Genomic DNA, 59,080 nt, shown 5'->3' with positions numbered 1-59,080 from the left:
ACCGACATGCAGTTGGGGCATGTGGAGACACGTACCACGCCCCAGTGCTCTGGCCTGTCCCGAGTTGGAAGCAGTCCCCAGCCCAGTCTCCAAATAAAATCACGAAGGTGGCCAGGCAGCGTGGCCGTGGTCATGCGTTTCCATTGGAGTCGGTGCGCTATGGGACGCCGGTCAGGGGGTACCAAGGGAAGGAGGACAGCGCCCATTATTTCGACGACCTTATCGGTGGTGATGTCGACGTCCGGACACGTAGCCGACAGGTGTCTACGGAAGGCTACGCTTGTCTTGTATGCTGCAGGCACATCCGCCGACTGAGGTCCACGATTCACCGCACTCGTCGGAAGCAAAACTCGTAATGACGTGCCAAGGAAGTACTTTGCAAGGGTCTGCGCAGTAGTGTCATCATTTACTAGGGTCCGCATTAGAGTGCGCAATAACAGTATGGAGGCTGTGACCGAGACTTTAGGGAAGGAGAGGCCGCCGCGGTCGCGCCAATAGTTCAGTGCCACCTGCCCAGAAAAAAGAGTTGGCACTGCTTTGCGCACTCCTCAAGACTTGAAGGAGTGCCTTAGCAACATGACACATGTACCAAAAGCTTCGTAGGAAGGCTGACTGAGTTAAATATCACCCTTCAAGAAGAGGAAAGTCAAAATCTCGGGCTGCCTCAACACTGCTCTTGAATGTCTTCATGACTGGCTTCCACATGCCATCCCAGATGCCACGTGATTCATAAGAGATACCGAAGATTTTGATCACTGGATGCCACTGAAGTGGTGAAGCGATATGGAGACGTGCGCTTGGAGAACCGGTTAATAAATAAATATTTACATTTCCAATAGTTGAGCTTTGCACCAGATATTGATGCGTACTCGGGAAGATATTAACGGCATATAGAAGTGACTGTTCATTGTGGACATACAGTGTGATGTCGTGAGCCTACGCCGTTACTTTAACAAAGGGAGTGGCACCAGGGACTGGCAGGCCTCTAGTCCGGATGACCTTCTATAGCGATTAGGTAGGGTTCTAAGGATAAAATAAACAAAACTGGCGACAGAGGGCAGCCTTGACGGACGCCTGGCGTAACGCGTAAGGGTTTGCTCTCGCGCGAGTCTAGAAACAACGTGCTTTCTATATTGGTATACATTGCTGTAATTAGTTGGACAAAGTTTTTGGGGAAACCGAATGCGTCCAACATGCCAAATATATATTCGTGTTCCATGTAATCAAAAGCTTTTTCTTGGTCCAGAGAAACCAGCAAACCTGGAGCACGGCGGCTGATCGTGTACTGGATGATGTCAAGTGACATAAGAGAGACCTAGAATTTCGCGGCTCGGAACCGAGCATGCCTGGTTCCACGCAATAAGCGAATGAAAGATTTCGCTAAATCGATGTACAAATAAACAGGCTAACAGTTTATAATGAATGTAGAGAGAGAGACAGAAGAAAGAGGAAAGGTAGGGTGGTTAATCAGATGCGACGATCCGGTTTGCTACCCTGCGCTGGGGAGAGAGGGGAGGGGGAGGTAAAGGGACAGGAAAGTAGAGATAGAGAAAGAACGGAGTACAGATGCACGATCGGTCACAGGTGGCACAGCACAGTAGCACTAGCAGCACTATAAACATTTGTTGAGGCTACAGCCGCTTGTCCAAGTCTGTTGCCCTTAAAAACTGCAACAGTGCCCTCGTCGCCCTCCGCTGCAATGGCTTGTGATGTCGGCATTCTAAAATAAGTTCCTCTGTTAGAGGTTTTTGTTCGAAACGCGCTATCGCGTGTACGAGCGATCGTATCTGTAAACTGTAGCAAGGACAGTCACAGAGAAGGTGTTCAAGAGTCTCCTCGCTACCACAGTCATCACACGAGGCGTCGTCGGCCCATCTGGTTCTGAATGCAAAAGACTTAGTAAAGGCCACTCCTAGCCATATTCGAAAAAAGTAGGGTAGCTTCTCGACGGCAGAGTCCAGCTGGGATGCAAGGGCGTAGAGAGGAGTCTAAGTTGTGTAGCCGGTTGCTTTGAAAACTTCCTGCGTTACACAAGGATAACGTGAGATCACGGGTGAGCATTCGAAGTTTTCGAGCGGCATCTGTCGTTGATAACGGTATTGGTTCCGCTTCGTCGCCTTGAAGAGCCGACCGAGCAGCGTTATCGGCGTTTTCGTTTCCTATGACGCCGCAGTGACTTGGAAGCCACTGAAATGTCAACTGATGTCCTCTTTCAGTCAAGATATGGATTTTCTCTAATATCGAATACCAGGTGTTCGTGTGGTCCACGTCGCAGGGCTAATAGCAAAGACTGTAGTGCTACCTTCGAGTCACTGAATATTGACAAGCTTCGAGGTTGTTCTTGGCTGACGAGGCGAAGTGCAGCGCGAAGAGCTGCAAGTTCCGCAGCCGTCGATGTCGTTGGGTGACACGTCTTGAAACTGATGGTGGTGGCTTTCGCTGGGAATACAACGGCTCCAGACAAACATTGGACAGTTGCCGATCCGTCGTATAAATATGTATGTGGTCGGCGTACCTTTTGTGCAAAAGGAGCAGAGTCAGTTGTTTAAGAGCAGGTGGTGACAGCTCAGATTTCTTTCTGATTCCTGGTACGGTGAGGTGCACTGCAGGTCGATCCAAACATGCAGGAATCGATGGCTTAGTTGAGGGGGAGAAGCCTGATGGAAGACGAGTGTAATACACCGAAATCATAGTGCAAAATGATGCCTGCGGCCTTTTTGACGGTAGTGTTGCCAGATGATGGCAACGGGCCCGGGCAAAGTGCCTAATGTGCACTCTCAACACTTCCACCACAATGTGCGTTTGTATGGGTTGGTCCCGGGCGATTGGAATAGTCGCCACTGTTGATGTGCATTTCGGCAAACCAAGACAAACCCTTAGAGCCCGAGCTTGAATAGCCTGTAGAGTACGAAGGTTTGCCTGGCAAGTGTTGGTCAGTAAGGGGCCAACTGTATCTGAAGAAGGCCAGAAAAAGAGCCCGGTACAATTCCAAAATTGCATGTACCGACATTCCCCAAGTCTTTCCGCCCAGAAACTTGAAAAGCTGGGAGATTGCTGTCAAACGCTGTTCCGAGTAGGTTACGTGGGGGCTGCATGAGAGATCTTTATCAATGACATCCTACGCCATCTCTATAAATGGCCAGGTAATTCCTTATGAGAAGACTCACAGATTTCTTGGCATAATCATTGATAATCAACGTAAATCAGTCTTATGGTATGCAAATCTTTTGCGTTTACGCGGGACTGTTCTTGTGCAGAAGTGTGATGTGCCCTTTGCGGAAAGAAAGCGGCAAGGTGCAATAATCAAAAAATCGTCCTAGAACTCGCGTCAATGAAGGGTCTAATGCGATCCCAGAAGTAAAACTCTACTGGGAGACCGCCCGGGCCTGGTGCCGACCCACGCGGCAGCTGACAGCGACGAAGCGCACACCAGCCACTGGTAGCGTTCAACGAGTTGCTCCCTCCATGCGCATCATCACGGCCGTCGGGGGTGGACTGCACAGATCAGTGCGCATCTTCGTCACCAACAGCGCCATTTCTTGGGACATGCGGGCCCGGAGCGTTCTCACAGACGCACTGCAGTGATGACGCCACTGCACCTTTATTTAGCCCATACCAGTCATCTGGATCGGCGCCTACAAGCGAAGCCTTCACAGCCCGAAATAATCAATTTTTCGACTGAAGATCATCTAGGAACGCGGTAGTCGAGATGCCATGGGCCTCGAGCTGACGAAGTTCCTGTGGACGGCTCTAACGCTAGCTCTAAAGGGCGGTGGTCGCTGACGTACATTTGCGAAGGTGGGAGCGAACGCACTTCAGCAATATGGAGATAGCTTGATAGACCTCGCGGTACATCGGCATTGTCTGATGGTGCCCCGCGACGCCATGTCCAAACATACGTGCTTCCATGAAGCACTTTATACACTTGAAGAAGTAGCGAACTACCGCACCAGGCGACCTAGCTCCCTAGCGTTGCCATTCGGCCTGCCCCTGCCAGGGCCCTAGACATCTGCGTCCGAATCACGCACGCAATTGAAGTCGCTCTAATAAATTATCTGAGGTGAATCTAGAAAGTATACATCCAATGATTTGAAAAAAAAATCACAGCATATCCACGGGGTGAATGATTATGAGTGGGGCGAAGCTCCTGAGGGGAAATCATCGGTACTCGTCGTCGTCCACGTCACCGTCGTCTTGCACGTTCGCGAGGCGGCTCCAATCCACTCGGATTTTCAGATACTTGTACAACGGAGAATGCTCGAGGTGTTTGAGCCACTCGTGGATGTTACGTTTCTTAACGAGACCTTTCTTATACGACGGTTTGCACACGAGCCGGCGCTTGAGATGACCGTCGATGGCCACGTCGTCCGGAACGTTCCGAGGTAGGCATTGCACCGTGTTGGGGACGTTTATCGGAACGTTAACCACTTGCCCCTTGATGCCGTACTGACCACTCCCGTGTGTCAACCGCCTTATGCTCATGAACGGTTGACGAGGCGCAATCAGTCGTTCCTCAACGGGGTTCAGAGGTGGCAAGTGGTCCGGTTTGGGTGGGTACGTGTAGCCGTAAGATACGCTCATAGGAGGCACCTTTTCCGCCACCAGGGAATCTCTACAGCTCGAGCAAACCTTGTACTCACCGCTGCCGGTGGGGAACTCGCGCTGGAGAACGGCAATGGCATTGGCGCGAGCCTGGTCGTTCTTGATGGAAGATATTGTGACTAGACTGTTTGAGAACCACAATCTGTCGCACACACCACAACTATGGCCGAACGAAACGTCTAGAAAGTCTCGCTTAAACCGCGCGTCGGCACCTTCGGGCTGAGCTCGCCTGATGCGTTTTGCAGACGCCTCACGAGCTCGCACTGCATCGGGGTCTGCCTGCCGATACGCGCGCTTTCTCGCCGCTTCCCGTTCTCTGACGTTCTGCAGATCCTGTTCACGCCGCAGCCGTGCCGCTGCGGCCTCTCTTTCACGTACGGCAGGATCTTGGCGGCGGCGTCACGCAGCTTCACGGAGCGCTTCTGCCTCGCGGGCTCGCACATCGGGATTCTGTCTGCGAGCGCGCGCTGCCGCCGCCTTGCGCGCTCGCCGCTCTGCAGCCTTGTCCATCCGGCGACTCCGAGCGCCGGATCATATGGCCGGATGTACAAGTACCGTCCATCTAGTGAACACTCCAAGAACTAAACGAGAGGTGGCTACATACAGAGGATGTACAGACCCACGGCTTAAGGAGCTTCGCCCCTAAAAAAACAACAGTCAACTTGTAGACTGTGCCGGACCACGAATGCACAGGAATCTTAGGCGTAGCGAGTGAAATACGCAGTCGAACGCCAGCATGCATCCGAGCGCATCGAAAGGTCCAGGTCCTGGTGTCCAGGGACACTTTTCGTTAATTCGTCCATTTTTATTTCCTTCAGGGCCATTGCTGCGCCTACTTCTGCTGGTTTTACTTCTGTTAATGTGGTTTCCGGGCAGAGCTCCTGTATCGCTTTTTTGGTGTTGTCTGCTGCTTTATAGAATTGAAGCAGAATTTCGGCTCTTGGGCCTTTCCAGATTTCCGCTGCTACGAAACGATCCAGAGTGCTGATATAATATCTTATGGCGGTCTTTCCACGGAGTGATTCGCGTTGGTAAATGTGGTAACTGATTTTGCTGCGAGCGTTCGTGCCGTTAATGGTGCATTTGGTATCCCTAACCCAACTCTTGTCGGGGGTAATCTGGTGACTGTCTTTGTTACCGGCGCTGTTTTTTTTATCCAGAGGAAACTCCCTATGAGGGTGCTCAATTTGACGCCGACAAGTCGGAGCTTTTGTGACTTGCTACGTAGAAGGCGGGGGCGCATAATTTGGTTTTCACCACTTCCACCTTCTCAAGTAGGCTTAATTGTCGGAGTAATGGGTTTTCGGCCACCTGGGTCGCTTTTTTGAGGGGCTCTTCCAAGCTTTTCGGTGAGATGTCTCCTGGTTCCAACCAGGAGACATAGTCCTAGGACTTCTACAGCTTGCAGAAATTGCACTTCGCCTAACGCTTCACTAAACACTCCAAATCGGAGTGCTTTGCTTTTTTTCTGGTTACCATATATTTCGCTACTAATAATAATGGAAAATAATATTAGGAATGAAACATTTCTAACATACGGCTGGACGGTATAAAAAGCGACGTCAGACAGCCGTGACACTTACAAATTAAATGCTGAGCCGTTACCCGGCAAACTGCTGCAACTCCTTCCAGTGCGCCACCTCCGTCCCATAATCGCATGTCTCCATTCTTGCTCCCGATGCTGCTGCGTGTTCTTCAAATATTTGTAAAAATGTTTGGTAGCCCTACCATCTCTGCAACCGGGTGGTGAGACACCCGGCATACAGTTTGGCAATTGTGCGACCAAGGGCAATGAGGGGCGCCAGTTGGTGAATGTGGATCAGGATAGTCAGGCAGGCGAACTTATCCTCATTTGAGGTGAGCTATTCGAGTGGTCCTCAACCATATTGAGGCCACTTATCACCACCGAAAGTGGTACACCGGAAGAGTGGGGGAGCATTTCATCGCTCGCCTCGCACTCTTCGAGGTCATTGGCTTTGGGAGCCTTTGCCCAATCAGTCGGGCTTTCTAGAGGCATCTGCGCCTCTTTATGGGATGTGCTTTCAACTGCACTGGTTCGCAAGCGTACCCCTTTTCTGGTGGTGTCCTCTTCGAGGTTTCTGCCAATGCGCACCGTTGCCCAGTCCGTTGGGCTTTCCGAAGGCATCTGAGCCTCTCTATCCAATGTGCTTTTATTAGCACAGATGCGCATGGCTGCCTCGATTTCATTGGCAGTTGCCTGCTTCCCTGCTCCCCGAGCTATCCTCAGCCTCCTTGAGGTTAATGTCAAGACCTAGGTGGGCCCGTTCTTTGTTTACTTCTCGGCTGCCCTCTGGTTGCGTGCCTTTTCCTGACAGAAGACTGCGACGGCATTCGGGGCAATCAATAGTCAAAGATTGTGGGCTGCTGAGTCTGGAGCCCGCGTCAAACGCTTGCTCAATAGAGCTTGCATACGACTCCAGCTCGCCAATCTCTCTCAGTGAGCGTGCCCTTTCAGCCTCCGCGACCCTGAGACGCAACTGCAACACACGTGCCTCGCGCTCAAGCCGATCTCTTTTCGCTTCTCGTTCTGCAGCCCTCTCTTCTCGCTCCGCAGCTCGTTCTTCTCGAGCTCGCGCCTGCCGCTCTTCTAACCACGCCTTTAACTCCGCTCCCTGCAGCCGCAAACGTTCAGCTAAAGCTAACATCTCCTGCGTGCTAGCCATCATTTTAAGCTGTTAGTATTAGCAAACGAACCCAAACGGCTTTGTCCTGTCGCGCGGACGCCAATTTGTGGTGTGCGGGTTCTTGTTTGAAAGCAGGTCTCTGAGGCAGGGCCTCAGAGGACCGAATCAAAGGACGAAGCCGTTGGTTGCAAAAAGCAGAACGAGACATTTAATGCACACGTTAAGAAGGCAAGTAGGAGAAATGAATTGAAGAGCAGAGGAAATAACTAGAAAGGAAGGCACACGTAAAATCAAGTTAGAAAACACACAGAGCTAGGGCTTGGCGTAGATGATAGCACGCGTAACAGTTCGATGTGGAAGGGTGGTGGTAAGGCGGCGAAAGAAGGGCGTTCGTCTCACCAACTGGATGACGGGCTGGTCGACGACTGGGTAGAGCGCCCGATCGCATCGGCTCCGGCTCGCGGAGGGGACACGGGCAGCTGGCGGCACGTGAAGAGCGAGGCGGCGTTCTCGTCAGGCAGCTGGGCGCAAACTCGGGCCCGTAGCCCGACAGCTCGATCGCTGCTTATAGACGCGGGAGCTCGCCGGTCTCAAGCAGCAGTCTTTGACCGAGTGGAGTGACGATGCCCAGGAAGGCGGGTGGCTCGGCAGCACGAGGAGACGGCGGCGGCGTTCTGACCGGGCAGCTGGTTGTGGAACTCGGGCCCGTAGCCCGACAGCTCTCGTTCTGCCCACGGGCGCAGACGCTCGCCGGCCTCGGGCAGCAGTTCCCGAACGGATGGAGTAGCGGCGCCCAAGAATGGCTTGGCAGGAGACCCCGGCCGGGTGAAAGTCCTGGTGGCTCGGGTCTGGAACCCGACGGCCGTCTTCAACCCCGGATCCGGTGGCCGACCTTCTCCTGGTGCCGCTTCTGGAACTCCTCCCCTCGTCTGCCAGCGTGTCCCGTTTTTCTTCCCTCTGGTCCGTGTGTTCCTTCCTCATTGGCTATCTTCGGGCTCCGTGGGCATCGGTCATTGGCCCCCGTGAGCGCCGTGTACCTTCCCAATTGGATGGAGCTTGGTTCGTTCTTTTTGTGCTGCGGCGCCTCGTGCTTGACGCTCTTTGTCATCGTCGTCGTCTTGCGCTCATCATGTTCACGTTCACCCGCGCACAATTCACTGAACTTTGTTTTCGCGCACTACCACACACCACAACAGTATAACACGTTCACGCGGTAACTTCAGCCCACCCCTGGACATGCTCGTAATAAGGACATTTCTCGCAATATCTATCTCTACATCATCCATTACCACATTTTCTTTGCATGTGTGGCATAAGTTTCTTTAGAGCTGCATGAGCGCAGTAACCTGCAACATATGTCACAGCTGGAAGCCGAGCCACTTTCTTCTCAATATCGCTGTTGTAGATGTCGGAGATGGAGATTTGCACTTTTCCTGCACTCAAGTTGCAGGAGAAGCTTGTTGATGCAATGGTGGTGTTTTTCAACAAAAATTAATCCCCTGTTATAGTTTTTTTTTGTTCAACATTTTAGCTCCTTTGGCTGTAGTATTGTACAAGCGCGCCCCTTATGGTTGCTCCATTTCCAACTTGTGCTTCTATTGTGCGTGATGGCTGTGGAAATTCAGCATTGCACTGCTGCACCTCACTTAACCGTTGCGGGTGGAAACTGTCGTTAAAGTGCTCGCAAATGTTGCTTAGCACGCAGCATGCTTGTATTGCCAAACGGGCATTGTCCACACGACACTCCATCCTCTTTGCTGTGAAACGAAACCGGGCCTTAAGCCTCCCGAATGCGTTTTCTACCACTCTCCTCGCTACACATAAATGATAGCTAAATTTTTTTTTCAGCTTCGTTGATTGCACCGCTGTGTCTAAAGGGCTTCATCAGGTTTCGTGCCAATGGAGAAGCCTGATCACAAAGAATTATTGGTGGTACCGCTATGCTGCCTATTGTGGCAAGCGGGCTTTCAAAGAGCGGACTGTCAACGATCTTCGACAGCTTTGAAAGGCCAAACACATATGCGTCGTCGTGGCAGCGTCCAGGGGCACCAACGTTGACATACCTAAAGCGGTACTTGTGATCCATAAGCGCCAGCAAGATGATGCTGTGCCTGCAAAGAACAAACAGCAGAGTGACTAACTAAAGCTGAGTTCAGCATGGTAAAAATTATGCGGTTTTACGTGCCAAAACCACCATCTGATTATGAGGCATACCGTAGTGGGGGACTCCGGAAATTTGGACCACCTGGGGTTCTTTAACGTGCACCAGAATCTAAGTACACGGGTGTTTCCGTATTTCGCCCCCATCGAAATGCGGCCGCCGTGACCGGGATTCGATCCCGTGACCTCGTGCTCAGCAGCCCAACACCATAGCCACTGAGCAACCATGGTGGGTGTTCAGCATGGTGCTACAAAGTGCAAGATGCTTTTTTTTTGCAGTTATAGTTTATTTTCACTAGGGTCTGTTAAGTATATTTCGGTCTGTGCAGCTGAGATGCTGCTTTGTTCTCTGGCACTTATTCGAATGTTGTAATTGTTACAGCTATTACAATCCTGTTTCTTCTCCTTGTTGCATTAAATAGTTCACGTCAAAACTGTGTCGCTGGTCTTCTTGCTCTGGTGTCAGTAAACGTTGCAAAATGGTAGCAACCAAAGTATGCGCTGACCCAAAGCTTCTGGCCAAGTGGAAGAACGCCACACTTTGTTTTTTCTTGAGATGCAGACTTGCCCGTGAGGCATAACGCTAGGTATGTAATGTGTAACGAAAAATGTGCAGTAACACTGCTTTCCGGTTAGACTAATTAGGCACAAATCGGAACTTTTACACGAAAGAAGTTATATTAAGCCCACTTACCAGCCTTTATAATTATGGTACTCTGTGGCGTGTGCCTTTGGTGGCGAAATGGGAAAGTGGCATCCATCGAGGGCTCCGGCACCTTGACGGAAACCGCAGACAGCTTCGAATTCCTGGATGTGCCTTGCCATTTCCTCAGCAGTAATCATCTTGACCCAGTCGCTTTCTAGCACAGAGACAACTGCCTCGCAGAACTGCCTGTACATGACGTTGAAGGTTGAGCGCCCAACGCCGAAAAGGTTTGCAACAGTTCAATCTTCGGCCGACGAGCACAGCTTGTATAGGCCAATTGCCACTCGCTTCTCGGAGAGTATCGGCTCACGCATGTTGGTGCTTTGTCGTTCTAGAGCACACGGCGCAAGTTCTCCACGATGAACCGAAACGCCGAAGGGTTCACTCGAAACGACTGCTTGAAATTGTGCTCACCGAGATGAGGCACAGTTTCCTCGAACCATCTTTCATGACGTTTGAAAGCCCAGGTCGCTCGGTTGCAGATTCTGGCAGACAGCACCGAGGCGTACAGTATGGAACTATTCAGGATCAGCTGTTACTTTATACCATCTTTGAGTGCCTTCGCTGCGTCTGCTTCGGTTTCTAGAGCGAGAATCCTTGCCATAAGACACGCGAGTCCGATTTTTTCCTCGGTACGGTCACCCATGATAGGAGCACGAAAGCGGGAAGGCTGTTGTTTCCTCTTCACATATGGAACCCGAGTGGGACCGGCCTAGAATGGGCGGTTTAAAACTCCTATTCAAGAAGTCAACAGAAGTTTTGACACTGACGCGATATGTCGCGGTGTTCAACGTGGAACAGAACGTTCGTGGCGGGCACACAACACGACCCGCTGGTCGGGCATGCTGAAGCCAACGTAAAAAAAAAAAAACGAAGCCCAATGTTACCAGACAAACATGTGCACTCCGCTAGTTCTGCACACGCTCTTTAAACTACTACAATAAATCATTATATTAACGTTTTTATGTTAAATTTATTTCACAAACGTGCAAACAATAAGTTTTCACTTCATATTTCCGGATACATCAGTTTGTTTTACTCGATATTGTTTCGAACGCTAGCGCCACGCTTTCGGTAGTGTGCTCAGAGGGAAACACTAAAAAGAGATCGTCGGCGCCGTGTGTCTGCTGCGCAACACCTCTTCATTCAAAAGTGTTTCACCTTGGTAAAAGACCGCTTGCTTAAAAGAGAAGACACACTGTGGGAAACATACTAACAAATATACAACCTAAAACTACGCAATAAACACTGAACATGTTCCTAATTCCGTCTACGTTAGTCTGTGGCGTCTAGTCTGTGAAAGTCAGGCAACCCTGGCCTACGTCTGCGACGCTACAAAGAGAGTCGTCTTACGGCGCTCGTCGTCGCACGTATGTTCCGGTCCGAAGCTTGTGGGCTCTTCTTCCAAGAAGTCAGAATTCTTGTCGATGCTGTAAACGTTGCTGCCTTGTCGTCGTCGCGTCGCCTCGTTCGTCTTAGAGGTCGGTGTCTCGTACTTCGTCGGTGACGTGGTGCGGCATTGACCAGGCCCACTTTAATAGGCCTAATGTCGGGATGCGTCGCAACTTCTTCGTGAGTGCCGTGTGATGACAGGTTCTTTCGTTTAATGGTTTCTGACGGTTCTCTGAGACGGAGCCTCCGAGAACACAGTTGAGGACAAAGCCGTTTGTTGGAAAACGCACACAAACATTTATTAAAACTGAAACGAAAAGTAATCCACAAAACAAACACTCAAAAAGACTGTCACGGCACGAAACACTCGGAGCTAGAACGACAACGATAGCGGGCAAGTTCGGGCAGGCAGCGGGGGTGAGTGCGCACTATAGTCTCGACGCGGAGAAGCGGATGTGAGACGATTCAAGAAGCGGCGTCGATCTCACCAATGGTCGGGGTGTCTGATCGTTGACCAGGCGACCAGAGCATGGCAGCTTTGGCTTGGAGGGAGAAAAAGACAGGCGGCTTCGTGGCACGGGCAGACGGCGGCGTGGTCGGGGTGTCTGATCGTTGACCGGGTGACCAGAGCGCGGCAGCTCTGGCTTGGAGGGAGAAAAAGACAGGTGGCTTGGTGGCATAGGCAGACGGCGGCGGCGTTCTGGCCGGGAAGCTGGGGCGCGATCTTGTACGCGTTCCAAAATGGAACGGAGGCGTTCCGTTCCATCGAGCCGCACACGATTGGTCAATTTGAACGTCGCGGTTGAAATTGGCCAATCGTGTGCGGCTCGATGGAACGGAACGCCTCCGTTCCATTTTAGAACGCGTACAAGATCGCGCCCCAGGTCGTGGAACTCGGGCCCGTTAGTCAGACTGCTCACGTTCTGCCCACGGGCACAGACGCTCGCCGGCCTCGGGCAGCAGCAGTTCATGATTGGGCAGAGTGGTGATGCCCAGGAAGGTAGGCGGCGTGTCAGCAAAGGCAGACGGTGGCGGCGTTCTGGCCGGGCAGCTGGTCGTGGAACTCGGGCCCGTCCGTAGCCCGACTGCTCACGTTCTGCCCACGGGCACAGACGCTCACCGGCCTCGGGCAGCAGTAGACGATCGGGCAGAGTGGCGACGCCCAGGAACGGGTTTACAGGAGGCCTCGGCCGGGTGAAGTCCTGGTGGCTCGGGTCCGGAACCCGACGGCCCGTCTTCAACCCCCGGTCCGGTGGCTGCCCTTATTCTGGGGCCGCCCTTCTCCTGGGGCCGCTTCTGGAACTCTTCCTCCCTTCTGCCAGCGTGCCTCGTTTTTCTGCCACTCTGGGCGATTTGTCGTTTCCTCATTGGCTGCTTGAGGTTTCGTGTTGTCTTGCGATTGGATGTCTTTCTTTTGTTGTTTTTCTTCTTGTGCCGTGTGTTCAGGTGCACAATTCACCTCAGCGTGCGCTCTCCTTGTCGTCTGCTTCTTGTCTTAATCCACCGCACTTTGTCGCGCACTTCACACACCACAAGAGCCCCTTTTTGGGGAAGGTTTTTCCAGAGGAAAAACTGCCGGTCAGTGCGCGACACGTTCACACTTATGCTCTAAACACCACACATATCGAGCGTTCACGATGTTGCACTGGCAGGTAAAGTTCATTGAGCAAACGCCGCACCATTTATCACACGAATGAATGGTTATACTGGTGAGTTCCAATTAAAGTTCAAAATGCAAATAAACTCCTCAAGTCCTAAAGAAGGTTCAAAGGCCTGGCATGTAACGCACAGCACTCATGAGTTCCGAAAGTGCAGGCTCAAACAAAAGCTCAATACACTTAAAACAATCCTATTCAGTTCAGGGTCAGGTATCCATTAAATCGAACCGGGGATTTATCATCCCCTCAGGTCACCCTCACCCACATAAGGCGAACAGCACGTCTCTTTCGTTTTGGAAACGACGGCTGTGGTGCCAGTTGCACTGCGAAGTGATTCCTTGCCATAAGACACGCGATTCCGATTTTTTCCTCGGTACGGTCACCCATTATAGGAGGCACGAAAGCGGGAAGGCTGTTGTTTCCTCTTCACATATGGCACATAGCCCCCTCCCCCCCCCCTCCTGGCCAGGTGGCCGAGTGGAATGGCCGAGTGGGATCGGCCCAAAATGGGCGGTTTAAAACTCCTATTCCAGAAGTCAACAGAGCTCGCGTCCGGAACCCGACGGCCCGTCTTCAACCCCCGGTCTGGTAGCCGCGCTTGTCCTGGTGCCGCTTCTGGAACTCTTCCTCCCTTCTGCCAGCGTGCCTTGTTTTTCTGCCACTCTGGCCGAGAGAGAGAGAATAAACATCTTTAATGTCTAAATGCAGCTATGGAGAGGCGTCCTCATTCCAGAATGCCTTGAGCTCGGGCCGCGTCCTGGGCCCTCGCAATCGGCCGTTGCTGATCTTCGAGGTCGGAGCTGGCCAAGGCTCTCTCCCAAAGCTCGTTGGTGTGGTAAGGGTTCGGAGGATTGAGTGGTGCCTCTCTGCAGCCCCCTACTATGTGCCTGAGGGACCCGGGCTCTGCGCAGAAGCGGCATTGCGGAGAGATTTGTGTAGGGGCTATGAGGTGGTTTCTGGTTGGGTGGGGGAATGTGTTAACCTGCAGAGCTTGGAGGAAATTTGTCTTTTACTCATTGGCTGCTTGAGGTTTCGTGTTGTCTTGCGATTGGATGTCTTTCTTTTGTTTTTCCTCTTGTGCCGCGTGTTCACGTGCACTTCGACGTTGTCGTCTTTAGCCAACACGAAATTTACCTCGGCGCGCGCTCTCCTTGTCTGCTTCTTGTCTTAATCCGTGCCAGAGCACGGCAGCTCTGGCTTGGAGGGAGAAAAAGACAGGCGGCTTGGTGGCACGGGCAGACGGCGGCGTGGTCGGGGTTTCTGATCGTTGACCGGGTGACCAGAGCGCGGCAGCTCTGGCTTGGAGGGAGCAAAAGACAGGCGGCTTGGTGGCACGGGCAGACGGCGGCGACGTTCTGGCCGGGCAGTTGGTTGTGGAACTCGGGCCCGTAGCCCGACAGCTCACGTTCGCGACTGCGAACGTCTGTTCTTTTGGACGATTTGATTTATACGCTTTGCTGGCTCATTGGCCTTGATCTGGTAATTCTTACCACTTGAACTGTATTTAGGAATACCGAAAGTAGCCCTGACTTTCCCTTGAAATGAGGTCTCCAATTGGTCCTCAAACAAGACCGGGACATTTGTTCCCGCTATAGATCGATCTGAAGGCCTGGCTACTGTTCCGCAGTTCTGATGGTCTCCAAAGACGTTGCCTATGCGACCATTTATTGATCCTGCACGGGAGCTCTGGAGAGTTATGATCCTCTCTTTGCAGAGAGTGGCTTGCCTCACAGAGGCTCGAACACCCACTCCATCTTCTCTAGAACTTATATGTTCTATTATCCCTGAGCTGGACAAATTCCCACTCTTCCGCTCTTGATTTGAACCATCTGTGTGGTCCTCAAACCTGATGAGGTTACTTGTTAACCTTTGACCTATCGTGTCTTCAGGGATGCAGGCAGGCAAGCTTACCTTCTCTTGAGGTGAGCCATCGGAGTGGTCCCCCAAATTGACGAGGCCACTAGTTACCATTGCAAGTGGCACACCGGAAGAGTGGGTGAGCGTTTCCTCGCACGCCTCGCACTCTTCGAGGTCATTGGCAATGCGAACCTTTGCCCAGTCCGCCGGGTTTTCTAGAAGTCTATGTGCCTCTTCATTTGGTGTGCTTTTTTCTGCACCGGTTCGCATGCGTGCCTCCTTGCTGGTCTTGTCCTCTTCGAGGTCACAGCCCATGCGCATCGTTGCCCAGCCTGTCGGGCTTTCTGAAGGCATTTGTGCCTCTTTATCCGATGTGCTTTTACTAGCACAGATGCGCATGCGTGCCTCGATTTCATTAGACACTGCCTGCTGCCTGCTCCCCAAGTTATCCTCGGCCTCCTTGAGGTTAATGTCAAGACCTAGGCTGGCCCGTTCCTTGTTTACTTCTCTGTTGCCTTCTTGTTTCGTGCCTTTTCTAACAAGAGACCGTGATGGTGGTCGGGCGATCACTAGACAGAGATGTCGAACTGCCGAGTCTGGAGCCCGCGTCAAACGCTTGCTCAATAGGAAGGACTCCTCCAGCTCGCGGGTCTCTATCAGTGAACGTGCCCTTTCCGCCTCCGCGATCTTGAGACGCAACTGCAACACACGTGCCTCGCGCTCAAGCTGATCTCTTTTCGCTTCTCATTCTGCAGCCCTTTCCTTTCGTTGCGCAGCCCGTTCTTTTTGCTCCGCAGCGCGTTCTTCTCACGCTCGCGCCTGCTGCTCGTCCAAACACGCCTTTAACTCAGCTTCTTCCAGCCCCATGCGTTCAGCTAAAGCTAACATTTCTTGCGTGCTTGCCATGGTTCCGAGCTGTTAGAATTAACAATAAAATTCAAACGAACGGCTTTGTCCTGTCGCAGCGGACGCCAATTTGTGATGACAGGTTCTTTTATTTAATGGTTTCTGACGGTTCTCTGAGGTGGAGCCTCCCATAACCCAATTGAGGACAAAGCCGTTTGTTGGAAAACGCACACAAACATTTATTAAAACTGAAACGAAAAGTAATCCATAAAACAAACAGTCAAAAAGACTATGACGGCATGAAACGCACTCGGAGCTAGAACGACAATGATAGCGGGCAAGTTCGGGCAGGGAGCGGGTGTGAGTGCGCACTATAGTCTCGACGCGGAGAAGCTGATGTGAGACGATTCAAGAAGCGGCGTCGATCTCGCCAATGGTCGGGGTGTCTGATCGTTGACCAGGCGACCAGAGCGCGGCAGCTCTGGCTTGGAGGGAGAAAAAGACAGGCGGCTTGGCGGCACGGGCAGACGGCGGCGTGGTCGCGGTCCCGTCTGATCGTTGACCGGGTGACCAGAGCGCGGCAGCTCTGGGTTGGAGCGAGAAAAAGACAGGCGGCTTGGTGGCACGGGCAGACGGCGGCGGCGTTCTGGCCGGGCAGCTGGTTGTGGAACTCGTGCCCGTAGCCCGACAGCTAACGTTCTGCCCACGGGCGCAGACGCTCGCCGGCCTCGGGCAGCAGCAGTTGATGATTGGGCAGAGTGTCGATGCCCAGGAAGGCAGGCGGCTTGGCAGCAAGGGCAGACGGTGGCGGCGTTCTGGCCGGGCAGCTGGTCGTGGAACTCGGGCCCGTAGCCCGACTCTGCCCACTAGCACAGATGCTCACCGGCCTCAGGCAGCATTAGACGATCGGGCAGAGTGGCGACGCCCAGGAACGGGTTTACAGGAGGCCTCGGCCGGGTGAAGTCCTGGTGGCTCGGGTCCGAAGCCCGACGGCCCGTCTTCAACCCCCGGTCCGGTAGCCGCCCTTCTCCTGGTGCCGCTTCTGGAACTCTTCCTCCCTTCTGCCAGCGTGCCTCGTTTTTCTGTCACTCTGGCCGATTTGTCGTTTCCTCATTGGCTGCTTGAGGTTTCGTGTTGTCTTGCGATTGGATGTCTTTTTTTTGTTTTTCCTCTTGTGCCGCGTGTTCATGTGCACTTCGACGTTGTCGTCTTTAGCCAACACGGAATTCACCTCGGCGCGCGCTCTCCTTGTCGTCTGCTTCTTGTCTTAATCCACCGCACTGTGTCGCGCACTTTACACACCACATGCTGATGTGGCGTCCCGAGGAATATCGAACGTGCTGGTCCGCCGCAGAAGAGGGATCCTCTCTTGGGTGCCCGGTCCCGCCGTGAGAGGCTGCAGCCAGTCCAGGAGCCTCACTCATACTTCGCCGAGGTCAACGGCCACACCTTGGACGGCCAACGTCACGGATTCAGCCAGATCCCCAAGTCTTCCGTCGTCAGAGCGTAACTGACGATGCGACTTTCCTGGCCCGGAGCCACGTCGATAATCAACGGACAGCGCCGTTCTTCCCGTGATTACAGCTCGGGTCACGCGCCTCAAGGGCTCGTGTCGTTCCGAAACGCCGTGCTTCTCGTGATCCTCTTCCGTTTCGCGCCGCGGGCGGCCTCTTACATATATGACAGAAAGACACTGCTGTAACCGGGCAGGTGACCGGGTGCTTCCTTCAGAAGATAAAGGTAGTATAAGGCCGTGCAAGCCAGCAGCAATACTACACCAAGAAAGCTTTTATTGCACAAATTCTAATGACTTGAAATATTATATATGGCGCAATGTTATTTCTATGGTACAATACTAATGTACTACATAATATATACAGTACAGGACTTACATACTATACAATCAATTTACAATATCTGTATACACACACACACTGATTGGAAGTGACATAGTTATACAATTTCTATTTACACAAAATATACACACTCTACTTACAAATGACACAATTATACAATTTCAGTTTTCACATAAGTTTTGCAATCATATGTCCTTACATTTTGTAAGTGGTTATATTTGGGTGTTAACATGTGGATTTTGATGGCGTAGGTCAAACGAATTAATATGGAATAATGTCGTCCTTTATAATACCAAATTTTGTGTGCCATTTTTTAAAGAATCTGTCGAATCCATTCAATGTAAGTTCTTTAGTTAAAATTTCACTCATCAATGTTCTAGTTTTGTTTAATACCGCGTAAACTGCTTTTTGGGGTTATTGTCTGACTTCAGCAATTCCTCTTCTATTCCAAAGATGAAACCTAATTACTACGGATAACAATAGTTTTTGTTTTTCAACCTCTATAAACCTCGTTTTGAACTGAGTGGAAGCTACTCTCCAAACTGCTTTAGCAGAAGCACATTCCTTATATGCAGGTTTCTGTGTTTCAGGAGCTGGACAGTTCGGGCATGCTCCGTGGCTGTAACGCCAAATCTTGTTAATCTCTTCCGTGTCGGGAGGACACCCCATCTTCTTTTCCATTCGAAATATTTCAACTCGCTTGGCAAGTGCATTTTCCCCCAAAATTTCCATTTTCCATTGCACTATTACTTATTTCTTCTGGTGCAAGTTCCTTGGGTGCCATTAAAGCACTCACTTCCGCTGGCTTTCTTTATTTCCATAAGCATCATGTCTGGGTATAACTTCGGCTTTTTGTCCTTTCCATACGTCGGATGTCACATATCGGTCAAGCGTACTAAGCCGATGCCTTAACTGGTCTTCCTACAAACTCAGTTTCATTTGCTATTGTAACAACAGTTATTGCAACTAATGTTCTTGCCACCAGTGAACTTTTGGAATACCGTTACCAGCGTTGGTTACAGAAATTGATTTTTTTTAGCTACAGGTGCCGCTTATTTCCTCAGAGGTAAGATCCTGTAAGTTAGGTTGTTTGCCACTAGACGAGGCATTCTTGCAACTCTAGCTACCTACAAGGCAGGGGCACATATCTTTCTTTTAATTACCTCTGCCTTTTATAGTAAACTAATCTGTAAATTCCACGGGGTTTTCAATCCAAAGAGCAGCTTTTTGCAGGAGTGATTCCCAGCTTTTGGGTGAACCATCCCCTGGTTCAAACCACACACCTAGGACTTTAACAACGTCTACAAATGATATATCTACTAGTGTTTCTTCTCTGAACCTGCCGAAGCGAGAGGCTTTGCTTTCTTTTTATTGATTCGCGCACCAGATGTGGCTGCGTATTAAAACATTTGTAGAAATGCTCTATAACTGTACTCAGCTCTTAAGGAAAGAGACACATCATCTGCAAAAGCAGAAATCGTCATTTCTAGTTTCCCTGGAAGGGGAAAGCCTCTGACATTCTTATCGTCTTCTACTTTAATTAGGAGGAGAACCAGAGACCTGACAAAGCGTCTCGTTGAAAGCGCGCGCCCTTGTCGAACTCCTTTAGAGACTGGAAAGTTATTTCTGACTGTCTTGTTAATCAGGTGGGGGGGGGGGGGTGGATTTCGCTTGTATTGTTCTGATATAGGGCTTTAATGATGCGGGAGGCCGCACTGCTTCATTTTCTCTCATATATATTGGAAAGGAACAGACACAGAGACAGAACCCGTTCCTGGGCCGGCTGTTCTATTATTCTCTCCCTCGTCGTCGTCTTCCCCCAGCGCCCGCCTTGCGAGCGCCCGCGACCAAGTTCACTTCGTCTTTACACTCGGCCACGCTGCAAGTTTTCGGCACGCCTGTAACCAGGAAACATGTCCAAGGAGTTAGGTCGTCGATGGTGAGCCGTCCAGCGCGCGACCAGCTTCTTTGGCGGTCTACACTGGCTGTTGGAGAACAAAAGACCGCTATGCTTAGCTGTCGCGTACGTCCCCTCAGTGCCGCCGCCGACCAAGCAAGCTTCTCCGATGCGCCCGAACATGCTGAGCTCGACGCAACACCTGCTGCTGCCGACTCGTCCCCGTCCGAAGGCGGAGCGAGGATCGTCCGCCTTGAAACCGATGGCCGCTTGCGCATCTGGTCCCTTGCGTGCCTATTGTAGTCTCTCGTGATGGCAACCTGCGGCAGTCCTGTGAGCGTCCTGAGGCCTCCCGTGCGTCCCTCGCGCGCAGGTAGGTCCTCGATGACGATGAGATCAGGCGCGCCACCCGCCTTCGTTTCTATCAGCGAGGCCTCACTCAGCGCGGAGCGAACAGCCACTCATTCGGCCAATGACTGCGTTAAACTTCTAGCATCTGGCGGGTCCGGAGTGTTCTGCCTGCTGCGATCCGTCGACATATCGGGTTGCTGGAGTGCTAGCTGCTGAAGCACTAAAGGCGTCGGTGCCTCCATGTGCTCCGGTATTGATGAATTCGGGAGCAGCTAGCTGCACAGACTGCTGTGGACGGAATGTGGTCACGGTGTCTACCAGTGATAGTATAGTGTCGGATGCTGACGCAGAGATGGAGACTCGCGGTGAAAAAAAAAAGGGTCGCATCCGCGGTCTACCCTTTAGCAGCCTGCGAGCTCATCTACCAAAACCTTGCCGGGTGCAGCTGCAGTGCCGAGATGGTGCAACTCCCGAGCTTCACTGGGTTGCCGCCGCAGCACCTCGGCTGGCGTAGACTGCCAAGTCGAAGCAGCAGTGGTGTCTTGCTGCGTGGTCAGAGCTTGTGGTGGAGCCGGTGGTGTCGGTTGGTAATGCGCCGCCCGGTGGTGGGTCGACGCAGGAACGGCGGTCGCCACGCGCTTCCCGCCGTCTGGGTTGAAGTAGACGGCGACACCCGGTGAGCCGGCGCCTACGGCAGGGTAACCTGTGGCTCTCCCTGTCAAGGCGTTGCTGGCTACACCTACCGCAGGTTCGGAGCGGTAGCTTTAGAGCCGCTGAGGATAGGAGGCTTGGACGCTGTCCCCGGGTGGTGCGGTGGATGCTTGCGACGGTGGTAGCGTGGCTGGCTTCATAACCGAGGAAGCGCGGACTGCATCCCTGGCTGGCTGAGATTGCGATGATGTCATGGGGCAGTGATCCAGAGCACGGGAAGCGTAGACGGCGTTCCCTGGCCGCAGGAGGCACCCAAGACGGCGAGGATCCATGTCCAAGGCAGCGTGAATGGCATGCCTTGGGGGCTCGGAGATCCAGGTAGTCCCAGGTGCGGCATCCATGATAAGAGAAGCGTTGACGGTGGTTGTTCCCTCGCCAGACGGACCCTGGACGGCGAGATGCCGGAGGACGAAATGCCTCCGCAGCACGGTGCTGAAGGCGGGAGCGCCTTAAGATTGGACTTTCGTCGGCTGCGCCATTGTAAAGGAACAGACACAGCGACAGCACCTGTTCCTGGGCCGCTCTTTATTGATGATGATGATGATCCTCAGTACAAATGGCACATGCCTACCCACCGTGTGGGATCGGCCAAGAGTTGTTCTGTTCTCTCCCTTGTCGTCGTCTGCCCCCAGCGCCCACCTTGCGAGCGCCCGCGGCCAAGCAGCTTGACCGTGCTGGACACGATCTCCATGCCCTCACACCAGACCTGCATAGCCCTCTCTCCCAACCCCCTCAGGAGAAGGACCCCGATCCGAGCTGCTGCCATGGAGGCAGCAGCTTGGATCTTACTTAGCCAAGAGGCCGAGAAGCGATAGTTTATCTTGAGTCCAAATAGGACCCGTATCAGATATAGCTGATAAGAACAGAGGTTTTTAGAAGAATGTTTGTTACATTTTTTTTCAAAAAGAACTGTAAATAAAGACACAAAAATGACAATTGAGTTTGGTGTTTGTTTTTGAGCAGGCATGGAGGTGCGTGTTTGTTTAACGTGTGGTAAATATTTTTGGAAGTTTTTGAGCTGGCATGGAGGTGTGTGTTAGTTTGGTGTGTGACTGACTACCCAGTGAGGTTTTAGTTCACTTGGCGGCGAATCTGGTCAGCGTAGACAGACGTTGCGGGATGCTGCGATGGTCTCGCTGACAGCCAACTTCTTCAACAGCCGCAGGTACTTCTTAATTGCTGCAAAAGCGCCGCATGACGCAGTCGTTCCGGGGGTTCCAGGATCCGAGGGCTTCGACGATGATCGCCTCCACGGACACCTTCTGGTACTTCCGCTGCAGGTACTCCTGGACTGGCTTGTACTTTTCCTTCTTCTTCTGGCGGGCCTCGATCAGGGCTGCAGGCCGGTTGTCAAAGGGGCAGGTCACGTCCTCCTCGCCCTTCCAAAGAACAAGATCGGGGCAGAGGTTAGTCGTGCCCACTGGCCGGTTCTCGTGGGTAACAGTGAACGTGGTGGAGGCAGCGGCTTTCACTCGGTTAACGATCTGGTTGTGGCGGCTTGTGTATACTTGACTGTGAGTCATGCAGTGACACTGGACGTGCGGCAGTGTCTCGGGATGAGAGCCGCACCAACTAAACTACACCGTTGGTCCACGGCCGTAGCCCACGGCCTCGCTCCGTTCAGGGGAACGACGTTGAGTCGAGCCCGGTGAACGAAACGCCAGTCGGCAAACCTTGCGAATATGCTGGTACGCACAAAGTGGGAACTGCTGCGGTCAGCGGCGACGCACTCCATCACTTTTCCCTGGTTGGGTTTTTGGTGGAGATCGTGGTTTCGTGCGTGCGCCAGTGCCGTCCGCAGTGTCCCACCACCTACCTTAGTGCGCTTCTTCGGACCAAGTGTCACGTCACCCCTCGAGATACGCGGGCCTTCTTCCAACTCCCAGACAACACCGAGTCGCCGAGAAGCCTTGCGGGCCTCTGTCCACACGGACCGGAGTTGCGTTGCCGTGGCCCGGAACTCTCCCTCCGTCTCGCCACTCAGGTAGGTGGCCATGTCCCCGGGATCTGCAGGCCGCCGCAGCCGCTTGCTGGTCACGTCTGTGAGCGCCCGCAACGCCAGGTCCTGGACTTCCTTGTCTGAAGAAAAAAGCAATTTGAAAGCATTATCAATTCTGCAGACGTCGCTGATTTCCGCTGCTACCGGGATGCCGATCGCGCCAGCCGCGGAGCTACCGTAAAGGTAGTCGTTGGCAGCTTTCGTGGGCAGGTAGAGTGTCTTTTTGATCAGCGGGCGAAGCGTTGTGTCCAGGCGAGACCACTCTGCTTTACCAAGGGAGCCACACCTCATGGAAAAGTTGAGCACCGGAAATACGAAAGTTTTAACGGCGTCCAATCTCTGACATGGGGCGAGCATCGAGGTGAGCAGGCGGCGACCCACGCTGATGGCCTCGTCCACGGTCGCCTGGTCCGGTAGCACCGAGAATCCCACTGGCCGTCCCAGGAAGGCGTGCGCCTCGAAGTCACCGATCGAGATGATTGGGGTGCCGCAGACCGTGAAGGTCGTAGTAGGTCTTGTCCCCACGGGTGTCTTCCCGGAGAGGTGCAGTGACTTGTCTTGCACTACGCGGGGTTGAGACGCAGCCCGAGCCGGCTCGAGAGGGTTGCCGCTACGTTAATGCGGCTCTGTAGCGAACCTGGGTCGTCAGCCAGCGGCGTTAGATCATTGGCGTAAGCGAGCACGTTGTGCTGCTTATCGCCTCCCTGTAGCGCACGCGCGACTGGGTCGAGTAGCAGGTTGAACAGAAGGCCGCTCAGTGGGCAACCCAGTCGCATGCCGGCGGAGATCTCGATCGGGGACGTGGTTCCTGCCTGCGCGATGATGATGCTGGTCTTGTCCCTGTAAAGATCGGCAACAACAGAACAAAAGTCAGCTCCCGCGCCTGCTCCGTGCAGCGCGTCGATGAGGAGGACGTTGTGGGGGACCGAGCCAAACGCGTTGGCGAAGTCCAGGAACGCCGCACACAACTGCTCTCACCGCCGGCTCTCACCGCGTCCAGGCGCTCCTGCAGTGTACGAAGTTGTGCTCGTACACACCATCACACGGCAGGAACCCCTTTTGACAACGGGAGAGCATTTATTGAGAGGCGATCCACTCCAGCAAACGAGATGCCAAGCACCCCACGTAGTTTTGAGATCGTGCTCCCAAGGGCAATCGGCTGCCAGTTTGCGGCGTCCCTGGGGTCACCCTTGTAGATCAGCACGGTCCGTGACTCCGTCCAGGCAGCAGGCGTCCTCCGGTACCGCAGGCAGACGTTGAACACTGCAGTGAGAAAGACGGCATCTGGATCAGTCGAGCGCCAATGTTGATAGGTGAGGTGGTCACTTCCGGGGGCAGTCAGTGTTCTCGCACTTCCGAAGGCGAGAAACTACCTCACCGTCAGTGAATTGTGCAAGGCTGACTTCGGCCATGTCGCTCCGCTTCACCTTGCTCAGAAGGAGCGTAGTGTCGGCTTCTCGTGGCCCCCAAGTCTCGCTGAAGTGCTCTTCTAGCTCATCAAGGGGGATAGGGCACAAACGTGTCTCGCCCTCCACGATCAACCTGCACGTCGACGGTTTCGTCGGTACAGTGTGCCTGAATCTGCTGAGCGTTCTCAGGATTCAGAGGCGGCGCTGCTTCCCGTTAGCGGAAGCTGCTGGGAGCTTTACCGCCACGGACACTACCTGTATGGCGTCTTCCAGGATTTCCGTGAACTGCAGGCACCCCAGAGTCCGAGACCGCCTCTCGTTGCAGCTGCCGCAGCTGCTTGGCGTGCTTGGCTAGCACGCCATCGTCTGTTATCGTGCCTGCGAGAGAAACGAGGTTAGCTTCTTCAGAGACGGCGTCGCTGTGCTCGGCGGCTGCAGGCGACAGCGGCGCTTCGGGAGAGGAGGTTGTGCTGCTCGCCGAGATGTCGTGTGCCGTGTCCTGATTGGCGCGCGCCTGCTGCAAAGGGGGAGAGGGGAAAAGCTGCGCGTTAGAGTCGCTGCCTTCTGAAAGAGAGGGAGACGCTGCTTCTGTCAAGTTCCGTGTTGAAATCATAGTCAGAGGGCTGCCGCGTCACAGAGTGCCAGGCGTTGAGGCCGGCGTGGGCTCCTTCGAGGGCGCCGGTGTCGTGAATCAACGTTAGAGTCGTCGCTAGTCGTTGGCGAAGCCGGTTGATTAGCGGACGATGCTTGCTGAGCGGCCGCTCGTCTCCTGTGTGCCTGCAGGTGGTTGTCGAGTCCCTTTCTGGAAGGAAAGGAATACGGGCATTCAGTGCACTTGTGCTGGTTCTGTGTCTGCCTGCTGAATTCGTGCTGGCCTCCAGTGAGGCGTCCCTGAGGTGTGGGCCGATATCCCAGGATTGTCCTGCAAAGAGTGCAGAAATTTGTTGTAGTCACGATTCTGCAGCCGTGCTGTTGCTCGAGGTGTCGCTGAAGAGACTGCCGTCGCGATGTCCAGACTGCCGGTGAGTAGCTCGTTGAGCAGCCTTTTTCAGTGCACTTGAAGGTGCTGGGAAGAGGAAAAAATACTATGAATTCCGTGTCGTGGCGCCTCGGCTGCGATCCAGGCTGTGCGTGGGCGAAGTCTCGTTGTGGTGGGCTTGTGGGCGGGGAGCGAACGGGGATCGGGCTGTGTGGGGTTGGAACGTCCGGAGGTTGGCGCTATCTCGTTTGCGTTGGCGTAACTGCGTAGCGGGAGAGGGAAAAAAACGGAGCAGGCAAAAACGAGAAAGTGAAGGTAAACAAGTGCGCTCGTGTGCTGTAGATAGCGTGTATCTTACCGCAGTTCACAGCGAGCTGGCAAACTTATCGCATGCAGGAGCGTGCACAAAAGAAAAAAAAAGTTGTAATAGATAAGGGTGTTCGCTATCTGCGAGCGTCTCGCCGCAGTCTACTGCGAACCGTCAAGTTTACCACGTGCACAAAAAACAGCAAAGAGTGACACAGGAAAATAGTATAGATAAACAATTGTCCAAGCGAGCGTTTAGCTCACCGCAGTTCACAGCGATACGGCTGGTTTACCGCATGCGAGAGCGTGGCCACGAGAGCAAGTACGCGAAAAAAGTGAACACTCCGCGGCGCGAAGGCCGCGGAGCGAGAAAAAAAAAAAACTGAAAATGCGTGCAAGCGAGCCGAAAGAAAATTTGGGGAAGCACTAGGACTTACGGCATGCAAGAAAAACTTCGAGAAAAAGGAGACGAAGGAACTAACTACTCAGTTACACTTACAAAAAAAAGATAAATAAACAATTACTACATTAAATAAAGCAAGCAGTAAAACAGGCAACGTTGACTCAACTCAGTAGGGAGCAGCTCGATCCATCCAGGCAGCAGGCGTCCGATCTCGAGGGCAGTGCAGAAGCGGGCAGGGGGTCCGGGCGGGGAGAAGCGTGCAGAGAGAGTAAGAGTGTACAAAGAGTGAAGGCAGCAGCTGTAACTCCGGCTGAGACGGGTTGCTTTTTCAGAAGATAAAGGTGGCAAAGGCCGGGCAAGCCAGCTGCACTTTGATCTTTGCCAAAAGGCAGTCACTTGCGTTACGCAAAGGGAAATTTGATTTAACAGAAACACTTGTAACAACACAAACACTGATGTACCGCGTTTAAAGCATCAGATAGTATATTGGCTCGTTATATAATATTAGTCATACAGAATATAACTCTTTTCTTTTCATAGGACGCATCGATAACATAGGTGAAGTGTGATTTCACATACAGTATATACAACCTTAGTTTTTTTTTAGAATGGGACACATTATTCATTTCTAATTGGCCCTTTCTTTCAAAAATGAAACGAGTGTGCCACTTCTTCAGAAAACTTTGTTCTTTGTTCGTGTGATCATTTAGCGTTTTCCAAACATGAATTCTCGCTTTTCTTACTGTTGGAAATGTCGCCCTTACAGGTTTCCGCGTGGCATCGGCGAGATTTCTTCTGTTCCATATGTAACATCATTACTATAATACTCATTAACTTGTGTATTCGTGTTTGTCTTGAGGATTTCTTTGTTAACATAACAAAGAGTGTCTTAGCGTGTTTCCATGTTTGCTTTCGCTGCATGGCACTTGAAGAGTGCAAGTTCTAATTTTTCTTTGCAGTTGGGGCACTTGTCATGTGGGACTATGCCCCAAGCTGCCAGTCTTTGTCGTGTCGGCAAGATGTTCCATTTCCTGCGCCACTCGAATTCTTTAACTTCTTTCTGTTGTTGCTTTCATTTTGGCTATATGTGTCCATTTTTCTTTCCTTGTGTTTCCATTTTCTTCTGTTGTTAGTTCACGAATGGCGAATTCTTCGCTGAATGTTTTAACTGGTGGTGTCATGAGATCTAGCTGTGGTGTTTCTTGTATTATTGTTCTTTTGAATCCTGTGACTGTTCGATAAAAGGGTGATGGTTGTTCTGCGGTCGGTCCGTGGTATGGATCTGGAAAGTTTGCTTTAGCGTACTTAACCAGTATATCATTAGATTTCTTCCGGGATACGTGTTATTTATTGTCAGCTAATATTTCTGTGGTTTTCGCACTAATTACACGGGATATCAAGGAAATTTTAGGTAAGCTCAGTCCGCCTCTGCTTTCGGTTAGTTGAAGAATGTGTTTTTGGATCGGTGGGCTTTTTTTATTCCATAAAAAGAAAGCTTGATATCATTTTGGTTAGTTTAGCTGTTGTCTTTTTTTGGCATCGTGGCCACTTTAGCTACATAAAATGCGTATGCGCACGCTCTGGTCTTAATAATTTCGATGCGCCCTTTAAGTGACAGGTCATACATCTTTCTGCTTCCCTGATAACTTTTTCGGATTTCTTTATTGCTTCTGTCCAGGCTGTGGGAGCTATTCCGTTTGAATTGAAAGTTATTCCAAGCACTTTTATCGTGTCTAAAAGTTGTATGTGTGCTGGCAGTTTTTCTGTCGGGGAACCGAAAAGTAGGGCTTTAGTTTTTGTTGCGTTTAATTGGGCTCTTGATATTTGTGAATATTCGAAGAAAATTTGTTCGAATGCACATAAGCTGCTGGTGTCTGATAAATAGTGCTATGTCGTCTGCGTAAGCGGCTATTTTGACCGTCTCCTGCCCTATCATGGGAAAACTTCTGATTTTCTTTGAATTTAGGTACTTTTCTTAAAAGGGGGTCTAAGCACAAAACGAATAAAGGGGCTGACAAGGCGCACCCTTGTCTCACACCCCGTGTTATGGAGAGTGCTGGTCTGAGCTCTCCATTTATTATTATTTTGCTTTTAACTTCTGTGTACAGTGTTTTTATATATTCTATGAAATCGTTGGGTAGGCCGAAAGCTTCTAAAGTCTTCATGAGGTAGTCATCTTCTACACGGTCAAACGCCTTTGATTGATCTATTGTAATATAATAACCTTGAAGTTGTTTATTTTGCATGTATTCGAAAACATCCCTCCCTTGTTAATAATGTTACGTTTGCGAAAATTGACCTGCCTGGGACTGATGATGCTTGGTAGGGTGAGATTAATTCCGGAAGAACGTTCGTTAGTCGTTTCGAAAGTACTGTTGCAAGTATCTTATAGTCTGTGTTTAATAATGTTATAGGTCTCCATGCACCGGGGTCTGTGGTGTCTGCGCCTTCCTTGGGTATAAGTGTTACGTGCCCTGTATGTATTAAATGATGCTGGTTTCTGTTTGTTGGTCATGAAGTTATTTAACATCTGTAAGAGAGGGTCGGCTATTTCTTCGAAAAAGGTATGGTAAAAGCCGGTCATTAAACCATCGGGTCGAGGAGCTGTTGTATGTTTCATTGATTTAATTATTGTTTTTAATTCTTGTTTGGTTATGGGTGCACAAAGTTCTTCTCTATCTATGTTATGGTTTTCTATTACGTCGCAGAAGGTGTTTGTTATATCTCTGCAATTGCTAGGTTTGTGGTGTTCGGTCTGACAGGTTCTCCTGAAATGTTCTGTTATAATTTCTTTGATTTCTTGTGTGTTGTCGTGATTATGCCTCCTTTTGTTTTAATTTAACTTCAGTTATTCTGGTTAGTTTGGGAGATCTCGATGAAGTATTATGCGCATGTAGTCTGTCTGTATCTTCATCTTCTGCGAGTTTTAGTTGTGTAGCTTTCCGCATGGCTTGGGATGCTTCTTGTATTGTTTGATCGTATTTTGTCTTCATCACCTCTAGGTATTCTTGAGTTGTAAAAGTTAATTCTCCCCCTCTTTCGATAATTCTGATTCTTCTTGATATTTCGGTGAGAGTTTCTGTTGTGTGTTTGTATCGATTTCGTCTGGCGATTTTCAGGATTTCTTTCCATTCTTCTTTTATTTCGTCCCATTCTTTAGTGTGGTGTTGGTTTTGTTCTTGTAATGTGCGTTATATTTCTTTTTATTGCGATAGCAATTATATGGACACTCAAAATCAGATTTCTGCCGTCGGCGTCGCCGTCGCCGTAGCCGTCGCCGTCGCCGTCGCCGTGAGGTTCCGTATGACGTCATTTGGAGAAGAAATCGTCGCCGCGCGCCGAACGCTGTACATGCGAGTGAAATGGCGCGAGGGGCGCGTCTTTCACGGGGTGTGAACGCACGGCGGAGAACAAACGCGCGTTCTGCGCCGTGCTCGCTTAAGGGCTGCAAAAGTAGGCGTCTCTGTTCTCCTTCACAATCACCATGTATGTAGAGCAAACGCGCCTTCTTTCGACGAGCGAGAGGCCGTGGGGGAGGGGGAGGGAAGGGAGGCGACGTTTAGCTGCGGCACGCAGTGCCTATTTATATCAGAGGCTCCGGCAACAGTCACCAACGCCGCACGCATTTTGAGCGAACGCGGGCAAAACGCCGATGGCGTCTTCAACAGTTCTGCGTGTTGCCGATGTTGCTGCATGTCCAAGTTTATACAGCTGATAAAGCTAATATCATTACTCCGTATAGCTCTCTACAAGTTTGCTATCGCAATTGATGCTTCGCCTTTCAGGTGAAACTGCGACAACTTTTTTGATTTCCTCTTGACTTTGTGTGCCATGTAAAAGGGCAGCGTTCATTCTCGAAGTGTTCATATTTCTTAATCTTCCTGGGCTGCCTTTAATTGTGGTCGATCCAGGTTTGTGATCGCTGATGTCTAAGAGTTCTGGTGGCAAAGTATGTATTTGACAGTTTTCTAAGTTGATGGGTTAAGGTAGGGGCTATATAAATTCTATCTAATCTGCTGGCTGTGTCTCGTGATGTTCTTGTGGGTTCGAATGTGTCTGTGTGTTTGAGAATCCATGTACCTGATAATCTGTGCTGTATTAGTATCTTCCTCAACTCTTTTGCGTGGTAATTAGACGGACGCCAATTGTCCTAGTCCTCTTATGACCCGTATTGTGTCTAGAACGCAGTTAAAGTCTCCAAGTATGATGTACTGCTGTGGTTCTCTAGTAAATACGTTCTTAATTTTTTTAAGAATTTGTTCGTGAGACTTCTCGTCACGGGTGCGTATACATTAATTATCCTTACTCTTTTTTCATCTATAAAGATGTCCACCGCTGTTATTCTCCCCTCAGTGTCACATGTGTAGTGTGCACTTTCTCTGTATTTAGTTGAAAGAAAAATTATGCCTGTACCTCAGGAACGGGCATCTGTTAATGAGAAAAAGGCATCTAGTCCGAATCTATTTTTGAAATTTATTACGTCTCTTGGTGCTCTGAAATTTGTTTATTGTATGCACAGGATGTCTGTTTGGTTTTGCTTACAGAGGTGGATTATCTCTCTTTGTTTGTCCGTGTCTCTGAATCCCCGTACATTATATGACAATGTTGGTGCAGGGACAAGAGAAAAAGAAAGGAAAAAAATCACAGCATATCCACGGGGTGAATGATGATGAGTGGGCGAAGCTCCGGAGTGAATCATCGGATCTCCCGCTTAAGGGGACGCTAGCACAAACGCGTTAGAGACGTGCAGTACTCTCTAGTAAGGGGGAGCGGCCACAGTGTCTTACGTAGCCATTTACACATGCCGGAACGTGCACCGCGTTTGCCGACGCCATCACATGACTGCTGAGAGAGTATACCCCCCGTATTCATAAACGCTCCTCGACTTGAACTTGACTTGCCACCGCCTTGGGCAGCGCGTTCGAAACGCGTTGAAGGTAAGGCGGAGAGGCCACAGCGTCTTACACCAGCTTCTTACACGGGCCGTAACGCGCTAGCACAAACGCGTTAGAAACGCGCTAGAAACGCGGCCTTTCGTTAATGTTGGGTATTGCCATCGTGGTGCTTGTGTCTATGTGTGCTTTGTGGTGTAGTGGGCTAACGCCGCGCGCTCGGAAGCGAGGGGTCCCTGGTTCGATTCCGCGCTACGGACACAACTTCGGAATTTTTTTCCTCATTTTTCTCAGACTGGTTACACACTACTACTACGACGAGGGACGAACGGGTGCCGCCTTAAGGAGCTTCGCCCCTAAAAAACGATTTGAAGAAAGACTGGAAGATGTCCCTCCCTACTTAACAGATGGCCGTTGTGCAGGATTGGGTTGCATTGGTCTACCGTGTCACTCACTACACGTCAGAAAAGGAAATAAGAGCGACAGCGGATGTAAAGTGTGGCATAGGAGAGTGCTCCTTATCATTCATTCATTGTGTTTGAGTTCATTATGGCTTATAAAGTTAATGTTATGCGCATGTGCGCGTTTCCCTTTTTTTTGGCGTGCGGCCATTCCTGGTTTGTATCAGAGAAAGTTGTTGATCTTGTACTGATACAAGTTCATAGTTCAGGCAGTTTGACACGTGCCATGTGACTTCGGTATAATAGGATAAGCGTCAGTTTATCGGCAGAGCAGTCAGTGCCTGTGTGTACGTGCGCATGTTTCGCGCCGACGGTTTCGGAAGATAGGCCAGTTAAAGTGGGCGAGACGGCCCTGTGATAAAAAGCACTAGGGGAGAGGGAGTGCCTCTCTCTGTTCGGCCGTTCTTAATCATTGTTAGCTGTGCTGTATTGCCGTATAGCGGCACCATTAGTGAAAGAAAACCGTAAAGGAAAGGTTTGTTTTAAAGAAAGGGCTGGCAGAAATCTGCTTGGAAAGTGCCCTGCTCTGTCGATTGTGTTGTTCCGGCATTATAGCGGAGGAAGAGCATTAAATCAAGGAGACCAAAAGGGTAGTTTGTCATAGCATGTGTAAAACACAGCACAATGTGTATGTATGATCAATATTGTGTCAAAAATAATAAATTAGAACATGTCATTATCACTTACATCGTCCGCAGACGAGTAGTGCGAGTTGGCCGGAGACTCCACCCGTGGTTTCTTGGTACTCGAGGCTTTGGCACTAGATGGGTCACCTCCGCTGCTAGTTGATTCCGGTTGAGGCCTTCGCTGAGACCTGGAACGGTCGCGTCGAAGTTCTGGTAGGCTTGTAGTCTCAGCCTCTGGTATCCATGATTCTCTTAAGGGATCTGTGCTGTCTGCTGAGGTGTCATTTTCTACTTTGGTGGCCTTTGGCGGTGTTTTTGCAGATATTTCCGGCTTAGTTGGGCTTGGTGTTCCTTGTGGTCGTCGTCTCTTCGGCGTTCTTTTGGTTGTTTGTTTGTCTTGCTCCCCCTTGTGGTGATGATACTCATCATTGGTCTTAGGGGTCGATTGTCCGTGATTTCTGACGATGACGTTGAAAAATGGGTTTCCAGCTGTTGCCCTCTGTTTCCTCTTGTTTCTTTTGGGTGTCATCAACCTTTCCTGTACGAGAGTTGTTCTCATTTTCCAGCTTTTGGGGCGGCTTCGGGGGCGTTACGGCGCCGACGGAATTTTCCGCGTGTCGTCCGATTCCCAGCTTGAGGCTGCGCTTTGACTTGCGCTTGTTGTGTCGGTTGGGGTTTGGCATGTGCTGGTACTGTTGGTCGTCGTTTTGATGGTCCCCATCTCTTCTAAATCATTTAGGAGCGTTGCTTTTAGTGTGGAACTTCTTGGTGGTGTCGTTGGTTTCTTCAAGATGGTCATTTGTCTTACTGGTGATCGTGCTAGCGGAGTGGAAGCTGCGGGCTCTGCATTTTTCTCATCGCTTGATCTTATTGCTGCCGCATAAGACCTTGGTAGAAAACAGTCGTTCGTAGAATGTTCCCTGCCGCATCTACGGCATTTCCCCGTACATTCCGCAATGCTATGGTCATAGCTCTTGCAGCGATCGCTGTGCGGTGTTGTGCAGTTCGCTGCTACATGTCCTTCTTCATTGCACTTGACGCATACGCGGCGCATGCCCGCCCCTATATTCCAACATGGCTGTGTGGCCTTGGATAGTTAGAAAATTTGGGGCTGGCTTGGTCATTTCCAGTTTGGCAACGCGTGTGCCAATAAATTCCTTGCCTTGATGAGTGCATGGATGCGAACGTAACATCTCGGACTTTGCCAAACGGTTGAAGTGCTGCTGTTACTGCTTCATGCAAGATGTACGGTGGAAGACGAAAAATGTTTACTGGTGCGCATGGCGTTCCCACTGCTTCAATTGTAATTTCATTTTCAGTTATCTTAAAGCTACCAACAAGTAGCTGTGTTGCCTGTTCAGGTGTCTTCTTGACACACACGAGGAACTTGAACCCTCCAAGATGTTGCAAGAACAGTACGCCATTGGCGCCTGTTAACTTCTTCTACGCTGTCGATAATTTCATCCACAGATGTGGTTAGAATCTGGTACCGTGAACAAGAAACAATGTTCCTTGGGAGGGGGCGGAACTTGGCGTGAAACCATTCTCTCGGGAAAAGAAAGGCAAAGTGGGCGTACCACACGGCCTTCTAATCTTGTCAAACTGATCCTTACTTGGGTGTGGTTCTTGCTAGCTGCCTCGGCCTGCTGGACCCATCCAGGCTCGGCCGATGGCGCTGACGTTCTTCACTGACTTGTTGTTGCTCTGGGGCCTGGCAGATGGTGCTGGCCGGGGCGCTTGGAAGGGGCAGGAGATAACCGGCTTGTCGCCGGTCGTTGAAGATACGATGGTTCCCAAGGCTCGGCTAGGGGGCGCCAGGAGTGTGCGCAGCTGGTCTGGGATGATCTTGAGGGTCTCCTGGGGGTCCTCGTCTTGAGTACGAGACCCCAGGCACACGCAGATGACTCGTCAGAAAACTATTCTTGGCCCGGGGGCAGGGATCTTAGCCTAAAGGCCGAGAAGCGATAACTGGAGCACGGACTGCGGTCTCAAACCACCTTTTAAAACCACAAAAGAAGTCCTAGAGCCCGCATCAGCCTGTACCAGCGAAACACCGCTATTACGGCACAATATCTGAGGCGCTGGCTCTGAGAACTGCTTGGTCCATTCTTAAGCAGTACTTTTAGTTTATTAATTGGTATAAGAGGCGCGGGATTCAACAAAATGCACGTAGAGATTCTCTCGGCCTCTCTCTCGGTGGCGTCGTACAGAATAATGGTCGATAGCTCATACAGAGATGCGAAAGAGCTTGCAAGCACTTTTTTTCTTCCAAATTGTAATTTGATTGACAAAAAAACTAGATATCCAAGCCGACAAAATGGACTAAGAAACCATTATTGACCGCAAACAAGCGACAACGTCACATTCAACATGGCTTCTCCCATGTCTCTGTTCATGACTTCCCCTGTGCGCGTGGGCTGTCAACGCGACAAGTTGGTATCGTTCGTTACCTTTATGCTAGAATCGGTTCCGAATGGGCGCTGACGTTGTTCATTCTATGGACCGCACCTAACTCGCACAAACACATTCCAGAGGCTGGAGGCAGCTTGACTGTGGTGGCCACGATTTCTATGGCCTCGCACCAGAGCTGCATAACGCTCTCCCAACCCTCAGGAGAAGGCGGCTCCCTGGTGAGGGACCGCAGAGTGGAGGCCTGGTCTCGCTCGAAGCAGGCTGTTGGTGTCGGGAATGTCGGTGGTACTCGGTGGACCGTCATCGACATCAGGGCCAATCTGGTCAGCGTCTGTCGCCGCACGGTCAGGTGGTCCTGGCACATCTCCCGTGGTAGTAGAGCCAGGGGTGTCGGGGAGTGGGCACATTAGTATATATATATATATATATATATATATATATATATATTGACTGCGGAGAAGCGCGCTTGGACAGCAACCCGATCATTAGCAGGCTGTGTCACAAAAATGCAATGGGCGCCAGCCGGGGGGGGGGGGGGTCCAGCACACTGGGCGACAGGGACATGAGGGGGGTTGACTTGCTGGCTGCTCCTCAGATAGGACGCCACTGTTGGCCGCAGGCAGGATGGGAGGGAGCACGAGAGGCTCGCTGAGCATCCTGCTTCGCATGCCACTGGATGTGGTTCACGAGGCCCCGAGCAGATTGGGAATGAGGGCACTAGTGGAGGCGGGTCTGAGTGGTAGGGGCCTCCAGACTGCCTTTGGAAGCAGGCGTGGCCGGAAGGAGCCCCTCTCCACAGAGGGAGGGAGCACTTGTACCTGGTGGTGATACGGATCCCGTGTTTGTGCCAGGTGGCGAATGAAAGACTGTCGTCGTGAAATCCAGGTTGTGTGTGCCACCGTAGGAGGCCCGGCACTCCGTCTCGCAGCATTTGATGATACGCGGGAACAAGAAGTACAGGTAGAGTACCTGCCCCTCCCGAGACGGCTGCCTAGTAGAACCGGTTGCGCTTGAGGACGTCGAGGTGGTCGGAGACGCCTCCGAACTCGCAAGTGGTGACAAAAAAAAAAGACCGAGGTTCCTGACGCAAAGGACCTGTTCGATGCGCTGGAGCATTGATGCGACCGCGAAGGAGTGGTGATGCGACCAGAGAGGGCTGCACCGATGGTCCAGGGCAGGAGGTGGAGGCAGGGGCCACCGGAGATGGCGGCCGCCGGGTGAGCAGGCAGAGAAGTTAGAAAAACTGCAGGCTCATCAACCACCAGGGAGGTCCGGGCCGGGTGGCTGGTCGAAGGTCCAGGTCGGGCCAGGTAGTGCAATGGTTTTCAAGTGCAGTGGTTCGTACCCCAGCAGGGAATGAATGGCACATACCCCCGAATGAGCTCCGGAGGTTGCTACCTGAAAAATCCGCCGAGCAAGGCCCTTCAGCACCTGGGACCTGTGAGGTCCCAAGTACAAGGGTAAGAGCAGTTTTTTATTAATCCGATTTACAAACATTATAAAGAGAGGGTTACAGAACTAAAACAAGAACAGTATATAAGTGTGTACAATAAAACTCCAAAAAACTAAATGGCTCAAAAAACGCCAGTTAGTGGTGAGCCAATCAATCTGAGCTCTATATAAATGCGGGTGGAGGAGCATATAACAACGTCGTGTACCCGCAGCGCCTGCACCGTTTGTCGGTTGCGGGTGCCCAAACTTGCGTGCTGCTTAAGGGGAGGAAGTTGAGCCGGGCTCGATGGATGGATGAAGCGCCAGTGCATGCATGCATGGATCGAGTGTAGCGGTCGGACCTCATGAAGGGGCGTTAGCGCAGTGCGCCGCTACGCACGCCATCGTCTTGCCCTGGCTCGGCTTGTCTTGCAGAGTGCTATCCCGTTCTTTGGAGCGGATTGCCCGGATGTTCTTGATGAGCTTGTGGCGGTTCCGCGCCGAGTTGGATACCTCGCCTCTGCATGTGATGCGGGCCCCATGGGGTCATACAGCTCCCTGGCGATGGAGAACCGACGGGAGGCTTTCCTAGCCTCAATCCACACAGACTGCAGATGTGTGTGTGGACGTCTGTCGAAAGTCGCCCTCCATTTCGCCGGAGAGGTAGGCCGCCATGCCCTCGGTCTCTGCCTGCCGCCTTAGCCGATTGGACACCACCCGCTCCAGCTCCTCTCCCACTCGCTGCCGGACCTCCACGTCTGTCCACGACAGGAGTTTGAAGGCTCTGTCCACCCGGCATATGTCGCTCAGCTCCGCCGCAAGTGGGATGGATCCCTGCAGTACCAGCCTGCGTGCTGCCGTACACGTACGTATTCATTGGAAGCTCTGGCTGCAACGTACAGGGTTTTCTTGATAAGCTGGCGGAGCTACTCGTCCAAGCGCTACCACTCTCATTTGCTGGCGACGCCCACCCGCATGGCAAAGTTTAGTGCTGGACAGTGGATACACGAATGATATGGTGGCATCCAGCCTTTGCCACGGGGCAAGCAGCTTTCTGCCCAGGTGAATGACCTCGTCGATGGTGGTGTCGTCCGGCAGCACCCGGAACACCGTCGGCCTAGGAACTTGTGCCCCTCGTAGTCTGAAAGTGGCGGAATCTGGTTGCCAGACATGGGGGTGAAGGTGTAGGACCGGCGCATGGCAGCATTCAGTCGCAGCCCTAGCCGGGCCGAGAGTGTAGCCACCATGTCTAAGCGGCGCTGCAAGATGGTGGGATCCGCGGCCAGCAGCGTCAGATCATCAGCGTAGGTAAAGAGCAGGCCGCTTAGAGGGCAGCCTTGCCTCTCAGCCCAGCTCCGTTGGCGATGTGCTCCGTAGTGCGTGCTGCTGCCACGACGCAGGTAGTGTTGGCGCGCTACAGGTCCTCCACGATGTTGGTTGGCAAAGGCCTTTCCTAAGCCGGCGCCGCGGACAGCGTCAACGAGGGCCTGATGGGCGACCGATCCAAAGGCGGTTTGCAAAGTCGAGGAACCCCACGCACAGCTCCCACCTCCCGTCCTGGCATCGTCTAGGCGTCCCTGCAGCACGAAGTTGTGTTCAAACACGCCGTCGAGCGGCAGGAAGCCAGCCAGCCCTTCTGACAGCTGGACAGTAAGTAGTACCATACCGCATGGTCGCCCAATGTCCAGCCGGGTGGGTGGTGAGGCACCCGGCATACAGTTTGGTAGTCGTGCGACCAAGGGCAATGGGGCGCCAGTTTGTGGGGTCCTCGCGGTCGCCCTCCTTGTAAATCAGGATCGCCCTCGTTGACTTCCAGCTCACGGGCGTGCGGCGGTACAGGAGGCATGTGTTGAATACCGCCGCCAGGAACCTGCCCTCGGGGTTCTCCAGTGGTTGTACGTGAGAGGTGGTCCTGCCATGGATTGTACTCTTGCTACGGAGTTTGGTTGGCTGCGACTTCTTGTGGGGAACAGGGTCAGATGTCGAGTTCTCGACCGGAGAAAGCTGGTGTCCACAGCGGTTGGCGACCAGAGAGAGTTTCGCGAAGTGGCGATGTGCACCTGCGTCGATTGGGCAGAGTTGGAATGGGGCCTCGGTCGGTGATTAGCCGCACCACCCGGCGCCGGTTCCTCCTGTATGGGGTCTGGATCTGCCGGGGGATTGTCCGGGTTAATTAAGCTCGCGCGTGCGAGACTGGCGCGAGTTCCCGGGATTTTCTGGCAGCCGCAGATGTTCAGTTGCGGCAGCAATGGCGCGGTCCGGGATGTTTTCGAACCGTGCCCAATCCTCACTCAGCAGACTTGTGCAACCGCCTCCAATGCCCGCAGCTCTTTCGTCTCCTTCGCCAGGACCCAGGTGCTGTCCTCCGGTCGCAGTGCCCGCTGTCCGCCGACGCGGGACCCGCGTTCGCAGCCATCACTACGCACGTCCGGGTTCTTCGTCCGGGTCACCAATGTAGGAATTAACGTGACGGCGGCGAACTAGCCGTGCCGTCGTTCCTACTCAAAAGGCGGTGAGCCGAGCAGAGGCTGCCACGACCAGCGTCTCACGTCCGGGTCACCAAGTTATAGTGGTCGCGATATACGACGCCTATAGAACGCCGCCTGTATACGAGCGGCGGGACGCACGTCCGCACACAACGAACGCAGAGATGCAATCTGTGTTTATATTTCGCGCGTCTTGCGCGACGCTGTGTTGGCGCTGCAATCGGGAGCGCGCTTAGGGCGCGCCCTACAACCTCGTATATGTTTGCTGGCTATTACTTTTCTCAATAGTGTGGTTCTAATGATATAATAAAAACAACCGGTCCTAATGGGCAACCCTGACGGACGGACACCTTTATGGATTTTAAGTTTAAGCGTAATGCCTCCGTTGACGATTATGTCGCTCGTACTATATATATATATATATATATATATATATATATATATATATATAGATGCACAAATAACTTTATTAACTAGTCCTGCCTGAGAAGCCCTGCCCTAGCTAGGGCAGAGGCGCGGGCCGCTACCACGTGGGGACGGGTAAAGTAGCTGAATTGAACGAATGAAATCTTGTGGCACTTTGAGTAATTGAAGGATTTGAAAGAGGTATTTGTGTTTAACTCTGTCAAATACATACTTATTGCTTGATCCAAGGAGATGAAAGCTCCACTAATGTGTTTGAGTTGTGCGTATTCTAAGGCGTCTTTGATTAACGTCAGATTTGCAAAAATGGAACGTCCAGGGACAGCGCAGGCCTGGCAGGGGGAGATCATCGTCGGTATGACTGGTCTCAGTCTAGAGTGGACAACGGTGGCCACCAGCTTGTTATCTGTATTCAAGAGAGTTATTGGGCGCCAGGATTTTGGACTACTCGGGGGAAGACCCTTCTTTAAGAATGAGAGCAATTCGGCCTTTGCCGAACAAAGTAGGTTTCTTTACTTCTTCTTCAAAGAACATTTTAATCATCAAGAATAAAGACTCGCCAATTGTGTCAAGAAAGATAGAATAGAAAACTTGGTTGTCAAACCGTCGCAGCCAGGGGCAGTTTTTTGACTCGTTTCTTTTAAGCACTGCTTAACGTCGTCAATAGTGACACCTCCATTCAAGTCAAAGAGTAACTTCATCTGGCTCTAGAAGATATTCACATAAGTCTGCAACTCTTTAGGTATTCATTCGTGCAGGCAGTCATTGTGTCTGCCCATCGGATAATCTGAATTCTACGGATTAATTCATTTAGTTTAGCAGAAATCCTCCAATATCTGGCTTTTCCGTCTTCTTAGGATTTGCTTTCATGATGACCTTCAAGGCATCCCAACTGGCAAGAAGAAATCTACGGTACGTGAAAGGCCGTTTTGAATGTTCTGAATACTTTCTTCATCTTGTAGAAGAAGAGCAGGATCGAAGCTCCAACACTACTGATCCGTTTGAATTCGACCCGAAGTCCATGCATCGAGATCATCAATCACCATAGGGGGCAATGGTCCGGTCTACCCTTTAGAAATCGGGTAGAGGCGCGACCTCGCATGACAGCAGCGAAGGTAAAAAGCAAACCCTGTCAATTCTACTGGCTGTGCGTGATCCTAATCTAGTCGGTCCAAAAAGGTCTTTGTAAAGGTAAACCCATGCGTCAGAAAGAAGGCGGTGCTTCAATATTTCCTCAAGTTCTCGTGTGCATAATAATAAGTGGAGCGACCCGACCCCTCACATGTCTGCTTGAGTCAATAATGCAGTTGAAATCTCCCAGAATAACATGGGGGATGGCTCGAGCAAATATGTTTGCAGATATTTGTAGAAACTGTTGGTATTTGAACGGGTTACGGGTGCATAAATGTTCACGGAGCGGGTTTTTGCACCGTCAATATATAAAAGGTCTATCATGAGTGTGTACGACCACTGACACCGAATACACAGTGAGCTTTCTCCCTAAATCTTCCTGAAACAAAGATTTTCCTTCCCCACACCACAAGCTCTTGAATGAGTTAGCGAAAAGAAAGCGGTAACATTGAAATCATGCTGAGAATTAGTCACCTCCAAAGGTGTTCTGAAATTTGTGTCCTGAATGAACAGGACGTCCAAACCAAGGTGCTTCGCGAAATTAAGAATCAGGTTCTTTTTTTTTCTCTCTGAAGCCTCTTACGTCATTAAAAGTTAGTTGCAAATCTCAAGTTACTCATTTGAACTTCATGGTGAGGGATAATGAGGGGGGTGTACCACCGCGTTCGCGGGGCTGCCCCAACGCCGGTCGCGCCAATAGTTCGGTACCACCCGCCTAGAAAAAGGAGTTGGCACTGCTTTGCAAGCTCCTCAAGACTCGGAGAGGTGGTTTAGCTACATGACAAATATACCATACGCTTTGTTACGTCCAAAGCCCGGAGACAAACGTAGAACAGTAGCAAGCACTTTATTGCTACATAGTGCCGCAAGTACGACGGTACAAAAGGAAGTGAACAGTGAGCGGGGAGGCAGCCGAGACATGCCAGCTTTATAGTTATCGCAGTCGGGTCACATGATTACTGGGCGGCTTAGCTGGCCGCTCTTATCAAGAACACGTGGCGCTATCGCATACATGACACGCTTCCTAAGAAGACTGCCTGAATCAAATATTGCCTTTCAAGTAGAGGAAAATCAAATTCCCGGGCTGCCTTGACATTGCTTTTGAATGTGTTCACGACAGGAGTCCACATGCCATCACAGATGCCCCTTGATGTATAGGAGATTCCCAAGATTTTAATTACGGGATGCCACTGAAGTGGTGAAGCGATATGAAGTCGTGCACTTGGAGCACCAATAAAGAAATATTTACTTTTTGAGTAATTAAGTTTTGCACCAGATAATGATGCGTATTCCTGGAAGACATTGAGGGCATATAAAACCGATTGTTCATTGTGGGCAAACAGTGTAATATTGCCACCTGTAGGTAGTGGGTCGAGGGCAAGAGTGGGTCGAGCCCAAGAGAAGAAAGAAGACCGCGCGCTCCTTCTCTGCTCGAGCCAGTCTTGCCCTCGACCCACTACCTACAGGTGGCATACCTACAGGTGCAATACCTACAGGTGCAATACAGGGACAGCATTCACAGCGCAGCTTATGGACGAAGTTTTTGAATTGAGCAACACCAGGCATCGCAAGACGACCGCGTACCATCCGCAGACCAACGGACTTACCGAGCGACTGAATAAGACTGTCACAGACATGCTCGCAATGTACATCGACGTTCAACACAAAACATGGGATCGGATCTTGCCTTACGTGACCTTCGCGTATAACACCGCCGTGCAAGAGACGACGCGCTTCACGCCCTTTCGCCTTCTCTACGGTCGCGAAGTCCAGACGATGCTGGACGCTATGCTGCCGTGTCAAGACGCTGACCTATTGACAACTGACGCCGAGGAATTTGCAGAGCGTGCTGAGGAAGCTCGGCAGCTCGCGCGGCTGCATATCAGCCAGCAGCAGCAGGCAGACGCACGACGCTACAACATCCGCCACAGGGACGTGTCCTACAACCCCGGGGACCAAGTTTGGGTGTGGACCCCCGTTCGCCGTCGTGGCCTCTGTGAAAAGCTTCTGAGCCGGTATTTCGGCCCGTATAAAGTGCTCCGCCGCGTCAGTGACGTAAACTACGAAGTAGTTCCGGACACAACATCGCAGACACGGAGTAGGACACAAAGACAACCGACCTCAGACATAGTTCATGTTGTGCGCATGAAGCCGTACATTGCGCGTCCGTAATTTTTTTTTTCATTTTTTTTCTCTCATTCCCTTCTTTGTTTCTACTTTTCATTTATCTTTGGGAGCTTGCTTCTTCGTTCATTGACTGTGCCGGCGTGACGGCTACATTTTTTTTGTGTACTTTCGCTTTGCCTGCCTTCCTCTTCTTTGTCTTCTACGCCTTTTTTTAGCATCGAGGCGATGCTTTTGTTCGGAAGGGGGGATATTGCCACCTGTAGGTAGTGGGTCGAGGGCAAGAGTGGGTCGAGCCCAAGAGAAGAAAGAAGACCGCGCGCTCCTTCTCTGCTCGAGCCAGCCCCGACGGTCGCGTCTTCCAAGAGCCAGCCGCTCTACGTTTATTAAACCTTCAGGACTACTTATCGAGGCTCGTGACAATATCGTCAGCATACGCTGTTACTTTTGCAAAGGAGTTACCAGGGAGCGGCAGGCCCCTAATGTGCGGATGACGCTCTATAGCTATTACGTATGGTTCTAGGGATAAAATAAACAACAGTGGAGAAAGTGGGCATCCTTGACGGATACCTCGTGTAACTCGGAAAGGTTTGCTTTCCTTCGAATCTAGTAGCAAAGTGCTTTCTATATTGGCATAAATTGCTTTAATCAGTTGAACAAAGTTTTGGGGGAATCCGAATGCATCTAGCATGCAAAATATATATTCGTGTTTTAAGTAATCAAATACTTTTTCTTGATCCAAAGAAACTAGCAGACCTTGAGCGCGGCGACTGATCGTATATTGCATGATGTCACGTGTGACACAAGAGTGACTGTGAATTTCGCGGCCCGGAACGGAGCACATCTGGTGCCACGAAATAAGTGATGGAAGTAGCTTGCTAAGTCGACGTACAATTATGCCGGTTAAAAGTTTATAATCAACGTTTAGCATTGTTATGGGTCGCCAGTCTTCGGGGCTCGTTGACGTGGGGCTATTCTTAGGCAGAAGTGTTATGCGTCCCTCGCGGAAGGAAAGCGGCAAGGTGCATTCTTCAAAGCATCGCCCTAGAACTCTCGTCAATAGGGGTCCAATGGCATCCCAAAACTCCAAGTAGAACTCTACTGGGAGACCGTCTGGGCCTGGGGCCGATCCACGCTTCATTTTATCCAGCGTTCCTTTTATCTCGTCTCTGGAGGGGGGAGTAAGGAGCATATCATAGGATTCGCGGTAGTCGCGTGGCAAAGCGTTCAGTAGGGGATGCGCGGGTATTCGGGCAGCGTTTATGGTGAGCTTCGACTGAGCCATATCGCGGAAATGCCCGACAAAGTCGTGAAAATCTCGAGAACCGGCATCAGCCAAAAGCGTTCGAGTCCAAGGAGTAGGGCGGTGATCCCGCTGGACGGATTATTGCGCGTCGTGCGTAGCGAAGCACCTCGGGGTGCGCACACGGCGAACGCCTACAGCGCCAAGCGGCAGCGGACAGCGACGAAGCGCGCACCAGACGTTGGTAGCGTTCCACGAGTTCTACCCTCCAAGCGTACATAACGGCCGTCGGGTGTGGACTGCGTTGGGTAATGCGCATCTTCGCCACCAACCCCGCCATTTCTTGGGACACGCGAGCTCGGAGCGCTCGCCCAGACGTACTACAGTGATGACGCCACTGCACCTTAAGTCCATCCCAGTCATCTGGATCGGCACCTACAAGCGACGCCGTCACAGCCCGCAACAATCCGTTTTTTGACTGAACGTCATGTAGGACGCGGCAGTCGAGACGCCTTGGACCTCTAGATGACGATATGCCTGTGGGTAGCTGTAATGCCAACTCAAAAGGGCGGTGATCGCTAACGTACACTTGCGATGGTGGGAGCGAACGGACATCGGCAATACGGACACAGCCTAACAGACATCGTGGTACATAGATAGGCCCTGTCTAACCGACTGGATGGTGCCCCGCGTCTCCATGTCCACGCATACGTGTTTCCGTGAAGCAGTTCATACGCGTCAGAAAGCGCAAACTGCTGCACCAGGCGACCTAACTCTTTGGCGTTGCCATTTGGCCTGCCCCGGCCAGGGCCCTGGACTAGAGCACTGCACGGGCAGATTTTTTCAGCCCGGGCCCGGCCCGGGCCCGTTTTTACGTTGGGCGGCCCGCCCGAACCCGATCAAAACTTTTATGGCGAGACCCGGGCCCGGCCCGGGCGCGGAAATAATCTACGTTACCCGCCCGGCCCGGCCCGCCACCCCTTTACCTTAGGCCCGATCCCGGCCCGAGCCCGACTCGAAACCGGCCCGAACCCGGCCCGAGATCGAAAAATGTTTTTCACAGTTGAGACGCCCGAGAATAACTCGCTGCATGTTACATGCACACCACCAGAAAGCCAGAGCCCGGCCCGATCCCGCGTCAAAAAACCCGAGCCCGGCTCGGGCCCCGGTCAAATAGCACACGCCGCACCCGAGCCCGGCCCGAGCCCGTGAAAAAACTGTTCTACCCGGCCCGGCCCACGGGCCGGGCCGGGCCGGGCTCGGGCTTTCGGGTAAGCCCGAGCCCGTGCAGTGCTCTACCCTGGACATCTACGTCCGAATGGAGCACACAATTGAAATCGCCCAAAAGAATTACCTGAGGTGAATCGAGAAAATATACATCTAGAGATTGGAAAAAACTGTTGGATTTTATAGACTGTGTCGGCCGGACCATGAATGCACAGGAATCTTAAGCGTAGTGATTGAAAAACACAGTCGAACGCCAGCACGCGTCCGAGTGCGTCGAAACATACGTGATTGTCACGCAACAAATTATAACACACTATCATTATTTTTAGAGCTGAATAATATGCAGCTTTATTTTAAATTACATTACGGATTAAATTACCTTCCCTCCAGCGCGCACATCGATCGAGATTTTAGTGTCGTTGCTGGTGCTTTCACACGAAAACGACGGTAGGTAACAAACGTAAAATTTTAAATGGTGAAGATAAACAAATTGTGAAGGGTTACAGCGAGGCCAGCTTGTTCTTTTTACTGTATTTGTGCAGTCTCAATACACGTTGGGATGAAAGTAACGTAAATGTAAGGGATTACTTTTGAGTAATTGTTTAATTACTTTTGGGGCTTTTTTTTCCTCTAACGTGTACAAATATAGCCTACGCCTCCTGAAAGTGGCTTTCCCACAGAGCTTCATCGTCCAGTGGCAGAGCTTTGCAAATATTATGGGGGGGGGGGGGGGGAGGGGGGATTTTGTGGCGAAAATCTCGAGTAATAAATATATAGCGTTGTCACGGACATACCTGGTGCGCGTGCAATTGTTGTATGCGTTTCGCATTGGAACAGCCCTTTGACCATATGCACTCGCGTGCGAGAACCGCGTCTACCGGGGCGGTGGGAGCAGGCAAGAACGCGGCACCAAAATACGAAGCCGCGCTCCAATTAGAGCTCTGGCTCTTTTGTGAGCTGTGTACTGATCGTATTTAGGTTTGATTTTTGATTAAGACTTTACCCACCCCATGGGGTGACTGGGCCGATCCTACAGGCAGTGCAATACAAATATAGCCTACGCCTCCTGAAAGTGGCTTTCCCGCAGAGCTTCGTTGTCCAGTGGCAGAGCTTTGCAGATATTACGGGGGGCAAATTTGTGGTCAAAATCTCCAGTAATAAATATATACCGTTGTCACGGACATACCTGGTGCGTGTGTGCGGAAACCGCGTCTACCGGGGCGGGGAGCAGGCAAAAACGCGGCACTAAAATACGAAGCCGTGCTCGAATTAGAGCTCTGGCTCCTTTGTGAGCTGCGAAATGACATTTAGCATAGAGAAAGAAAAAAAAGTTAAAGAGTGGACACTCCCATAGACCCCGGCGGCCCAATCGACTCTAGCGCACCTGGTGGTTGGTGAGAGCAACTGGCCTGCGCTTCCCGTTTCGGTTTCACTGGCGCGAATTTTGGATTACTGTGCGCAACCGACGTTTGGCTATGGCGAAAGTTAATGATTTCAGACCACTTTTCTCCGCCCAAATAGCAATGCTATTGTTTGTCGTTTTGATTTAGCGATTCCCTATTTGTTTTAGCTCAAAACTGTGCGTGCGAATTGAGGTCATGACGTAATCTTTATTTCGACTAAGTTATAATAGAAAGATATGCAGGTAATCATAATTCACTACGGCTTTATTCATCGCGCTTTTCTTTTGGAACAAGCGGTCAATCTATATATCAATCAAAGAGACAGAGTACCCGCAATGTTTTTATTCCAAGGCAAGGTAGATAGAGGCTGAGCATATAAAAAGCACAAAATGAGAAGAACATCGCACAGAAATGCAAAGTAGACAACAAATGCATCTAGACTTACAAATAAATTCTAACAAATAGAGTGAGAACACAGACAACGCACACATCGCTAGAGTTGGCTGTAGCCGACAAGCTGGTGAAGAATGACGCACTGGGCAAGTGGGTAAGGATCTATATGGATCTATTGCAAAAACTGAGCGCACAAAGTTGATAAAGAAGGAAGAAGTGACGTATACACAGCAATAAAGTCCCGAGTCACGACTCGGGTTAACAGAAGTAATGCACAGAAAAGAAAAAGCGTACAGAAACCACACGACACAATATATCAGAAAAGCAAAAATACAGTGTGTGGCTGTTATTAAGAGCAACTTGCCCAAAATGAAAAAAAAAAAAGCGAACTTGATGCTTCAACGTTGCCTGTTCGTCCTCGGAAAGGTAGGGCAGCTTGCCCACAATGTGAAAGACAGACTTTATGCTACAACACTTGCAGACCTGTTGCCTCTTCTTATGTGTCGCTCTCATCAAAAACTTAGAGCCCAAGTTACTTGCGTCTGGGCGTTGCTGTGACGCTTCCAAGTTGAAATAGATGGTAGTCATCACTTATCCAAAATTGTGGACCTTAATTGGTGCTACAAAGCGGTATCAGAGGGCTAACAGCCGAAGAAAACCACTTTCGCTCATTATTTTTCAAAAAGGCTGCACACAGTGCATTATCACTGTCATTGTTTTTCACAAAGGCTGTATACACAGTGCGTTATCACTGTCATCATTTTTTACAAAGGCTGTACATACTGCGTTATCACTCATTGTTTTTCACAAAGGCTGTTGTACATAGTGCATTATCACTGTCATTGTTTTTCACAAAGGCTGTACACAGTGCGTTATCACTCATTTTTTTACAAAGGCTGTACATAGTGCCTTATCACTGTCATTGTTTTTCACAAAGGCTGTACGTAGTGCATTATCACGGTCATTGTTTTTCACAAAGGCTGTACAGTGCATTGTCACTGTCATCATTTTTTTACAAAGGCTGTACATAGTGCCTTATCACTGTCATTATTTTTCACAAAGGCTGTACACAGTGCGTTAACACTGTCATTATTTTTCACAAAGGCTGTACACAGTGCGCTATGACTCACAAGCTATGATAATAAAGGGGCAGCGTCCGCAACCCCATCAACAGCTGCAGTTTTGGACAATCTTATGAAAAGTTTTGATGGGCGTGGTGAGGAGGTTGACGAGAAGCTAATATACGAAAGGCATGAAAATGTGAACCATGCCCACTTCATACTGTGTTCCTTACCCGCTTGAATATATTTCAACACGCGCTTTTGCTATCGTTATATTACTTGAGCTGGAGAGATAAAGTGCACATAGTGACCGACGACCCACACTAACGTGCAGAGTTCGCCCGCATATGCTACAAAAATACAGAGAGGCTACCAAGCATAATTTCTTTTTAAGGTCATACTCTTCATAGTGGGTAAACAAAAGAATGGACATAACGAAGGAGTGGTTAGTCCCGTTGAACTTGATAGAGGGCCATAATGAGGTCTGATGTAACGAAGTAATGACTATAACAAAGCTATTGCAGGATTCGGTTCAACTTGAATGCTTTTGTGTAAAGCAGCCGCTAATTGCTAAGCTTTGAACTTGTCAAGCTGTATACCTGAAATTGAAGACTGGAACCTAACCCTATCTAAGTTTCGGTTCACAAAACGCACATGCCAACATAAACGAACCCGGCAAAACATTTTCAGAAACTTCTCGCGACACCCAGCAGAGCAGAAATGAAAATCGCCAACACTTGAGAGATGGTGATACAAAACATCAGACACTTTCAGGTGATGTGCAGTGGCCTCAATAATGGCAAGAAAGTGACATTCAAGTTGTTGTACGTATTCAAAAGCTGCTTCCGATGGCACAGTTAGATTTCCGAAAAGTTTGCTGGGGACGTGGTATGCTTTGAGCATTGTGAAATACTGATGGGTCCCCTTTAGTGTCTCGCTGTCGTCTATCAATATCTGTGGGCAACTGCAAGTATCACGTGCATTCCGAAGAAAGTATTTGATGAGAAAACCAGCTACATAATATGTAGCGGAGTCATCAATAATATGGGAGTGAATGTTGGTCGCAAGTTCAGAGAGATCGTCTAGAGCGGGAAAGTCGTCAGGCTGTGGCTGTGCACACTCCTCATTATCCACAAGAGACGCACTAGCGAGGGAGAATGGCGAGAGCTCCTGAAGGAGGTCACATTCATCATCCTCAACATTTCCGTATTCTGACAGTTTGAAGAGTTTTCTTATGCAGATGTGCTTCAGGCCACAAATAAATTGTGCTACATTGGGGTTGGTGTTGCAACCTTGCTTTTGCCTTATGTGGCCAAATATGTTCTCCAGAGGATCCTGTTGAAGTCTGCGTGTTAGCAGGTATTCAAAATTGTAATTTTTGGAGAGGTCGTCCCACAGTTGACAAATAGCCTGAATTGTGATTTGATAACCAACGATGGTTTGTGGTTGACGTCTGCCATCAAACGTCCATGATGCAATCCAGGGAGGCTGGCCTCGAAGGAAGTCAATCAGCTCTGAATCCTCTTTCACGATTGCATGCCGGAGCTTTTGCGAAGTTTTCTTTTTACTCGAGCTGTTCAAGGCATCGAAAATCCTGTCCATACGATCACAAAATTGTGCTGTAGTGATGGCCGAGGCAGGCAGCACTTTCGCATACACCAATGCCGTGATAGCAATCGAAACTGATGCACTGAGGACCTGCGTTGCTCTGCTGACCTTCATATTAGAAAAAGGTTTCTGATGAATGTGCCTTTCAGTCAACTTTGGAGCCAATCGCAACCGCAACTCATGTGAGGATTGGTAAAGGCTTACAATGTAGGACCAGTCAACGATGTCATCCCCAATATATAACTTGTGTGCTTGCACATTATTGCGCGTTGTTTTAATTAAATGTGGAACATCAAAGATGAAATATACCCGCTCACCATTAACTTCAAAAAAGGCTTTGCTACAGTCACTCTTAGTTGGTTAGCGAGACTTACATTTGAACTGCCCTGGTCACAAATGACTGCTTTCACTGCAATGTTAATGCTCCTAAGCTCCACAATGAGTGACACCAGCAGGTTATGCATAACAGATGATGGTGTTGATGTGTGCCCTATAGTAAAAGCAACCGGTTGAACCCACTTTTTCGAAACACCAACAAGAAGAACTACCATTGCTCGATCAGCAATGGTTGAAGTGCGATCAGTGCCATCATCTGTAAAACCCTGGACAATGTCCCATGCAGCATCATAACACAAATTCTTTTTGAGTGCTATTTCATCGAAAACTAAAGCACACACTCGGTCCCGTTCATTCCAAGCTTGAGTATTTGTTGCAATGGAAGAAATGATTCCTGGAATTGTGCCTGGAGTCATCTTTACATTGGCTAGCCACCTCCTTAATGAACGCCGGGAGGGCAAAGAAAAATATGGAGCCAGAAATCGGTATGCTCGCGGACCACGGAAGTTTAAGTGAAGAGCAAATTTCTTGAACCACACGGGAAACCGCTTGCCCTTGCCTTTGGGCCTCAAGCGAACATGTGCAGAAAGAAGTTTAAAAACCTCCTCGGTGACGTGCGGTCGGATAATGCCAAGGGCCTTTGAAGTCGATGACGGTGCTTGGTGAGGCTGCCTCAGCAGTCTTTTGATAGTTTTCCGCTGTGTTGCTACTTTGGCTTGCAGACGTCGAATGGTTTGCTTGTATTTCTTTGATGGAGACCTTGCAGCTGGCACACAGGAAAGCACTGCAATAAACAAAAATTGATTTAAAAGCGAACAGCAACTAATCCCGTACGAGCGCTTTCTTCGCTTCTTTTTTACCCAAGGTGCCCAACTTTCTGTGGTGCAAAGTTTTCGATTCCACAAATTGAAAAAAAAAAAACATTAACAATGGCACCCTAATAATGAAAATCACTGAGAGCCCACCATGACATTTTATTGGTGCTAGTTTGCTCAGAATGTCCTAAACATAAAATTGCACATTGAAAACAGCTGCAATAACAGCATAATCACCATTTGCTGTAGGGCACTCAGGCGTGGAGCTGTTGGAGGACACATCTTCTGGAGAGTCTTGTGAAGCTTGTTCAGTACCTCGGACACTGCTGTCGGAACAATCTTGCGAGCAGCCTGCGGAAGTCTCTATATCAATAGTCTGTTGAAGTGAACATAAGTGTTGAAGCAAACAGTAAACTCACCAGTCACACATGTTCCCTTTGTGACAACTGAGCGACTGCCCAAGGTTTCCTCCAGCAAGACGCAGTCAGCAGGAACTCCTTCACCAGCTACATGGGAGCTGCCACCTGTAGAGGTTTGGTCAACAGTCAACTCAGTTCGAAAAAAAAGACAAGTCGACACTGTACACACCCTGCTCCTCGGGGCACTTCAATGTGTGGGAGCCGCTTTTCGAAGCCTCTGCCGCAGACCCTAAAGAAATGAAACAACAACAATTTGTCAGTAAGAGGCTTAAAATAACAAAAACTGAAGCACATCCACACCTTGCAGTGCGGCTTCTGCAGTCATGTCCCAGTCACTACTTGAAGCGATGCTCAGAGAACCTGCATATATGTGTAGTTGGTACAAGTTACAAAGCTTGTAGCGCAGGGAAATTTAAACCGCCCTTTCAAACGCATGAATTGGTAGGTGGAAGAAAAGAGAATGCACCAACAGAGAAACAAGCAATTTGTGGTTTGTGGAATTATCGACAGTGCCAGCTTTCTTTGATACGAGGTATATGTGTACATGTGCATGAAGGCTTCAAGTTAACGTTAAATAGCCCTTCAATGTATTTCAAAACAAGTTGCACAGGTCAATAGCATAAAAGAATGACAGGAATGTAAAGCTGTTAGGAAGGTAATAGCCCACAATTCACAAAATTTATGACTTTCGAAGTGTTACTTCTACAGCGAGGTTTCTCTATCGGCTACAAATATCTTCCAGGTTAACTGTCACCACTGATTCAAAAGAAGTGGCTGCTATCGCAGATAATTGAGTTTCTGTCAATCACTTACATGGTGCAATTGGTTGCACACTGGGAACAGCCATTCTTGTAAGCCTTGTGTGCCCAGGGTCCATGAAACTTTCAGCAGTAAAATGGTCGCTGCAAACCCTGTACGTTGCGTACAATAGGCTGGCCGGCTTACTCAGGAGATCATCTCGTCCGGCATACTGCATCCATGCTGTCATCCTGCATCGGCAATGAACTATCAGCTGAAGGCGAAGTGCTCGAACAGTGATTTTGTTATTGTTCGCCTCACAGAGCAAGCACGAAAAGTAAGCTTGAAGACATGCAAACCATACAAAAGCTTTAGCGCACCTGCCGTCCCGTGGTATGCGGAAGAAACTCGTCCCTGGCTTCTTGTGGGTTCTGCCATTGTTCAGCACGAAACACAGCAGTAGCTGCCGTAGCTTGGACCGCCGGACGGCATGGCATCAGCGCGGTCTGAAAATGTCAGTAAATGCACACCAGGATTTATTCGTGGTCCGAGGCTTCGGGAAACGCGTCGTGAAGCATGCGAGGCCCAGCGACCGCTCCTCAACAGGGAGTTTTCGAGTTTTCGAATAGCGAAAGCAAAGCTTGCGGGCGTAGCGTTGCGGGCTTCACTTAAGGGGAGCCCGCGAGCGTACGACGCGTTCGCCGCTACGCCGCAAGCTTTTCGTACGGTATTCGAAAACTCCCTAATGTTTCGCACCGAGCTCAGCGCACAGCACGCGTCGCCTCGGCTTGACGCCGTGCCCCAGTTTGCTATATACTAGGGCGAAATCTTGTACGCGTTCCACGATGGGACGGAGGCGTTCCGTTCCATCGAGCCGAACGCGATTCTGCATACGTTGCACAATGTTAACGTCTTGCCGCCGCATACAGCCGCAAACTGTTTTTTAACACGAAGGTGTTTTATGCCGGGGTCCACCAAGACTTCACTGACGTATTTCCGTCACGGAAATACGTCACACGAACATACACGAACATAATACAAAGAAAGAAACCAGAAGAAAAAGTTCCACAAACATGCAAAATTTGGAAATCGAACCCACGACCTCTCGGTCCGCGACGATAGATCGCCGAGCGTTTAACCCATTGCGCCACAAACGCATTTGCAGAGAGAGCTACACAGACGCGCCTTATATATCTAACACTCCTCCGTGTACCCGCGCTCTTGCTCGGGGCGGTGCCGCCGCCTACGAGCAGAAAAGAGAAGTACTGCATTATGACACTAACGCGCACCGACAGTGAACGCTTCAGTGGTCTCAGCACTACGACGCCTCGATGCCAGCATTCGAAGGGACGCTGGCATCAAGAAGCACTACCAACGCCACTTAGGTGGCGTTCACCGTACTCAGCACAGCGGAGCGTGGCCTCCGCAATTAGCTCTGAAAATGTTTCTGAAGTTGATCGCGGAGGCTGCAATTACGACGCGCTGTACGCGCTGATTTGACTCGGTGACGATTCAGTTACGTGCTTTGTCTTGCGCGTTGTATTAGTGTGTCAGTTACGTGCTTCGTCTTTCGCGTTGTGCTAGCGTGTGCAGCGTAGTGCAGCTTCCATATGCACGACGGTTGCTCATGGTCATCGACGTTGGTAGTCGTGATGGAGGAGACGGGCCACCAGGCGTCAGCGTGGGTGCATCAACGCCTAAGGGCGCTTTAGCCACAAAACACGAATAGACATTATATATCAATGTGCAATAAACATTACACTACTTCTGTGAAGACACGTTTCACTTTCGTGTTCTATACCGATTCCTATATAAGAGGGATCAACCCCATTCTATTTGGCAAACCTCGCCGTCCTCACAAGCTCCAGAAAAAGATTACAACTGCGCGAATAAGACACCACGTAAGAAACACAGAATGGCCCACCCACACGAAGCGCAACGCGTGTGGGCGTGTTTATGTTTCTTACATGGCGTCTTATTCGCGCAGTTGTAACCTTTTTCTGATTCAATGACCCAACTAGCCCAACAACATGTAATTCAACAAGCTTCGCTTGAAAACGTACCTCACCTGCTGTCTCACACACGAAAACACCGAAGCAGCCGACGTTGACGAAACCTTCCCGCTGTCATGCCTATGGTCATGCCTGGGCTTGTCGTATGCTGGTATGGCGAGTACTCTCGGCGCGAAATCGTATGCTGCTTATGGCAGTGCGGCTGAACAAAAATAACCACGTAAGGTGCGTTGAATAAATTGTTTTTATGTATAAATAACATGTCAAATATAGGCGCATAATTATTATTTTGTAAAAAAACATTCTGTTTAATTGATGATAACTTTTTGTTTTTCGCACTTGCGTCCTCTGGCGTTTGGTGAGAGCACTAGTTTGTTACGTGGTCGTGACGTACTTCCTGAGGCCAGATTTCGCGGAGTGTCCTCTCTTAACTTTTTTTTCTTTCTCTATGCATTTAGGTCTGATTTTTGATTAAGATTTTACCCACCCCGTGGGGTGAGTGGGCCGATCCCGGAGGCAGTGCAATACCGGGTCAACCCGTGGCGGAGGTGAAGCAAGCTTAAAGCACTCCGCCCCATTCCAAAAATAAGTTTAATATCTTGGGTCCAAATAGGACCCGTATCAGATATTAAGCTGATAAGAACAGAGGTTTTTAGAAAAATGTTTTTTAAATTTTTTTCCAAAAAGGACTGTTAATAACGACACAAAAATGGCACTTGAGTTTGGTGTTTGTTTTTGAGCAGGCATGGAGGTGCGTGTTTGTTTAGCGTGTGTAAAATATGTGTTGGAAGTTTTTGAGCTGGCATGAAGGTGTGTGTTAGTTTAGTGTGTGACTACCCAGTGAAGGTTTATTTCACTTGGCGGCGATGTGGTCAGCGTAGACGTTGCGGGATGCTGCGATGGTCTCGCTGACAGCCAACTTCTTGGAACAGCCGCAGGTACTTCTTGCTGCAGAAGCGCCGCATACGCGGTCGTTCCGGGGGTCCCAGGATCCGAGGGCTCCGACGATGATCACCTCCACGGACACTTTCTGGTACTTCCGCTGCAGGTACTCCTGGACTGGCTTGTACTTCTCCTCCTTTTTCTGGCGGGCCTCGATCAGGGCTGCAGGCCGGTTGTCAAAGGGGCAGGTTACGTCCACGATGATCGCCTCTTCGCCCCTGCAAAGCACAAGATCGGGACGGAGGTTAGTCGTGCCCACAGGCCGGTTCTCGTGGGCGACAGTGAACCTGTTGGAGGCAGCGGCTTTCAGGCGGTTTACGATCTGGTTGTGGCGGCTTGTGTATACTTGACTGTGAGTCATGCAGTGACACAGGACGTGCGGCAGAGTCTCGGGATGAGAGCCGCACACCCTACACCGTTGGTCCACGGCCGTTGCCCACGGCCTCGCTGCGTTCGACGTTAAGCCGAGCCCGGTGGAGCCCGGTGAACGAAACGCCAGTCGGCAAACCTTGCGAATATGCTGGTACGCACAAAGTGGGAACTGCTGCGGTCAGTGGCGACGCACTCCATCACTTTTCCCTGGTTGGGTTTTTGGTGGAGATCGTGGTTTCGTGCGTGCGCCAGTGCCGTCCGGAGTGTCCTCACCACCTTGGTGCGCTTCCTCGGACCAAGTGTCACGTCACCCCTCGAGATACGCGGGCCTTCTTCTTCCAACTCTCAGGCAACGCCGAGTCGCTGAGAAGCCTTGCGGGCCTCCGTCCACACGGACTGGAGTTGCGTTGCCATGGCCCGGAACTCGCCCTCCGTCTCGCTGCTCAGGTAGGCCGCCCTGTCCCCGGGATCTGCAGGCCGCCGCAGCCGCTTGCTGGTCACGTTCGTGAGCGCCAGCAACGCCAGGTCCTGGACTTCCTTGTCTGCAGAAGAAAGCAATTTGAAAGCATTATCAATTCTGCAGACGTCGCTGATTTCCGCTGCTACCGGGATGCCGATCGCGCCAGCCGCGGAGCTACCGTAAAGGTAGTCGTTGGCAGCGTTCGCGGGCAGGTAGAGCGTCTTTTTGATCAGCGGGCGAAGCGTAGTGTCCAGGCGAGACCACTCTGCTTTACCAAGGGAGCCACACCTCATGGAAAAGTTGAGCGCCGGAAATACAAAAGTTTTAACGGCGTCCAATCTCTGCCATGGGGCGAGCATCGAGGTGAGCAGGTGAGCAGGCGGCGACCCACGCTGATGGCCTCGTCCACGGTCGCCCGATCCGGTAGCACCGAGAATCCCACCGGCCGTCCCAGGAAGGCGTGCGCCTCGAAGTCACCGATAGGTGATTGGGGTGCCGTAGACCGTGAAAAGTCCAGGAACGCCGCACACAACTGCCCACCGCCGGCTCTCGCTGCGTCCTGGCGCTCCTGCAGTACGAAGTTGTGCTCGTTCGTACACACCATCATATGGCAGGAACCCCTTTTGACAACGGGAGAGCACTTCTTGAAAGGCGATCCACTCCTGCAAACGAGATGCCAAGCACCCCGCGTACAGTTTTGAGATCGTGCTCCCAAGGGCAATGGCCGCCAGTTTGCGGCGTCCCCGGGGTCCCCCTTCTTGTGGATGAGCACGGTCCGCGACTCCTTCCAGGCAGCAGGCGTCCTCCGATACCGCAGGCAGACGTTGAACACTGCGGTGAGAAATACGGCATCTGGGTCAGTTGTTGTGCGCCAATGTTTATAGGTGAGGCGGTCACTTCCGGGGGCAGTGTTCTCGCACTTGCGAAGGCGAGAAACTACCTCACCGTTGGTGAATTGCGCAAGGCTGACTTCGGCCATGTCGTTCCGCTTCACCTTGCTCAGAAGGAGCGAAGTGTCGGCTTCGCGTGGCCCCCAAGTCTCACTGAAGTGCTCTTCTAGTTCGCCAAGGGGGATCGGGCACAAACGTGTCTCGCCCTCCAAGATCAGCCTCACTGCACGTCGACGGTTCCGTCGGTACAGTGCCTGAATCTGCTGAGCATTCTCAGGATTCAGGGGGCGGCGCGGCTTCCCGTTAGCGGAAGCTGCTGGGAGCTTTACCGCTTCCGACACTACCTGTATGGCGTCTTACAGGATGTCCGTGAACTGCAGCCACGCGGAGTCCGAGACCGCCTCTCGTTGCAGCTGCCGCAGCTGCTTGGCGTGCTTGGCTAGCACGCCATCGTCTGTTATCGTGCCTGCGAGAGAGACGAGGTCAGCTTCTTCGGAGACCGCGTCGCTGTGCTCGGCGGCTGCAGGCGACATCGGCGCTTCGGGAGAGGAGGCTGTGCGGCTCGCCGAGCTGTCGTGTGCCGTGTCCTGATTGGCGCACGCCTGCTGCAAAGGGGGAGAGGGGAGAAGCTGTGCGTTAGAGTCGCCGCCTTCTGAAAGAGGGGGAGACGCTGCTTCTGTCAAGTTCGGTGTTGAGGTCATAGTCGGAGGGCTGCCGCGTCTCGGAGTGCCAGGCGTTGAGGCCGGCGTGGGCTCCTTCGAGGGCGCCGGTGTCGTGACTGAGATGGGAGAGTCAACGTTGGGGCTGCCGCGTCTCGGAGTGCCAGGTGTTGAGGCCGGCGTGGGCTCGTTCGAGGGGGCCGGTGTCGCGGTCGTGACTGAAATGGGAGAGTCAACGTTAGAGTCGTCGCTAGTCGTAGGCGAAGCCGGTTGATTAGCGGACGATGCTTGCTGAGCGGCCGCTCGTCTCCTTTGTGCCTTCACGTGGTTGTCGAGTCCTTTTCTGGAAGGAAAAGAATACGGGCATTCAGTGCATTTGTGCTGGTTCTGGGTCGGCCTGCTGAATTCGTGCTGGCCTTTAGTGAGGCATCCGTGCGATGTTGGCCGGTATCCCAGGATTTTCCTGCAAAGAGTGCAGAAATGTGTTGTGGTTACGATCCTGCAGCCGTGCTGTTTGCTCGAGGTGTCGCTGGAGAGACTGCCGTCGCGATCGATGTCCACACTGCCGGTGAGTAGCTCGTTGAGCAGCCTTTTTCAGTGCATTTGAAGGTGCTGGGGAGAGGAAAGAATACTATTAATTCCGTGTCGTGGCGCATCGGCTGCGATCCAGGCTGTGCGTGGGCGAGGTCTCGTTGTGGTGGGCTTGCGGGCGGGGAGCGAACAGGGATCCGGCTGGGTGGTGTTGGACCGCCTGGAGAGCGGGACGGTGGCGCCATCTCGTTTGCGTTGGCCTAACTGCACAGCGGGGGAGAAAAAGGTGGCGCCATCTCGTTTGTGTTGGCCTAACTGCGCAGCGGGAGAAAGAGAAGAAAAAAAAGAAAAAAAAAAGAAGGAGCGGGCACAAAAGAATATAAACACGTGCGCTATAGATAAGCGTGTATGTTACCACAGTTCACAGCGAGCTGGCAAACTTATAGCATGCAGGAGGAGTGTGCACAAAAGAAAAGGAAAAAAAAAGGCTTACCATGTGCACGAGAATCAGCAAAGGGTGTCTCAGCAAAATCAGCAATATGCGAGTGCCTCACCTAAGCCTACTGTGAACCGTCAAGTTCACCACGTGCACGAGAATCAGCAAAGCAATATGCTAGTGTCTCACCTAAGCCTACTGTGAACCGTCAAGTTTACCACGTGCACGAAAATCAGCAAAGCGATATGCGAGTGTCTAACCTAAGCCTAATGTGAACCGTCAAGTTTACCGCGTGCACGAAAATCAGCAAAGAGTGACACAGGAAAAGGGTAAAGATATGCTAGTCCGATCGCCAACCACGTGCGAGGGTTTAGCTCACTGCAGTTCACGGCGATACGGCTGGTTTACCGCATGCGAGAGCGTGGGCACGAGAACAAGTACGCAAAAAGAGTGAACACTCCGCGGCGCTAAGGCCGCGGAGCAAAAAGAAAAAAAAAAAACACAGAAAAAGGCGTGCAGGCGAGCCGAAGGCGGAAAAAAAAAGGAAGCACTAGGACTTACGGCATGCGAGGAGCAAAAAAACTAGAAAAAGGCGACGAATGAACTCCTCAGTTACAATTACAAGTTAAGCAGTACTAATGAGACGAGCACTACATTAAATATAGCAAGCAATAAAACAGGCAACGTTGACTCTTACCAACTCAGCAGGCAGCAGGAATCCAGGCAGCAGGCGTCCGATCTCGAGGGCAGGGTCCGGGCAGGGAGAAGTGTGCAGAGAGACTACACTTTGATCTTAGCCAAAAGGCCGAGAATTTGTTTATTAATGCTTAGTTACACAACATCATAAAATTGGGTTACAAAACCAAGGCAAAACGGGGTAAAATTGTATACAATAAAAGTCAAACAGAAATGGCTAAAAGATTACTGGTTAGTGGTGTTAGTAATAAAAGGCTAAAACTGTAGAGGTAAACATATCGCTTCTAAAAAACAGATAAATACATTAGGCTGAGCCTATGTGGCCTTTGTAGATTTGCGTCGAGAAGCGGATCGTGTCGCTCACACAAAGTCTTTTCATAGTCCGCCGGTACTCTTTGCTACATATCCTGCGGAGGACACGATCGTTCCCCGGGTCCCAGGTGCCAAGGCAGCCAACCACCACTGCGTCCACCGTCACTCGCTGGAACCACCGGAGGAGATGTCGCTGTACCGGGACGTACTTCTCCTCCTTGGCCTTCCGGGTATCCTGGAACGCCTGCAACCGGTTCTCGAATGGGCAGCAGACGTCCAGGATGAGTGCCTCCTCCCCACGGGCCAGCACCAGATCGGGCTTGAGAAAGGTGTTGCCAACGACCTGGTTTTCCGCAACACGGTGAACCTCACCAGGGCAGCCTTCTTCACTCGGTCGACGATGGCGTTATGGCGCTCCGTCATCACCCGGCTCTGCCTCATGCAGTGGCAGAGGACATGTGGTAGTGTCTCCTCCCCATACCCGCAGCGCCTACATCGCTTGTCTGCTGCGGGTGCCCATACTCGTGTGGCATTTAGGGGGAGGAGATTGAGCCGGGCTCGGTGAATGAAGCGCCAATCTGTAAACTTAGTGTAGCGGCCGGACCTCATGAAGTGGGCGTTGGCCAGGTCCGCCGCTACGCACACCATCGCCTTGCCCTGGTTTGGCTTTCCGTGTCCCGGTCCTTGGAGAGGAGCGCCCGGATGGTCTTCGTCAGCTTGTGGCGGTTCCTTGCAGACACGGAGGCCTCTCCGCAGGTGATGCG

General features: G+C 51.1%; 1 protein-coding gene, 1 non-coding gene and 1 pseudogene across 2 annotated transcripts; all 3 read right to left on the bottom strand.

Annotated features, from left to right (window-relative positions):
• Nucleotides 1–4,158: 4,158 nt before the first annotated feature.
• Nucleotides 4,159–5,112, bottom strand: LOC125947129 (uncharacterized; annotated as a pseudogene).
• Nucleotides 5,113–21,801: 16,689 nt separating this feature from the next.
• Nucleotides 21,802–55,158, bottom strand: LOC125946768 (uncharacterized). Its single transcript, XM_049670747.1, has 2 exons — nt 55,081–55,158; nt 21,802–22,966 (listed from the first exon to the last, which is right to left on the bottom strand). The coding sequence occupies exon 2, from the start codon at nt 22,202–22,204 to the stop codon at nt 21,854–21,856; it is 351 nt and encodes a 116-aa protein (XP_049526704.1). The 5' UTR covers nt 22,205–22,966; nt 55,081–55,158; the 3' UTR covers nt 21,802–21,853.
• Nucleotides 53,513–53,709, bottom strand: LOC119459844 (U2 spliceosomal RNA). Its single transcript, XR_005193837.1, has one exon. It is a non-coding gene; the product is annotated as a U2 spliceosomal RNA (small nuclear RNA).
• Nucleotides 55,159–59,080: the final 3,922 nt, after the last annotated feature.

This window comes from Dermacentor silvarum, chromosome 7 (genome assembly GCF_013339745.2).
Source record: "Dermacentor silvarum isolate Dsil-2018 chromosome 7, BIME_Dsil_1.4, whole genome shotgun sequence".
Lineage (NCBI taxonomy): Eukaryota > Metazoa > Arthropoda > Arachnida > Ixodida > Ixodidae > Dermacentor > Dermacentor silvarum.
The sequence above is the reverse complement of the archived record's forward strand: the minus strand, read 5'-3'. Positions and strand labels throughout refer to the sequence as shown.

What these genes read in the sequence shown, in the direction of transcription:
- LOC125946768 (XM_049670747.1), bottom strand. Translation starts at nt 22,204, where the DNA reads ATGACTCACAGTCAAGTATACACAAGCCGCCACAACCAGATCGTTAAC.